The 66,460-nt window shown below is 39.2% G+C and overlaps 1 protein-coding gene across 1 annotated transcript; it reads left to right on the plus strand.

The window, feature by feature from the left end:
* Positions 1-24,225: 24,225 nt before the first annotated feature.
* Positions 24,226-25,559, plus strand: LOC104612073 (uncharacterized). The gene is made up of 5 exons (XM_010279390.1): positions 24,226-24,499; positions 24,613-24,731; positions 24,844-25,201; positions 25,319-25,396; positions 25,519-25,559. Exons 1-5 carry the CDS (start codon positions 24,226-24,228, stop codon positions 25,557-25,559), a joined length of 870 nt encoding a protein of 289 aa, XP_010277692.1.
* Positions 25,560-66,460: the final 40,901 nt, after the last annotated feature.

Here is a 66,460-nt window from a genome sequence, read left to right on the forward strand (position 1 = left end):
GATATGGATTTTAATCTACGTTCCATTTCCATTTATTCGTCTTTGAGATTTCCCTCATTTCTCAGTGACAAAGACTACGGGTTGTCTTTGGAAATGTGGGAAATCACATAGGGTGCATGGAGCCAACCGTTTCAGCTGCATAACCCCACCACCTTTCTGTGAAGGATCATATCCACTCATCATATGAGTTTTCCCTTTGGCCTCTGTCAAACAAGGTTCAGAGGCGTTTTCAGGTAAACCTTTCTGTCCAGTGAGTGCTTACCCATCATATTCGTGAACGCCAAGGTACCGTGAGAGAGTTCCCATTTTCTGGTGAAGCCTCTCCCACATCGGTCTATGACGCCCCTATCATCTTATGAAACACTCAGACAAGCCCAACAACAAATGGATAGCCCATTTTCTGGTGTGTTTCCTCATTACTGGAGGACCCATCCTCATGCTAATGATGGAAGGCCTTTAGGGAGTTCATCATATGAATCTCCCTATCACATGCACTCATATTAGCCGGAGGGAACAGTTAATTATGCCCTAGATCTTATTTTAGGTCAAACCAAAGTGGCTCCCACTGACTTTCATAAAGCTAGATTTCGGTGGGCCTGAATCAGCTAGGGTTTCGCACGTCACCTCTTGATGAGGTGTGGGCCCACCACTGAGGGAGGTCATCCAATGATCAAAAGGGTCACCATGGCAATGATGTGCATTCAGCCATGGTGTGCGCAAGAGCCACTGTCGATTGAGCATGGGCCAAGTACTTATGGCCCATGTACGTAGCATATCACACATCCATACATCACATGCATGGATAAATTGATCCAATCAATTAATCATCTGTAAGGCCCATTTGAAGCCCATTTTAAATCCATAATATTAACCATTAATATTATCTAGGTATATGGGCCGAATGGTTCAACCCATATAGCTTTAAATGTCAAGTGGGCTTTTAACAGTTTTAACCTTTTAAAACTGGTCCTTTACTGGTTGGGCCGAATTAACCATTTAATTAAACACCAATCCTTAGGCCCATTAGTGAGAAAATTAGGGCTGACTTTCAGCCTTGATTAAACCCTAGGTTCGATTCAAACTATTTGAACCAATCTTGGTTCGAATGGGTCTAGGGTTTGATCTTTAATTAAATCTTTAATTCAAGAAAATAATCTGAAATTAAATACTGATAAAAGAAAAACAAGAATCAGTCAATCAGGGCTGTTCGCACAATCCATCCTGCAAAACAGAGGTTAGATCACAGAATGCAGTTTCACAAACTGCAAATCGCGGATAGCGATTCTCCCATCTGCGAAATCTCCTATTCTGCGCCGCCATCTTCGATCCAAAATAAAATAAATAGAAATCCTATTTCTATTAACAATTACATCAGATCAAATACCTATACATTGAGTGTAGAAAAAAAAATTATTTACAGACCAAAATAATTCAAGAACTGCAAAATCGCAGGTTCCCTACGTAAACCAAGAATTCGATCTCCTCTCGTACGAACAACCCATAAATCAAGAAAATCATAAAGAACAATTCTAAATAATAATAAGATTTATGTAAATTTAATTTCAGATTATTCGTCCATTAATTTTGGGAACAGATTTCCCAAAACCCATATCTGCGCAAATCGGGTAGAACACCTTCTGCCCATTTGCGCAGGTTCAGATATGAAACAAACTGGTTCAAGATTTGAACTTGGCTCTGATACCACTGAAGGGATGAGAGATCCATCCCATGGACGCCCAAAGATTGGGGAATAAGGGGCGAATTTCAAAAAATTTTCTCTCTTCAACTGGGAATCGCATTCCCTATTTAGAAAATCATATTTTCAAGGATCATTCTTGAACCTTAAACTGAATCAGATCTGAACCAAAAGGAGTAGGAGAGAATTATACCTGATACGGAGAAGTAGTATCTCTCAACGGAGGTGTTCACGCCCAAGGAAGGATCCAAAAACTGCTCCCACTAAAGATGGCACAGTGCAGGATGGAGCAGAATCAGTAGTGTTCTTCTCCAAAAACTCTGTCCTTCGCAAGAATCAGTAGGATGGTACGTGAGCACAGCTTCCTTTCAATCCTTTCTCAAAGAACTGATGTCAAGATCCAATCTTGACTTTCCCACAACTGGCGATCGAACTGGCAAACAGGGCGACAAGAACAGGGAGGCGGCAAGAGAGTATTCGCAGGGTGCAGAATTCTCTCTTCTTGATTTCAGCACTAAAGAAAATCTGATGTTGTGTATCTTCTAAAGGCTGCCGCCCCCTCCTTCTTTTGTTAACCTAAAAGATCAGCTCCTAATCCAATTAGGAGCAGCTTATCCAAATCATATTTGGATAAGACTTCTCTTTAGGTGATAGGGATAAACCCTTATCTTATCTGCAGATTAGATTAGCTTTCTCCTAATCTTATTAGGAGGATTCTAGATCTGAATCATATTCAGATCTGGACTCTCTGAGTGGATAGGATTAAGACCCAATCCTATCTGCTAATCCATCTCAGAATTCGCCCCTTTAATTAACTAAATAAATAACCCAGTTCGAAATGGGCTTTAGGCCCATTAAGCTTATGTGCTCACTTAACCTTCCTAACTGCTGCCCAGTTGGGCTTCCTTGTATGGCGTGGGACCCAAGCATTGATCTACACATCAGCCACATGGGTTCCGCCCAACCTTTGTTACAAGGCCTGGCCGAATACACTGTTAAAGACAATGCACCCCCTGAAACCCATCGAATGGGCTCTATGGGCCCAACACTTACCCTAAGTGGTCCTTGGGCCAAGCCACCTTGTAACACCCAGGGACTGTGGGCAGATGCAAGATTAGCCCATCAGGTATTATTCTCAATGGTCTTACACTTAACCTCTCAGCCCATAATGATCATACACTGCCCGACAAGAGAGGACCTCTCCCTCGGCTGCAAGGAACAGTGTTGCACTCTCTACTTATATGGATCCCAGGAATTAAAACCTTCTTGCAAACATTTTAGAAACCATAATATATATACTTTTATATCTCATATAGAATACACTTTGCAAAACAAATCTCAACGGTTGAAATCGGCTGCCGGCAGTCTTGGTTTCCATTAGTGAGAGTGCATCCCCGATCATTACCTTTGTCCGACAAAGGGGCTGATCCCGTCACTGTGATCACCCACTTAGATGAAATCTCGGACTGTCCCAACATACCCAGGTTTTGACCCCCGCTAAGGATCTCACTAATTGGTACATTAAAGACAACCCGATCTGACACCTAGTGCAGTATCACAATCGAGTCTAGGGGTCGGGTGTAACTTTCCAGTTTTGCCCATCAATCTCCAAGGTCCAGGGCAATACTAGAAATCTGGTCGAGTTCATAGATTCAATTAATCCTACACTGTATGTGCCTAGGGTCTCACCCTGGCAGCTGAGACAGGCCACCCTAACCGACTTGGTGGCACCACAATGTCAGCTTTGTCAGGATAAGTCTCCCCAGACCGACCCACTGGCTGTGAACATTCTAAACTAACACGAGTCTCATTAAGTGTCCTATTTAAGGGTATTACACAGAAACATACCAAGGAAACATGAATCAAATATGCACTTTTATTCATTTACAATAAACTCATAAAGTACATCATTCTGATTAAAGCTAAGTGCATACAAAACTGTCTAACAGTTGGCAATCGAGCACTTGAGAGCCGAGCCGGGGCGGAGTTCGTTGATGGCTGCATGCATGGAGACCATAGGGTCGAGGTCTCAAACTTCGAGCTCTTCTTTCTTAAAGTGGTCGATGTATGACCGTAAGCTTTCACTCAGCTCCTGTTTGAGCGACATTAAAGAGACCACGCTCTTCTTGCATCGCCTGCTACTAATGAAGCGGGCAAGGAACAGGGTTGTAAATTGCTCCCACGAGCTAATTGATCGAGGAGGAAGACTGGAGAACCAACGGTGAGCGGCTCCCCTGAAGGTAGTCTGGAAGGTCTGGCACGTCAAGGCGTCGGAATAGCCATACAGTATCATGAGCGCTTTGAAACCCTCTAGGTGGTCATCAGGGTCAGTGCTTCCGTCGTACGTCTCCAATGTGGGAGCCTTGAAGTGTGGAGGGAGAGGCTCTAAGATGATTTCCTGGGTGAATGCATCCATGCGACCGGCGGAGCTGCCATGACTAGTTGAGACGTTGGCTTGGCTCTCCTTAACCTGACCGAGCTCGCCCTTGAAGGCCCCAATCTCGGCTCGAAATTCGGCGATCCCTGGGTTGGCATGGGCATGGGCCCTGCTCTTGTATTTGCAGACCCAATGGGCGTCGGCTCGGACTCCTGAATACTCTGAGGCAAGGTCGCATGCTCCTCTGTGGGCGCGACGGTCATTCAGAATGTCCCTGAGATCTGAGACGGGAGGTGGAGTGGGATGGCATCGACTCTCGCCACAGAAGCGAACTCCAGGGCAGTCGACTTGCTTGCCATCATCCTGGGGGACCTCCCTACGATGATGGTGGTGCTGCTCCGAAGATTGATAACTGTCTTCGGATTGAGCGGCTGCACTCTCCCTTCGGCTCGGAGGACAGACATTCCTTCGAGGTGAGTCCAGGAGGCGGTTATTGCTCGATTCTGATGGTTCAGCCAGTGGATTATCGTGGCTGAGGGCTGGTATCTCGATCTTTTCACACTAACCCTGATCCTCTGACACCCTAGTGGGGCAGTCGCCTTGAGAGGGACCTCCTGCTCGGGAGCAGACTTCTTCCATTCGTTGGGTGAGGCGGTTCAAACAATCAAGAACGACCTGAAACTGTTCGTAGGTAACTAGGTTTGGGGTGTTCCTGGATCTCCTCCCCATGGCTTCCGAGTTTACAGGGATTTTGGATGATCTTAGAGTGTTATTATTGTTTATCCTAAAGTGGGGATCGTCTTAGCAACGGATTCCCACAGACGGCGCCAATTGTTGCCACGCAGTTTGGCTGATGGCAATGAGGTAAATTTACTCTTCAAGTTTCGAGAGTTATCCGAGGAATATGAGGCTTCAGAAGAGGTTGATTGAAGCTGAGGACAGCAAACCAAGGCGAGGGCTATGGTAACCGAAGACTATGGTAGCCAAGGACTACTGGTCAAGACGAGGTCCCTGGTGACCTAAGGCACTACAAGACAAAGAGTGTCAGAGACCTCGAGGTGGAGGCTTCGATGCTCAAGTTAGTACGAGGTGTGAAGCTGGGGAGAATGCGAGAGTGCTCCTAGAGAAAGTCCTCAGATGCACTAGATCTCCCAGAATTAATGCTTGGTAGGTAATGTGCGTGCAGGAAGTAAATGTGTGAGTAAATGTTGGAGTTACTCTATTCTAGCCCCTTTTCAGGGGCAGTTACCTCTTATTTATACTTGAGCGTGCTGGTGGTAGGTAGAGATGAGCGCCTCGGATGAGAGACGTACGAGGTTAGACTGCAGGCCCTGGCGGTATGCTAGATAGTTAAGTGATTGGCTCCGTACGAAGGCAGCAGGGCTCTCGCCCACTGTGGCTGGCGTTAGCAGGGATTTTGGATGATCTTAGAGTGTTATTATTGTTTATCCTAAAGTGGGGGTCGTCTTAGCAACGAATTCCCACAGATGACGCCAATTGTTGCCCCGCGGTTTGGCCGATGGCAACGAGGTAAATTTACTCTTCAAGTTTCGAGAGTTATCCGAGGAACCTGAGGCTTCGGAAGAGGTTGACTGAAGCCGAGGACAGCAAACCAAGGCAAGGACTATGGTAACCAAAGACTATGGTAGCCGATGACTACTGGTCGAGGCGAGGTCCCTAGTGACCTGAGGCACTGCAAGACAGAAAGTGTCAGAGGCCTCGAGGTGGATACCCGAGGCGGAGGCTTCGACGCTCAAGTTAGTACGAGGTGTGAAGCTGAGGAGAACGCGAAAGTGCTCCTGGAGAAAGTCCTCGGATGCACCAGATCTCCCAGAATTAATGCTTGGCAGGTAATGTGCGTGCAAGAAGTAAATGAGTGAGTAAATGTTGGAGTTACTCTGTTCTAGCCCCTTTTCAGGGGCAGTTACCTCTTATTTATACTTGAGCATGCTGGTGGTAGGCCCTGGCGGTACGCCAAATAGTTAAGTGATTGGCTCCGTATGAAGGCAACAGGGCTCTCGCCTACTGTGGCTAACGTTAGTGGGCTAGGCCAAGCTAACCCACATCAGTATATATTATCTATTTATATAAAATAATATATATATATATATATATATATATATATATATATATATATATATATATATATAATATTTTTTTTAAACTTGGATTCCAATCAAATGAGGTTAAATCCTTCTCTAATTAGAATCCAATCCTTTTTTTTTTGATTTATATATCACCCTTGGTCGGATTTTTGGATCAAAACGGGTCAAATTCGAATCAGCCTTATTTAATCCAAAGGATTCTGACTTGATCATATATATATATATATTGTATTTTTGTAATTTTTATATCTTTTACTTTTTATAAAAGGGCATATGTATGATAAAAATTATTGAAAAAATGCTTTGTATATAATTTGTTAAATTTTAAAGAAACTAAATTGGACCAGATCAGATTCAGATATCAGACATCCTTAATAAATTCGTATTCGAATCAACCATTGTAAGATCTAATAAGGTCTTCGCATAAGATGGGATATAAACTTTATTTATCAATCGAATCTGAATATACTAGAAATTGAATCCAATCCGATCAATTTCCATCTATATTCACATGAAACTTTTAACAATATTTTACATCTGTACCCCACAAAACGCTCAACTACATGCACATCTCAGCGTGCATTGGAAACATCTCCTCTATGGATAACAGATGTGAATTCACTTTGAGTTATGTGAATAACATATGTGAATTCACTTTCAGTTGAAATCTTCTGCTAACAAAACACGTTCTAATCCTCTACCAACTTAATCTAATACCGTACATCTACCCACCATAAAAGTAGAATCTGCTATGTATGAGATGGGCGATGTGAGATTATGTTGGTATAGAGTTGGAATAAAAACTTGTTGGCAGGTGATCCGGACTCAATTCATTCATATTTCATACTTTCATAGTCGTTGGCTGGCGGCCCAATGAGTGTCTGAGACGTGGAACATTAAGTGAATCCATATATATATATATATAATCTCATCTATGCGTGTAGCCAGGCAGATGCGACAAAGAAATAAAGCCAAATTAAAAGAAAAATAAAATTGAGTGCAGTTCACGCGGTTTGTCGCAACTCTTTTAGAGGCATCGTTGTCGGCCATGTGTATGTTAAGCCATCACTCTTTTTGCAGTTTGCTTGATTGCAAGTAACATCCAGGAGACAGCATGGATGTTCTTTCTGCTTTGTTGCCTGGCCTACAAAGTACAAACAACACTAAGTCCATCTTAAACCACCCATCTTTTATCAATTGAAGTGTAGGGGTCAATAGTGTGTTCTGTCGAAGAGATAGGGACGGAAAAGGACTTGGACGAGAGTAAAAGCTAATAGGAATGATTCAAGTACAACTAACCAAAAAAGGTGCCCGATAACCAAGCTGTTGGTGGAATTTTGGTTAGGGTAAAAATCAGGCCCTCGTCCATAATATGGATGAGGCGACAGGAAAAATACTTTTGCTCCGAATCGGAGATGGGATTTGCAGAATTCACATCGGTACCCCTTACATGGTGTGTCCCACAACGCCTCGCAGCACATTAGGCCAATGGTATTGAGGACATCTTCTACAGGAGATGTTTCCAATTAATCTGGGGTGTTCGTCTGATCTCAGGTTTACATATATCCCTCAACCTCAAGGAAAATTATAAAAACACTTATAGGTTTAATATTAATTTTTAAAATATCCTTGAGTTTCTCCCGAATTCCACAAAACGTAAGATCCCATAATTTTGCATTTCTAAAATACCCCATATTACTATTATATTTCTACAATACCCCTTAAAGTTTGATGTATTTGAAGGAAGGGGAAATCCATCATATAGATGGCCGAACCATGTTATATGGTTGTGCGAAATTTGAAAAATTTTTTTTTACCCTTCTGGGAGTTGTATTCCTAGTTTTAGAAAAACTGCATTTTTCAATGATCGTTTTTGCACCGAACCGGACCAGATCTGAAACCAAAAAGGAAGGGAGAAGTATACCTGATACGGAATCCACAAGTGTAGCTCCCAAAGTGGTAGTTCACGCCCAAAGAGTGTAACAAAACCAGCTTCCACTGAAAATGGCGCAGCTTGAATTGAAGTCAGTTCAGCAATACAGTTTTTCAACAAAAACTGTTATCCAATAGCTTGGATCGAGCAAGGGAGGTGAGCACGAATTGAATATGATATTTTCTTGCAAAAATCAGAAATCAGAACTGATCTTTATCAGTTCAAGAACTGGAGGTTGAACTAGGGTTTTGGGCGGCAAGAGCAGAAAGAGAGAACTGAGAGCAAATGTGATAATTTGAGCAGTTCACCCTCTTCCTTTTATAAGCCTTAAGGATTAACACTCCTAATCAAATTAGGAGGATCCTAATCCAAATCTTTATTTGGATTTGGACTCTTTAAGTGAATAAGACTTATCCTCTTATCCTAATTGTTGATCCAAACCCATATCAATACTCATATTCGCCCATGTCACATGACTGCTTAAGTTGTCATGTGACCATTTGATTAATCTAATTAATCATGGGCTTTAGGCCCATTAAACAAGTGGCTCATGACCCTAGATAGTTGCTGGCCCATTTGGTTTTCTTTGTATGATGTGGGACCCCAACAATGACCTCACATAAGCCCATATGGGTTAGGCCTAGTTTCTGCGAAAAAGCCTAGCCGAATTTATTGTCAAGTATAGTGAACCCCTAAGTCCATCAGTATGGGTTCTTAATGAGCCCAACATTTATATTAAATGATCATTGACTCCAAGCATTCTATGAAAGCACAAGGACAATGGACTTAAGTGAGATATAGTCCATCAGGTAAAACAATACTAAATGGTCTCTTACACTTAACCTCTCAACCCTTAATGATCAACCACTACCTGATAGGGAAGGACCTCTCCCCTGGCTACAAGGTGTAGTGTTGCACTCTCTACTCGGATAGGTCCTGAGAATTAAAACATTTTGCAAACTTTTTTCTTAAAACATAATATATATATATATATATATATATATTTATTTATATCATATAAATATATTTTGCAAAACAAATATCAAACAAGTTTGAAATCGACTGCCGGTAGTTTGGGTTTCCATCAGAGAGAGTGCAGTCCCGATCATTCACTTTGTCCAACAAAGGGGCTAATCCTATCACTATGATCACCCACTCAAGTGAATTCTCAGATTGCCCCAACATACCCAAGTTTTGACTCCAAAAGGATTTCATTAGTTGGCATATCAAAGACAGTTCAATCCGACACCCAGTACAGTACCACAATCGAGTCTAGGGGTTATGTGTAAATTTCTAAATTTGCCCACTAGTCTCCAAAGTACAGGGCATAACTGGAAAATTGTTTGAATTCAGTGTTTCGAACAAACACACACTGCATGGTCTGGATTCTTATAGGGACAACCTAGGAAAGCCAAAATGCACAATGCTTCTTTGGGAGGGTTGAAGCATAATGGCATTTGGTTTTCCGAAGTGGCCCCTACACAAATTGCCTCTAGGCTAACTTTGGTGAAAAATTCAAAGAACATGAAATTTAATTATCATCAATCATTTTTTGGCATGCCCACTTCATTTATTTAAAAATGCATTTATTTAAACAAATCTATTTATATTTTCTTTCATAAAAAAGAAAGAATGTTTTTTATAGATGATCAAATTCAAATGTATAACTAAGAAAAAGAGTTGGACTATCTAAGAATAATTCATCCAACTATAAAACATTTATATGTTCTTTTTTGGTTTGAAAATGAAAAAAATTATATCTGTATAGATTTGTTTTGATTGTTCTCACATATTAAAAATAAAACTTAAATCAATTTATCTTTTAAATCGCTAAATATTAAAACTTAAAAAGTAAAAGAACAAAGGCTCTTTTAGAAATACATGCTCAATGTCTTGGCTCTTGATAAGAACAAAGCAACATCTTAAGCAATACATGTCAGTGCAGCAAAGTAATGTAATCCCACATGCTGGTGTTTCCTGAAGAAAGAAAAATCAAGGGTAAATTATGAACACCAAATAAATCAAATGCCTAATAGAAAAACTGCAAGCCTGATAAAGAATGCCAAACATTACCTATCATAATTTTGTTTATCTTTGGTTTTCAAACCCAGAGTGAAAATGAGAAAAATATGTTGAATTCAAAGATGTCAAAAATTCTTTCAATCCTCATTTTAGTATGAGAACCTGCTGCTATTTGTAGCTATAAATGCTACTATTCTCTACAATATAGCAAACATGAGCCTAACAGATATTTGGAATGGTAGATGTAAAGGCTGCACTTTGTGACTATTTATCACTCTTTTTGTCTTTTCCCATTCTCTTTCATTTCTTTCTTACACACACATATATAATAAATACATACATATCTGTATGTGCACATTCCCTACTTCACAAGTTCATTATAGATGCATAAGCAGCCCAATGTACATTGTAGCATTCCGCTTCCCATGAGTAGTCTTTACTCTTTAGACATTCCATCTTTTATGCTCCAATCCCACAGAGGTGGACCACTTTGCTGCATTAGAGAAGAAAACGAAATAATTATTTCTCAATTCCAACTGAAGTATCTCTTTTATAAATGGAAAAATAAGTGAACATGTAAAAGAAAGATGCACAATCTGATCAAGGGCTTCTCTTAATGACATATTTGCAAATGTAGTCATGATCTACTGTGAGGATCTAGTACTCTCAAGGTCATGATCCATAAGAATGCCAACAAGAAATAGCTTCTTCTCTAATGAATGATTCTTACCTGGTCAGGAGAGAGAGAGAGAGCTAATCTTGTTACTGTTCAAGGTTATATCAACTGGAGCAGCTCCATATTTAATAGCTCTGAGCTGCATTTCAATTGCACAAGAATGTTTTTTTTACAACAAAAAATGAAATAAACTTACAGAATAAAGTTCTAACATGTCTATATGAAAAAAAGGTTCCTTAATTGGTCAAGTAGGGCGCTTCCCTATGATTCTGTGACATGGAGGGGAGCCTATAGCTGATCAAGACCATCCATCAGATGAGAGAACTTCATTATTAGCCATGTTTTAATCCCCTTGTCCATGTCACCCCATATCCAACATGTCGAATTGATAATAGCCATTCAAAGTTTGCAATTAAAAATGACTTATTTCGGAAAGAAAAGCTAGATCTTTTGGGTTACCTAGACCACCACCAATGTTCAACAATTGAATATCAAAGACTTTAGTTTGGTTTTGTTGAATGCACTTCAGTTCATTGTGAGGACGGTAGCATACTTGAATATGTTAACTTAAAAATAAAATTAAATAGCACAAATGTTACTATTGCAAAGGAGCTAAAAAAGAAGGGTTCGACTATGATACGGAAAAGAAATGGTATCTTAAAAACTTTTGACTAATCAAGTGGTATCATAAACGTGATAGTCAATCAAGTGTTATTTATCAAAATTCATAGGTGGGTTTTGATTGGTAGTCAATCAAGTGTCATTTATCAAAATTCATGGGTGGGTTTTGATTGGTCAAAACTCTTCCAATACCATGTCTTTCCTGCATCATAGATTTTCCCAAAAATGAAAAAAGAAAAGATCTAATTAAAACTCTTTAGTTATGGTACTTAGAATTTGCATCAAAACTTGATTTGTCATATTAAAGTTGATGGCATTCACCAATTAAGCAACTTTACCTCTTTTTGCTTTATTCTTAACTGCCAGTGAGTAGTTAGCCTAATCAAACTTGTTGTTTTAAGATAGGGAAAGTGTTTCAACATCCATTATACATCCATGGTTTAGAAATAAACAGTTAATTAAGAAATATTTTCAATTATTGGTTTCTAGTTGAATTAGGCTCCTTGAAGATCTCAATAGTTCAACCTAATTCAGGTTGGATGAGGAATTTCTATGCTGAATGCCAATCCAAGGTACGTAATAGAACTTGGGGACCCAAATCCAATTCCTACCCTGACCCCCAAAAAATCCAAACCTGAATTTAAAACAATTAAAAAAATACTAAACTAAATACTTAGAAAGATTTAAAAAAGAACATAAACTAAAGGTTGTAGCAACAAAGTTCTTAAAGTAAAATAATCATTAAAGAAAGGAAAATAAGTAAACATAACATGACTATATCTTAATTGATAGAGGGCTAGTTTGAAGGAAGGGGAAATCCATCATATGGATGGCCGAACCATGCTAGATGGTTGGGTGAAATTTCAAAAATTTCATTTCTCCCATTTGGAAATCGTATTCTCAGTTTTAGAAAAACTGCATTTTTCAAGGATCATTCTTGAACCAAACCGGACCAAATCTAAAACTAAAAGAAAGGGAGAGGAATACCTGATACGAAATCAACACGTATAGTTCCCAAAGTAGGTGTTTACACCCAAATAGGGTACCAAAACTCACTTCCACTGAACATGGCGCAGCTTAGGATGAAGTAGGTTCAACAATGTAGTCCTTTAGTAAGAACTGCAATCCAACAACTTGGATCGAGGAAAGGAGTATGAGCACGAAACCTGATCTAATTTTCTTGCAAAATCAGAGGTAGGAACTGATCTCTATCAGTCCAAAAGGTAGAGAACGAATTGGGTATGTATAGCAGCAAGAGCAGAAGGAGAGAGGGAGAACTGAGAGTAGTGATCTGTGTAAACTGGAGCAGTTCGCCCTCTCCTTTTATAGACCTTAAAGAGCAGCTCTCCTAACCCAATTAGAAGTTTCCTAATCCAAATCTTTATCTTTATTTGGATCTGGACTCTTTAAGTGGATAAGACTTATCCTCTTATCCTATCTGTTGATCGAAACTCATATCCATAAGGCCCATTAAGGAGGTGGCCCATGTCTCTTATTAATTGCTATTAACTTGGCTCTCTTTGTATGACATGAGACCCTAACAATGATCTTACAAAAGTCCATATGGGTTCAGCCGAGCTTCTGTAACAAAGCCTAGCCAAATTCACTGTTGACACAGTGGACCCTTGAGTTCATTGATAGCTATAAATATATAACCCTAGCAAGTGCACTAGTTATCAAGTAGTATAAAATATCGTTCCCACGGGGATTTAACAAAATAAGTATTACACAATCTTCCCTAATTATCTGGACAACCGAAATTCAGAATTGAGCAAGGACTATTGAGAATAAAAATTAGCATAAGAAAGTCATCACTAATCAAATCTGCAATGGATGGAATCACTAGGACTTTTGGTCCACCTAACCAATGTAATGAATATTGATGGGTCTGATTATCCAAGACTAATTTGTCATTCTCATAAGCTGAGGTCTTTCCAATTTTATTTAATATTCTCTCTCGAGATATACTAAACCTATGGCCATCAGGTAGCCATTCGATCTCTCGAGTAGAACTCTCAAGATGGGAGTGCATCAAGTCCAAGAAGACCATTCAATTCACACTATGAATTATTCAGTCGATTATGTGAATTCCTCTCTCGATTCATTCACATAACTCAAATCAATTAAGAGGTGGCTAAGCTCTTAATTGCATTAAGCACAATAATTCATAGACTATATGAAAATCACAATCTTGGATAAATCATAAAGATAAAAATATATTCATTAACATAATTAGGCTTTCCTCAGCCCTAGCAAGAAACAAATCAGTTCATGATAAGAGAATTAAAGCAAACAAAGGGGAAGAAAGAACTCTTGAATTCGTCCATGGTGCTGAGATCTCCTCTTCTTGTTGCCACCTTCTTCTTGAGATTTCTTGAATTCTTGATCTCCTTTTCTCTCTTTCTTGACTTTTTTTCTCCTCTCTTGACTGATAGCTCAATGCAATTCATGATCCCCTCCAGAAATTGAGTGATACCTAAAGCTGGTCCGCCCCCTCCTTTATATAGCTTAAAGGGGAGGGGGTGGTCTCCTACTTCCTCTTGAAGTTGATCTTTACAAGAATAGAAAGTCTTATCCTAATTCTAATCTTATCTTTTTATTTAATGAATTCAATCCTCTTATCATTCTAAGATTACATTAAGAATTTAGATCTGGAAGGACTCTTCTCAGTTTCTTGTTCTTGGATTCGTATTAGACATCCTCTGCGAATTGGGCTTCTTCAGCTGCGGATTGGGCCTTCCTATGAATTTGCCCCGACTTCGGGCCCGTATTTGACTTCGATGCAGGCTGTATCTGTAAAAGCCCAAAACTGGAAAGTTGTAGCTTTTTCTCTTATCTTTCCAGTGAGTCTTGAATCAGCCCAATCGGAGTTCGGATACGCGAGTTAGGCCCAGATTACTGAATGATGTCGAAACTGTGAAAAATCATCCGATTTGTCTTTCTTTGCTCCCTTCTTTCATTCCCTGAACCGAAATACAAGAAATATGAGTCTAATTAAGTACTAATTCAGTATAAAAGACAGAATATTAGGGGATAAAATATGATAGATTTTATTCTCATCTAATCCCCCCGCACTTAAACTCTTGCCCATCCTCGGGCAAGACAAAACTCAAGCAAGAAAAAACTAACTTTCCTACCGATTTTTAAACTCAATTCTCCTTCCTCTTTCTCCACAAATATTCTAGGTTAACTATTGCAAACCATTAAATCAACACAACCAAGTTATACTCAACTCATCTATCATCCAATCCAATTCTTGCTACTACAAACCAGGTAGTAAATCAGGGAAAACCTCTCTCTCTTTTTTTTTTTTTTTTTTTTTTTTTTTTTTTTTGGAGTGAGAGCATTTTATGCTCCGTCTCACTTTTGGATCACTCGACCAGTAGGTGCATTTTATGCTCCGTCCTACTGTTGAATTTGTTGGATAGTAGGTGCATTTTATGCTCCATCCTACTATTGAATTGCTTGGTTGGTAGGTGCATTTTATGCTCCATCCTACCATTTGTAGCAATGGTAAAACAACTACCCCATTTACTTAAACCTAAATTTAGGACTAGCTTAACTGGAAATGGCTTTAGATAAGTCACGTACCCCTTGATCGTACCTCATTACTAGGTCAAGAAGAGTTTCCCTATAACATTGTTTCAATTGATTTCAAAAGAGTTGAGGTTTTGATTTTTTTTGTATGAATAAAATAAAATGACCTAAATCAAAAAAATTCTAACCTAAATCCAAAATCCAAAATCCTAAATTCCCTCCCCCACACTTAAAACTTACATTGTCCCCAATGTGAGGTTAAATGTAAAGAAAGGGCAGCAAAACTAAACTAGAAATGTAAAAAAGAAAAAGGAAAAAAAAACAAACTTCCCTATCATGAATCAGATCCTCTAACTCTCGTGGTTTCAGCTTTCGGTGTGCTCCCCTTCCATCCATCATGGGCCAGTTTAAATATGGAACATGGGCATGCAAAATAGAGGGTAACGGTCTCTTATTAGAAATCGGCAACAGAATATAATGAGCATTACCTTGTCCTTCTTGATTATCCTCCAAATAGTTCAGAACCTTCTTAACTTCCTCATCCAAGTTATCTTTCAAAACTCTTTCAGGGTAAGGGAGAGGAAGTTTAATTGCATCTAAACTCAGTTTAGGTGTACTCCCTATGATCTCCTTTTGCAGATCGGCCACATCAGCTTCCTTATCATCCTTCTGGGTCTCACCAATTGTCTTCCCGCTTCCTAAAGCTATGGCATTTACTTGCTCTTTTGCATTCTTCTCCGTATTGCTGGGCAGCCGTTCCTCTTTTCTTTCCGACAACATATGCACAATCTGCCCCACTTGAACTTCTAAGATCTTAATCGATGCTTCATGGCTTTGGAACCTTGCGTCAGTGACATTAATGAACTTAGAGATCATTTCCTCCAAATTGTTCTTTTTTTCTTGTGGGGGCGGCTGTGGTTGGAAACCCATGGGTGCCTTTTGCTGATTGTTACTCCATGAAAAGTTCGGGTGATTCCTCCACCTTGGGTTGTATGTATTGGAGTATGGGTTGAAGTTTGACCTGCCAGCATGAGAGATAAAATTAGTATTCTCATGGGAAATAAAATGACTATTTAATTGACAATCAGAATTAATATGTCCTATTTGACCACATAAATTGCATGAGATGCTAGATGGTGTATTCATGGCTGCAATACTAAAATTATCTAGTCTCTTATTTAGGTTGGCAATTTGTGCAGATAGGGATGCAAAGGAATCAATGTGGTGTACTCCCCTCTGATTGGTTTGATCATTGCTCCACTAGTAGCTATTTGACACCATCTCCTCTATTAGGTCATAGGCTTCCTCTGGTGTTCTTCTCATGATAGTGCCACCTGCGGTTGCATCAATAATAGATTGATTAGGGGGGTTAATGCCATTATAAAAGGTCTGATTTTGATACCAAACTGGTATTCCATGGTGAGGATACTTCCTAAGCATCTCTTTAAATGAAGAAGGGTTCTTTCTATTTCATGATCGAATCTTGCTAGTCCTTCTCTTATAGTGTGTGTCATGCACTATTGGCACTATTGCTAGTCCTTATATATTCATAGAAATATATTTTGCAAAACAAATCTCAAACAATTTTAAAAGCAACTGCTGATAGTTTTGGTTTCCATCAGAGAGAGTGCAGTCCCGATCATTCACTTTGTCCGACAAAAGGGCTGGTGCTATCACTATGATCACCCACTCAAGTGAATTCTTAGACTACCCCAACATACCCAAGTTTTGACCCCTGAAGGATCTCACTGATTGGCACATCAAAGATAGCCTAATCCGATACCTAGTACAGTACCATAATCGAGTTTAGGGGTTAGGTGTAACTTTTTAGTTTTTACCACCAGTCTCCAAGGTCCAGGGTATAACTGGAAATTGGTATAGATTCAGTGTTTCAAATAAACACACACTACATGTGCTTCGGGTCTAATCCTGGCAGCTGAGACAAACTACCCCAACTAACTTGGTAGCACATTAGTGTCAGCCTTGGCATGATAAACTTCCCCAATTCTATCCAATGGCTGAGGACATTCTAAACTAATACAAGTCTCATAAGTGTCCAGTTTAAGGGTAATTATACAGAAACACACTATATATAACATAAATCAATTATGTACTTTTATTCAATTTCAATAAATGTTTATGCACATCAATCTGATTGGAGTTAAGGGCATACACTGTTTAACAACTTCCACTATCTAACAACTCCCAATAAATGTTTATGTTACTAAGACACTATCTGTGTCAGTGGCTTTGTCAATGGGTCTGCTACATTTTCCATTGATGCTACCTTCTGAATTTGGACGTCCCTCTACCAACAATCTCCTATAGTACATGATACTTCCTCTCGATGTGCTTTGACTTCAAGTGGGCTCTGGGCTCCTTAGCCTGAGCAATGTCTCCAGTGTTGTCACACAACAGTGGAATGGGTGATGTGTTGGATGGAACTACTCCCAATTCTTGAATGAATTTCTTCATCCACACTGCTTTCTTGGCAGCTTCACTTGCTGCAATGTACTCGGCCTCGGTCGTGGAATCTGCTGTGGACCCTTGTTTGTTGCTTCTCCAACTAACTGCACAAGACCCAATTGTGAAGATGTAACCATATGTAGAGTTTCTATCATCTTGGTCTGACTGGAAGTTGGCATCTGTACACCCAAGGATCTGTAGTGAACTACCATCGAATACCAAACAAAACTCTTTTGTCCTTTGAAGGCATTTGAGTATGTTTTTTATAGCTGTCCAATGCTCCTATCTTAGGTTTGACTGGTATCTACTTACTACACTCACGACCTGAGCTATGTCTGGCCGAGTGCATAACAAGGCATACATGATGCTCCCTACGGCTGAGGCATAGGGAACTTCCTTCATACCCTCAATTTCCTCAGGAGTCTTGGGAGACATACCTTTGGAGAGAGCGACTCTGTGCCTGAAAGGGACAAATCCCTTCTTAGAGCTCTCCATGTTGTATCTGTTGACAATAATGTAAGTGGGTTAGGATAATCCTATTATCTTTTTTGATCTATCTCTATAAAGTCGATGTCCCAAAATGTAGGAGGCTTCTCCAAGATCTTTCATGGAGAATTGTTGCGAAAGTTATACCTTCACCGTAGTCAACATTCCTACATCATTCTCAATGAGTAGAATGTCGTCTACATATAGAATCAAGAATGTAACCATATTTCCCACTGATTTCCTGTAAACACATGGCTCATCCATATTCTTCTCAAAGTCAAACTATTTGATGGTAGAATCAAATTGGATGTTCCAACTTCTTGAAGCTTACTTAAGTCCATAAATGGATCAATTAAGATTACACACCATGTGTTCCTGATTAACAGTAATAAAACCTTGCAGTTGCTGCATATAGATATTTTCAGTAATATCTCTATTCAGGAACGCGGTTTTGACATCCATTTGTCAAATCTCATAGTTATAGTGTGCTGTTACAACTAGCAAGATCTGTATGGATTTAAGCATGGCCACTGGCGAAAAGGTTTCCTCATAATCGATTCCCTCTTTCTGTGTGTACCCTTTCGCTACAAGATGAGCTTTGTAGGTCTCAACCTTTCCATCAGGGCCCTTCTTCCTCTTGTAGATCCATTTGCAACCAATTGCTTTCATTCCAGGGGGTGGATCTTCGAGAGTCCAGACTTCATTGGTTTCCATTGAGTCCATCTCGACTCTCATGGCATCTACCCACTTCAAGGAATCTATGTCCAACATAGTTTCTGTATAAGTCAAGGGATCTTCTTCACTGATCGTGGCTTTCATCAAGTAACTCTTTTGATCATAGCCATAACAAAATGGAGGTCTAGAAATCTAGGTAGATCTTCTAAGTTGGGTATTATCTGAAACTTATAGACCATCTCCCACTACTCTTGAATTCTCCTTATCTAGAACAATTTCCTGACAATGATTGTCCAGGATGTAATCTTCTTCCAAGTAGGCATTTTGACTACAAAACACTTTTTGTTCTCTTGGGTCACAGAAGAGGTATTCTATAGAGCCTTTGGGGTAACCTACAAATAGGCAACGACTGGTCTTAGATTCCAATTGGTCCGCACTTGTTCTTTTAACATGTGCTGGACAACCCCAAATCTTCAAGTGTCTCACACTTGGTTTCTTATCGGTCCATAGCTCATAGGGAGTCTTAGGAGCGGATTTGGTTGGAACTCGGTTAAGCACGTATATAGTAGTCTCCAATGTGTATCTCCAAAAGGATATCGGTAGTTCTGAGTGGACGAGAAGTGATCGAACCATATCTAATAGAGTTTGATTTCTCCTCTCTGACACATCATTTAATTGTGGTGCAGTAGGAGGAGATAATTGTGATACAATCCCATTGTCCTTTAGGAATTCCTTGAATTCGTTGGAGAGACATTCGCCTCCTCGATTTGATTGAAGGGCTTTGATGTGTCTCCCCAACTGTTTCTCGACTTCTTATCTGAACTCTTTGAACTTTTCAAAGGATTCAGACTTATGTCTCATTAGGTACACGTAACCATACCGAGAGTAATCATTGGTGAAAGTGATAAAATAATAATGCTAGTTGCGTGTCCTAACATTCATGGAACTACATACATCAGTATTTATCAGGTCAAGTGTGCCCGTAGATCTTTCAAGCCTTCTCGCAAATGATCGTTTGTCATCTTACCCTAAAGGCAAGGTTCACAAGTTGGAAGATCTTTTATAGTTAGAAAATCAAAAGGACCATCCTTTACCTATCTTGTGATACAATTTATATTAATATGGCCAAGTCGGTAATGCCACAGGCACGTGGGATTAACTGTATCACATGTTTGTTTCTTGGGAATAATTTCCAACGTAGTTTTGGTTATGTTTGTTTCCAGAGAAGGACGGAGGACATAAAGATCATTTTCAAGTTCTCTGTAAGTATGGAATTTGTTATTCAATTTAATAGGAATCGTATCACTAAATAGAATAGAATAACCATCCTTATAAAGTTTTGAAACTGAAATCAAATTTCTTCTAAGTGAGGGTACATAAAGACAATCTTTAAGTCTCAAAATGCCTTCTCTGACAGTTAAATCTACAGTTCCTATGGCTGTAGATGCAATTGTTTCAGAAGTCCCTAAATAAAGGACCACCTCGTCATCACTCATCCTTCTGCTTTCTCTAAACCCCTGCAATGTGTTACATGCATGAGTAGAAGCCCCAAAGTCAATACACTAGGATGCTGAAGTGACCAACATATTGGTCTCTATGACAAAAGATTCGAAATTACCTTCTTTATTCTTGAATTCCAGATACTAAGGACAGTTCCTCTTCCAATGTCCGGTCTATTTGTAGAAGCGACATGCATCTGATGCTTTGTCTTTCTTCTACTTTTTCGTCTTGCTTGCTTTCTTTTGAGGTATCTTCTTGCCCTTCCTCTTTATTTTTCCTGACTTGCCACCTTCAACAAGTATGGCTATCGGCTTATCCTTCTTGATTAGTTCTTCGGTCCTCTATAACATATTCCTGAGTTCTTGAAGGCTAACTTTTAGCTTGTTCATGTTGTAGTTCATAACAAACTGATTGAAGGAGGGAGGCAGAGAGTTTAAGATGACATCGGTTTTAGTGTTTTCATATAGCTGAGAACCAAGAGCCTCTAGTTCGTTAATATACCCCATCATTTTCACGCAGTGGTCATGGACCTATTGGTTCTCGGTCATTTGGGTGGTCATCAACAACTTGAGGACCTTTTGACGGGTAAAACGATTTTGCTCTTCGTACATAGTCTTTAAACTATCCCGGATATCCGTGGACACTTTGATCTTATCGAAATGCTTTTGGATCTGATTGTCCAAAGATGTTATGATGAAGCACCGGGCAACATAATTCTTCTTCTCCCATTCCTAATACTCTTACTTACGTGTCTCAAAAGCCCTATCACTCAGATGTTCTGGTGCAGGATTCTTGGCAACCTTGTCCAATTTATCGGACGTCAGAACCAGATTAAGGTTACGAAACCAGTCAACATAATTGGGTCCCTTAAGTTTATTGTCATCCAACAACTTGGCGAATTGTCCGTTTGCCATTTCTGATAAAAGGAAACACTGATTTGTCCACAACCTAAAATTTATTTATGTTCACATAGAAAGGCCTTTTATCTATGTTCCATCTCCATGTTTTCATCTTTGAGATTTCCTTCCTGTCTTAGTGATGGAGATACGGTACATGTCTCTAGAAATGTGGGAAATCACATAGGTGCATGGAGCCAAATGTTTCAACTACAAAACCCCACCACTTTTTGTGAAGGATCATATCCACTCATGCAATGAACTTTCCTTTTGGCCTCTATCAGGCAAGCTTCATTGCCATTTTAGGTTAAACCGACTAGGCGACACCTAGGTGTTTTTTCATGGTCGCCTCGCCTAGACGCCCCAAGTTTTACATACTAGGCGCCCGCCCAAAGACTTAGGCAGGTGCCTAGGCACCTAGGCGGGTGCCTATTTACTTACAATAAAATTATTTTTTAATTTAATTTATTGTTTTGTAATTTTATTGGTGGTTGTATTGTTTTAAAATACATCTGGTATCACACTATCACTTAACTCTTGTCTCTTAAGTATTAACTATTAAGACAAGTTAAGAGGGAGGAGAACTGAACACTAGCTCAAGCCCCAACCCACCTCACCTCAGCTTTGGCAGCGACAGGTAAGTTTCTTACTTCACTCTTCAGTCTTCTTCTTCTTCTTCTTCTTCTTCTTCTTTTCCTTTTTTTTCGAAAAAACCAGTCCACACTCCACAGCCGCAGAGCCGACCTCTTATTATTCTTCTTCTTCTTCCGCTAAACTCCATTTTCTTTTTGTTTTTCAAAAAATGTCAAAAACAGGGGCTCCGCCCCTATACTCCTCTGTCATCTCACTCAGTTCTCTCTCCACTCTTCTTCTTCTTCTTCTTCTTCCACCAAACTCCATTTTCTTTTTGTTTTTCAAAAAATGTCAAAAACAGGGGCACCGCCCCTATACTCCTCTGTCCTCTCACTCAGTCCTCTCTCCACTCTTCTTCTTCTTCTTCTTCTTCTTCTTCCATTCTGATTCAGTCCAACAGTCGTCCGCCCCTTTGAGTTCTTGAATCCATTGACACATTCTTTTGTTTTCTTTTGAAATGTTTTATTTTGAATTTGGTTGTATGCTACTATGCTGATTGAATTTGCTGAATTGAAAATCTGATTATTTGAGTTATGTTTGAGTGTGAAATTCTTTATTTTGAAAATCTTAAATGGCTGATTATATGGTTGATTGGTTGATTATATGGCTGATTTAGTGACTTTTATCAGTTTTGTTTTTTATTTTTTATTTTATTTTGGCTCAATTGCTGATTAAGTGATTAACTGATTATATAAGATGGCTGATTTTTATCAGTTTTGTATTTTATTTTATTTTTTTATTTTGGCTGATTATATGGCTTATTTTTTATCAATTTTGTAACTTTTGTTTTCATTTTTTTTTTAATTTTGGCTGATTATATGTATATGGCATTATTTATGGCTGATTTTTTATTATTTTTCTATTTTATTTTATTTTTATTTTGGTTGATTATATGGTTGACTATATGGCTGATTTTTTATTAGTTTTGTAGCTTTTGTTTTTATTTTTTTTTTATTTTGGTTGATTATATGTATATGGCATTATGGCTGATTTTTTATCAGTTTTGTATTTTATTTTATTTTTATTTTGGCTGATTATGTGGCTCATTTTTTATCAGTTTGTAACTTTTGTTTTTATTTATTTTTTTATTTTGGCTGATTAGTAGTTTTGGCATTATGGCTGAAACTTCATTTCTGGTTTTTCTTTGTTAATTGTTAACTATTTTCTAGTTTATCATAATAACATTTTTGTTTATTTTATTTGCTGATTAGGTTTTCTTTCAATAGAAATAAATGATGACATCTGAAGAGGAAAGTGGAAGTGTTAGGCATAAGGCTCAATCAAAGGACCTTGGAAATATGCATTGTAGCATGATTTAGAAGATGAAATTGCAATTTCATGCTCATTATGTGGTATAGTTTTTAAAGGGAGAATAAAAAGGATAAAACAACATTTGATTGGGGGCTATGGGGATGTGACAAAATGTCCCAAAACCATTGCAAGTATTGCCAAGGAAATGCAAGAATATATGCAGAAGAATAAGAGGAAGAAACCATTGAATGATTTTACAGTTGAAGATAATCGTGGGGCATGGGAGCAGATTGTATTTGAAAGGGGTTCTAACAATCAAAGTGATCAACCCATAGAAGGTGTCTCCATTTCAAGTGGTAAGAGCACTCCAGTTTCAAATTGCCCCCTTCCACCAAGAAGGAAGGAAAATGTTAGAGGACCTATGAATAGTTTTGTCAGACCAAGTCCAAAGGAAGTTGTTGAAGCAAGGCATAAAGGACAATTGGTTCAAACAAGCATTGAAAGTCATTTGAAGAAGGAAGAAAGAAGAAAAGTACATGAATATGCAGCAAAGTGGTTATCAAGCTGATGTACAAGGAGTATGAGGCTTCTTGGAAGACTTATGGTTGTACCATCATGTCTGATGGATGGATTGATAAAAGGCAAAGGTCTTTGATTATTTTTCTGGTGAATTCTCCCAAAGGAACTTTTTTTCTAAAATCAGTTGATGCATCAAATGAAGTCCGTAATGCAAGATTTCTGTTTGAGCTGATCGATAAAGTTGTTGAGGAGATAGGGGAGGAGCATGTGGTGCAAGTGGTTACTGATAACCACTCTACTTATGTTATAGCCGATGATCTTTTAAGATTGAAGAGCAAGGATTTTGGACTCCTTGTGCTGCTCATTGTCTAGACCTTATGTTGGAAGACATTGGAGAATTGAGGTATACAAAAAGTTGTATTGCCAAGGCTTGACAAGTGTCTGCTTTTATTTATAGGCATCCTCTTTTTCTTGCACACATGAGGGAAAAAACAAATGGAAGAGATTTTGTACGATGTGCAGTCACAAGGTTTGCTACCTCTTTTCTAACTTTACAAAGTTTGTATACTTTCAAGGAGCCCTTGCGTGTTTTATTTGTTGGTGATGTGTCGAATAATAGTAAATAGGCTAACAAATCAGATGGACTAAGAGCATCAATCACTGTGCTTTTTGTTGGGTTTTGGAAAAATTAAGAGTTGCTCTTTTGGCTACTGAACCGATTGTGGAGGTTTTATGATTGGTCGATGGTGATGAGAAACCCATAATGGGTTATTTTTACTATGCAATGGAGTGAGCAAGAGAAAAAATAAACGAAAATTTTAGTGGGAAAGAAATGGAGTATAAGCCCATTTTAGACATTTTTGATAGGCGTTGGACTAATATGATGCAACATCCGTTGTACCTTGCTGGTTCCTTTCTTAATCCATCCCTTTATTATAAGGCTAAAGCACAAGATGAAGCATCGTTTGGAAAGTTTGAAATGGGCTTTCTAGATTGCATTGAGAGAATGGTCAGTGATATTGAAATTCAAGACAAGATCTCTCATCAGTTGGAAGAGTATAAGCACGTTCGTGGTGCTTTCTCTAAAGAATTGGCAATTAAGCAACGTGAAATGAAGCAACCAACTAATATAAGCTCTCTTTTCTTGAAACTTATATTTATATTTTATTCTTGTTATTTTAAATTTATATTATTTTAATTCTTTTTTTCTATTTTGTAGCTGATTGGTGGCATAGCTATAGACATTTCACCCCAAACCTTAGGCGTATTACATTACGCATATTAGGTCTTACATGCACTTCTTCTGCTTGTGAGAACAATTGGAGCACTTCTGAGCATGTGAGTTCTAAGTAATGGACCTAAAGTTTGGTTTTGTGATAAAATTATTTATGAAAGTTAAGAACTTAAGATGCCTATTTTTATAATTTTTCTTATTTTGCTGTGAATGTAGATTCATACAAAAAAGAAGAATAGGCTTGATCAAAAGAGGCTCAATGATCTTGTATTTGTTCAATACTACCAACGCCTCCGAGAAAGATTTACAACAAGGCATGCAAATCCAAAGCAATTTGACCCTATTTGCTTTGATGATTTAGATGAAACTAGTGAGTGGTTGACTGGGAAAAACCTCTCAAATGACTTGGTCCATGAAGGGTGTGATCTTACATGGACTCAAGTTGATGAAGCATTAGGGGCATCTGAAATCCTTGAAGGGTCAAATAGGCCAAGGAGAAGTGGACATGGGCGTGAAAATGCAAGTAGAAGTCTAAATAGAGGCAGAGGTAGAGGTAGAGGTGGTCATGGGAGAGGTGAGTCTGGAATACAAGATAAAGGCAAAAGTGTTGTTCAAGAAGAAGAAGAAGAGCAGATATAGGACAATGATATGGAAGATAATGAAGATGAAGAAGAAGATGCTGATGTTGAAGAAGATGATGATGATGGTGACGATGATGAGGATAAAGATGTTGATTATAGTGCTAATGATGTTGGTGCATTCAATGGAGGTTTTGGTGGTTCTTACTTATTAGACACTCCAATTAATTAAGAATAGAGAATTTTCTTTATGGATTGTATTGTCTATGATACATTTGAAGTTTTAATCAATCTTCATATTTATATTTTGTAGTGTGGACTTGTGGGGAACTGGAGATGAATGATGATTTATAGTTTAGTTTTATACTTATTCATTATATGCTATTATGCTTTTTATTTTTTAATGGTTTCATGACTTTCAAGTTTCATAGTTTAATCTTATTATTTAAAGTACCAAGCATCAACCAAGGTATGTATTGAATTATTATGAATTTTTTTTTTATTTTTTTTGTAGTGCTTCTTCCATTTGTTAATGATAGATTGATAAGGTTGATTTCTTATTGATTGATTAATTATTTTAATTTGTTTTCTTATTGAAGGCAAAGTTGCAGAAAAAATAATACTCAAGATCAACACTCAATCATTCAAAATGTATGATACTATCTACTAGTTTACTTTTTTAGTGTTGCCAATTTGGAACTTGACATGTTAGTAGACTTTTTCTCTCACTTTACTAGTTTAATTTTTATGTTTTCACATGAAAATTATACTTATATGAAAGATTTTATTGATTATGCATAGTGTAATATGTAGCTAGTTAGTAAATATATCTTATAAAATAGTTTAGGTCCTTTAGGAAGTATAAAAATCCATAATTTAATATATTTATAGATTCCATCACCTAGGTGTCACCTGGGCGCCCTATGGTCGCCTAACTTCGCCTAGTTGCCTTGACAACTATGGACCCGTCACATCATGGACCCCAATGTACCATGAAAGATTCTTTCATTTTAGGATAGGCCTCTCCCACATTGGTCTATGATGCCCCTATCATTTCATGAAGCAATTCAACCGACTGGACTAGCAAATGGATAGCCCATTTTAGGGAATTCATCACCCACCAATTCAGCCCACCTTCATGCTAATGATGCAAGGCCTTTAGAGAATTCATCATATGACATTCCCTATCACTTGCACTTATATTAATCTGGAGGGAACAAATTAAAGCAGTCTCTAGGTCTAATTTAGGTCATACCAAAGTGGCTCCCACTAACTTTCATAAAGTCAGATTCAAATGGGCCCAAAACGGGCTAGGGTTCTGCGGGGTTCCTCTTGAGGAGGAAACTAATCAGGGGGCCCATTGAGAAGGGAGATCATCCAATGATCTGTGGGCATCAAGGCAATGATTTGCATTCAGCCATGATGTTCGCAGAGAGCCACATACGATTAAACATGGGCCAAGTACTTATGGCCCATGTGCGAATCACATTCAGTACATCACAAACATTCACATCCACAAATTGATCCTATCAATTAAAGATCCTAATTAATTTAAGTTAACACACAATCAACCCATGTATTATCAAATAATAACATCTAGGTATATGGGCTAAACAACAAAAAGCAGTTCGGCCCATATAGCAGTTATGCTAAAAATTGGGCTGATGTTGCTTTAACTTAGCAGAAATAAGGTTTTACAAGGGAGGGCCAAATTGTATCATGTGATGGGCCATCAAGCCCTTGGTCCATGCCGAATTCAAGCCACTTAAAATGTGACCCATGGGGCTAAGATCAGACCCCATCAAACCATGGGTTTGGTCCAACCAGTTTGGACCAAACTAGGTCAATTCGGCCTAGGGTTTGGTGTCCAAAATATGTTACAATTTCCAAGATTTTGATATGAAATTATTAATAGCCAAAATTGACATTCAATCACAGCAAGAAACACATAACATAGGGCTGCAACTGTGATGGTCTGAAACTGATCCGGACGAACTGCAAACTTGCAAGAAACTGTTAACCGCAGATTGCAGATTTCTTTTCTACAAAATTTCTTCACCTCTGCGCGCTCCAACAAGTCTTCCAATGTAAGAAAAATGGAAAAACCTAATTTTCTATTAATTACATCAGAATAAATCCTAATACATTTTGTCTAAAAATAAAAAAGAATTATTTATAGATGAAAATCGAATAAATAAATTGCAAGGTGCGCAAATCTTGGCTCCAATAAAGAATTTGATCTCCATCACACCAATAACTCAAAATTCAAGAAATAATAGTAGAGCAATTCTAAAATCATTACAAAATAAAATAAAATTAGTTCTAGATCAAAACGCCCAAAAACTGAGAACCAATTTCTTGGTAAACTGCTAATTGTGCAAATCGGGTAGAACAGTTCTGCCGATTTGGGTCTTGCTTCAGATCTGGTTTATTTCGGTTCAAGATTGAACTTTTGGCTCTAATACCATTGAAGGAAGGGGAAATCCATCATATGGATGGCCAAACCATGCTAGATGGCTGGGCGAAATTTCAAAAATTTATTTTCTCCTATTTGGGAATCGTATTCCTAGTTTTAGGAAAATAACATTTTTCAAGGATCGTTCTTGAACCAAAGCGGACCAAATCTAAAACCAAAAGAAAGGGAGAGGAATACCTGATACGGAATCAACATGTGTAGTTCCCAAAGTAGGTGTTTTCGCCCAAAGAGGGTACCAAAACTCGGTTCCACTAAAGATGGCATAGCTTAGGATGAAGTAGGTTCAGCAATGTAGTCCTTTAGTAAGAATTGCAATCCAACAGCTTGGATCGAGCAAGGGAGTATGAGTATGAAATCTGATATAATTTTCTTGCAAAATCAGAGGTAGAAACTGATCTCTATCCATCCAAAAGGTGGAGAACGAATTGGGTATGTATGGTGGCAAGAGTAGAAGGAGAGAGGGAGAATGGAGAGTAGTGATCTATGTAAACTGGAGCAGTTCACCCTCTCCTTTTGTAGACCTTAAAGAATAGCTCTCCTAATCCAATTAGAAGTTTCCTAATCCAAATCTTTATTTGGATCTGGACTCTTTAAGTGGATAAGACTTATCCTCTTATCTTATCTGCTGATCGAAACCCATATCCATACCCAAATTCGCCCATGTCACATGACTGCTTAACCTGTCATGTGACACCCTGATTAATCCAATTAATCTTTGGGCTTTACGCCCATTAAGGAGGTGGCTCACGTCTCTTATTAATTGTTGGCTAACTTGGCTCTCTTTGTATGGCGTGGGACCCTAACAATGACCACACAAAAGTCCATATGGGTTCAACCTAGCTTCTGTAACAAAGCTTGGCCGAATTCACTATTGACATAGTAAACCCCTGAGTCCAACACTATGTGCTCTAAATGGGCCCAACATTTTCACTAAATGGTCATTGGGTCTAGCCATCCTATGAAGGCGTAAGGACAATTGACTTAAGTGAGATATAGTCCATTAGGTATAAAAGACCTAAATGGTCTTACACTTAACCTCTCAGCCTTTAATGATCAAATACTGCCCGACAAGAGATGACCTCTCCCTTGGCTGCAAGGCATAATGTTGCACTCTCTGCTCGGATGGATCTCGGGAATTAAAACCTTCTACAAACCTTTTTCTTAAAACATAATATATACTTTCATTTAAATATATTTTGCAAAACAAATCTCAAACAAGTTTGTAATCAACTACCGATAGTTTTGGTTTCCATCAAAGAGAGTGCCAGCCCGATTCACTTTGTCCGACAAAGGGCTGATCCTGTCATTATGATCACCCAATCGAGTGAATTCTCAGACTGCCCCAACATACCCAGGTTTTGACCCCCGAAGGATATCACTGATTGGCACATCAAAGACAACATAATCCGACACCTAGTGTAGTACCATAATCGAGTCTATGGGTTAGGTGTAACTTTCCAGTTTTTCCCACTAGTCTCCAAGGTCCAGGGTATAACTAGAAATTGGCCCGGGTTCAATGTTTTAAACAAACACACACTACATGTGCTTCGGGTCTAACCCTAGCAGCTGAGACAAGTTACCCTAACCGACTTAGCAGCACATTAGTGACAGCTTTGCCAAGATAAACTTCCCCAAGTCTATCCAACGGTTGAGAACATTCTAAAATAACGCAAGTCTGACAAGTGTTTTGTTTAAGGGTAATTATACAGAAACACACCATATATAACATGAATCAATTATGTACTTTTATTCATTTACAATAAATATTTATATACATCAATATGATTGGAGTTATGGGCATACACTGTCTAACATATCTCTCTTTTAGAGCAATCATGAGCAAAATAAAATAGGTAGATCCCTCATTTAAATACCAGAAAATAACATTTGTTTAAAAACAAAGTACATGAGTAAGAGATTATTCGAAATTATATGATCCATGTTTAAAAGAAACTGCTAGTTGATACATGATCCATGTTCGAAGTGGGAAACAAATGGTTGATACATGAAGTTGAAAATCAAAAACTTACATTTCATGGAACAGAGAAAAACATTTCATCGAACAAAGAAAAAAGAATCCTAATTGCATTCTAGCCAATTTAACAAGGTCATTTTAAGAAACATGGCAATGACGAATCTTAAACAAACCTTGCAAGAAGAGATCATGAGCAGTATAAATGGAAAAAGAAATGGTTTAGGGGGACTAATTCTTTTTTTTTTTTTTTACGAATAAGGGGACTAATTCTGAATTGTTCAAATTTAGTTGTTTGAACAATGACATTGAAACCTACAATTAAATATGTCTTTGCCTGATACCGGAACTGCCTTTATTGGTTGATAAGTAAGATTTTGTTTTTACAAACAGTAGTTTTTGTGTTGAAAAACAAAATCATACATAGATGCACACCCTCTTAATGGTTTAACTAGGAAGATATAGAAATATAGAAAAACCATTGTATACTTAAAGGGTAAATTATAATAAGTACCCTCTACTTTCGAATGCAACACTTAGGTACCCCGAACTTTTAGAACCGTTAACTCACGTTACAAATTAGGGTAAAGTTACCGAAATGCCCATACTTTTTTAAATTGTTTAAAACATAAAATTTAAAAAGACAAAAATAACCTTAAAATTAAGGTTGTATTTGATCTGGGCACCACTGTTACTCATCCAGAGAAGAAATTGCAGCCTAGCATGAGAAGAAACTCATTGTTGCCGCCGCTTGAGAAGATACTAGTGCTACAGCGGGGAGCATAAACCATTGTCGCCTCCTGATAGGAAGATCAACCATCACCACCGGCTAAGAAAAAGCAATGTGTCACCTCTGTTTTAATGATTAAAATTAGGGCTCTATTCGATTTGGGCACCACTATTGTTCAAAAAGTACGATTCCATGGAAAAAATAAAATAAGATAATACGGTTTCAAAACTAAGAAACATCATACCTGAGAGTGACCTTTAGAAATGTAGAACTAAAAATTTTTACTGAGAAATTTTTAAGTTTTTCCATTAAAAGATATTCCCAAACAGAAAAAGTTGAGGAAATTAATAGAAGAATATTGAATTTTTTAGAAATTGGTAGCAAGTGACAAGAGTTAAATTGGTCTTGTTTGAATATTGTTGAAACCATTTAGAAATTGAAAATACTCCTAAGTTTGCCTTTGTAAAGATAAGAAGAGAAAGATTGAGAAATTAGACAAAATTTCTTCAAATTGTTAGAGACAATGGGCTACCCTGAACAATGTTTCAAAGAGAGAGAGAGAGAGAATAAAGTGTCAATGGACACCTTAGACTTAGTAATCGGGTTTCTTCACCTAAGTTATGTGTCAAGATTCGCGTCAAACGGGAAAGGGAATGTCAAAGACAATTATCTAACACTTAGTTACCGGGTCTCTTCACCTAAGTCAAGTGTCGAAATTCGCATCAAATGGTGGAAGGTAGCAATAAAAATGTGTGTGCATATCAAGTTCACGGGTAGAAATCCACTATTAGAAATGATAAGAAGAATACCCGCCAAATTTTAAAAATCAATCCCCCAATACTGATCTATACAAAGTTTGAGAATTCTGGAATCAGGATACTTGGCTAATTTTGTTAAGGATGATCTTGCAATGGTAATGATCATTTTACTCAGTGTAATTTTAAGGCTGCATTGCTAAGGGACTAGCAATGGTTAAGTTGGGGGGTGTGATAAGTTTGTATTTTGATGCTTGAACGGGCATCCTTTTAGGGTTACCTATGCCTTAGAATAGTCAAAATGTGCCATTTTCCCAGTTAAATTCAATATTGTGACCTCTGAGGGTCCCTATGCAAATCCTAGGAAAATTGGGGAAGTTTCTGGGCTGAAATGCAGTTTTTGGGAAACTAGTGTGAATTTCAGCTGAGAGAATGGGTGTTTTTGTGAAAAATTGAGCACAGGAGGGCGTTTCCTATCTGCTAAACCTAGAATTGCGCCCCTCCTAGTGTATTAGCATACTCCCTCTCCTTATCAAACCCTAGGCGCCTCCCCACTCATTCTTTTCACCTCTAACAAACCCTACCCGCCCCTAACTGCTAAATCCTCACCTTCCATTCCTTTTAATCTCCACCATCCATTCTAGGATGCCCTCTCTTTAGCATTTTAACCCTAGGGTGCCACCTAACTGAAAGGATGAGAGATCCTGTTAGACAGTTTTGTATGCCCTTAGCTTCAATCTGATTTGATGTACTTTTGTTATTTAGTGGAAATAAATAAAGTACATGTTTGATTCATGTTGTTTGGTTTAATTCTGTGTAAGACCCTAAAACTGGACACTTATAGAGACTCGTGTTAGTTTTAAATATTCACAACCGTTGGATAAGTCTTGGGAGATTTATCCTGCCAAGGCTGATACTGGTGTGCCACCAAATGTTGGGATGGCCTGTCTCAGCCACCAGGGTAAGACCCAAGGCACATGCAATATGGGATTACTTGAATCCTTGAACCGGACCAGATTTCTAGTGTTGCCCTGGACCTTGGAGACAGATGGGCAAAATTGGAAAGTTACACCTGACCCCTAGACTCGATTATGACATTTCACTAGGTGTTTGATCGGGCTGTCTTTGATATGCCAATCAGTGAGATCCTTAGATGGGGATCAAAACCTGGGTATGTTGGGACAGTCTGAGAATTCATTTGAGTGGGTGATCATAGTGACAGGATCAGCCCCTTTGTCGGACAAAGGGTAATGATCGGGAATGCACTCTCTCTGATGGAAACCAAACTGCCGGCATTGATTTCAATCATTGGAATTTTGTTTTGCAAAATTAATATATTTATATATATATGTACGGTTTCGAATTATATGCAAATGGTTTTAATTCCCGGGATCCATGTGAGTTGAGAGTGCGGCACTGTTCCTTGAAGCCGAGGGAGAGGTCCTCTCTTGTCGGGCAGTGGTTGATCATTAAGGGCTGAGAGGTTAAGTGTAAGACCATTTAGGGTAGTACCTGATGGGCTAATCTTGCACCTGTCCACAGTCCCTGGGTTTTTATAAGATGGCTTGGCCCAGGGACCACTTAATGTAAGTGTTGGGCCCATAGGGTCCATATGATGGGCTCAGGGGTTTACTGAGTCTTTCAGTGAATTCGGCTGGGCCTTGTATTAAAGGCTGGGCCGAACCCATGTGGCTGGTGTGTAGATCAATGCTTGGGTCCCACGCCATACAAAAAAGCCCAACTGGGCAGCAGATTGGAAACTAGTTAAACAGTGAACATCTAATGGGCCAAAAGCCCATTTTGAGCTGGGCTGATATGATCACCCATCTATGGGGCGAATCTGAGATTAATGTTAGTAAAAGGATTGGACATTTAACCTTATCCACTCCAGGAGACCAAATTCAAATTAGATTTGAATCTGGTAACCTCTTGATAAGATCAGGAGTAAACTAACTTAATCTGTAGATAGGATTAAGATAATCCCCTATCCAAATATAGATTTGGATTGGGATAACTCCTAATTAGGAGGTTTCTTAATCAAGAAGAAAGGAGGAGAAAAATAAGAGAAAATACATCAGAATTCGAACTAGGGTTTTGGTGAAAGAAAACTCCCTGCGAATTGAGATCAGATCTCATTCATACTCCAAAGAGAAGAAAAGCAGTTCAGCCATCTTCGTCCCTGGAGTTCTCCTCCTGCCGCCTCCATTCACTCTTGCAAGATTCGATCTTTGCAACAATAGGAAGTCAAGAAATCAGTTCTTGACATCAGTCTTGCAAGAAAGACTGAAGAAGATTCGGTGTTCAGAGTTTCCAGAGGATTCTTGCAAAGGATCCAGTGTGTAGGACGCACCCTGCTGGTTCCGTTCCATCCACAGTTGTGTCATCTTTAGTAGGAGCGGATTTTGGTTTCTTCTTTGGGCGTGAACACCAACTTTGGGAGATACTGTTTCTCCGGATCAGGTATAATCCTCCCTTTTACCTTTTGGTTCAGATCTGGTTCGATTATGGTTCAAATAAGATCCTTGAATATGCTATTCTAAATTTAGGGAATACGATTCCCAGTTGGAGGAAGGTAGGAAATTTTTGAAATTCGCCCACCCATTCCGCAACCTTTATGGCGTCCATTAGATGGATCCTACCATTCTTTCAGATCCATCGTATGGACGCCCAAATCTTGTGGAATGAAGGGGGCAAATTTCTAAAATTTTTCTCTCCCTTCAACTGGGAATCGCATTCCCTATTTAGAAAATCATATTTTCAAGGACCAATCTTGAACCATGAACTGAACCAAATCTGAACCAAAAGAAATAGGAGAGAGGTATACCTAATAGAGAGAAATGTTATCTCTCAATGGAGGTGTTCACGCCCAAGGAAGGATCCAAAGACTGCTCCCACTGAAGATGGCACAGTGCAGGATGGAGCAGAATCAAAAGCGTTCACCAAGAAACTGATCCTTCGTAAGAATAGCTGAATGGCACGTGAGCATTACTTCCAATCAGTCCTTCCACAAAGGGCTGATATCAAGATCGAATCTTGATCTCTCCCACAAAGTTTGAGATCAAACTAGAGGTCTGGCGGGGGCAAAAAAGAGTTTTGCAGAGATTGCAGAAATCTTTCCTCTACGATTTCAACTTTGAAGACTAGAGACCTTTTTCTCTCTTGTGTTGTGTTGTGTGTTGTATCTAAAGGCTGCCGTCCCCTCCTCCTTTTATAGGCTTAAAGGGATCAGCTCCTAATCCCATTAGGAGTTGCTGATCCAAATCATATTTGGATTAAAAGTCCCTTTAAGTGATAAGGAAGAACCCTTATCTTATTTGTAGATTAGATCAGCCCTCTCTTAATCCTATTAGAAAGCTCCTAGATCTAAATCTTATTTAGATATTGGACTCTCTGAGTGGATAGGGTCAAGGCCCAATCCTATCAACTGATTTAATGCCAGATCCGCCCCTCATTTAAACTGATCAAATAAGCCCAGTTCGAAATGGGCTTTAGGCCCATTAAGGTTGTGTGCTCACTTAGCCTTCCAAACTGCTGCCCAGTTGGGATTCCTTGTATGGCGTGGGACCCAAACATTGATCTACACATCAGCCACATGGGTTCGGCCCAACCTTTGTTACAAGGCTTGGCCGAATACACTGCTATGGACAGTGCACCCCCTGAAACCCATCAAATGGGCTTTATGGGCCCAACACTTACCCTAAGTGGTCCCTGGACCAAGCCACCTTGTAACACCCAGGGATTGTGGGCAGATGCAAGATTAGCCCATCAGGTATTGACCTCAATGGTCTTACACTCAATCTCTCAGCCCTTAATGATCAAACACTACCCGACAAGAGAGGACCTCTCCCTCGGCTGCAAGGAACAATGTTGCACTCTCTGCTTATATGGATCCTGGGAATTAAAACCTTTTTGCAAACATTTTAGAAACCATAATATATATACTTTTATATCTCATATAAAATATATTTTGCAAAACAAATCTCAACGATTGAAATCGGCTGCCGGTAGTCTTGGTTTCCATCAGTGAGAGTGCATCCCCGATCATTACCTTTGTCCGACAAAGGGACTGATCCTGTCACTATGATCACCCACTCAAATGAATTCTCAGACTGTCCCAACATACCCAGGTTTTGACCCCCACTAAGGATCTCCCTGATTGGCACATCAAAGACAGCCCAATCCAACACCTAGTGCAGTATCATAATCGAGTCTAGGGGTCGGGTGTAATTTTCCAGTTTTGCCCATTAATCTCCAAGGTCCAGGGCAATACTGGAAATCTGGTACAGTTCAAAGATTCAATTAATCCTACACTGTATGTGCCTAGGGTCTCACCCTGGTAGCTGAGACAGGCCACCCCAACTGACTTGGTGGCACAACAGTGCCAGCCTTATTAGGATAGGTCTCCCCAGACCGACCCACTAGCTGTGAACATTCTAAACTAACATGAGTCTCATTAAGTGTCCAGTTTAAGGGTATTACACAGAAACATACCAAGGGAACATGAATCAAATATGTACTTTTATTCATTTACAATAAACTCATAATGTACATCATTCTGATTGAAGCTAAGGGCATACAAAACTGTCTAACACTAACTTCTAATCCCCACCATTCAGTCTTTAGCCACTAGATCTCAGCCCTCTATTTCACTCTCTATCTCAACCATTCAGTCTAGGGCGCCACCCACTCCTTTTAATCTCCACCATCCAATCTTAGGAGTCTAAATCTCAGCCTTACATAATATTGGGCGCTTTCTCCTTCTCTTTTCAGCCTTAGGATCCCCTTAGAACAATCCTAACCCTCCATTCTCAACCCTAGGGCACCCATATTTCTATAAAAACCCAGCTTTCGCCTCCCTCTTTCTCTCTAATCTCAGTTATGACCACCCTTATCTATAAGAAGGACCCCAGGGGCCCTGGAAAACGAGTTAGTCAATTCACCCAATTCACAAGGCTAAGGTTTCTTGAGGAGTTCAAGGGTTGTAGAAGGGATGGACGCCCAGATCTTGTCAGGAGGGGTTCTTGCAAGCAGTCCAGCCAATCTGCAACTACCACCACTGGATTTGATTAGCTATCCTTTTAATTTTCTTTATTTTCTTTTATGTTATTTTTATTCCAGCAATCTTTTGGATTTAATTTCTGTTTGTTTGTTTGTTTTTCAGATCTGAATTCATTCGGTTCAAGGCTAAGGTGTCTTGAGGGGTTCGAGGGTTGAACGGAAGGAGAAAGCTTGTATTTCATCTTCCCGAATAGCTACCACCATTGGATCTAAATTTTGGATCATTTTCATTTATTTCTTTTGTTGATTTCTGTGTTCTTTAATTTATGAATTTTAATTATTGTCTTGTTTAATTCCAAACCTTTAATTTCAGCATTAATAAATTCTATTTTCTTATTTTCTGCAAATCCCATATCCATTTTCCTTTTATCTATCCAGAACAAAAAATAATAATTTTTATTCTTACTTCCCTGTGGGTTCGACCCCTTCCTCACCACGTGCTATGTTGTTTAAGGTTACGTGAGGATTGAAAAAATTTATAAATTATTAAACTAGTGTTCCGAAGTGGTTAATGACACGCTTTCGACTACACCATAAACCTGATGGGCTAATCTCACATCTGCCCACAGTCCTTGGGCCTTCATAAGATGGCTGGACCGAAGGACCATTTAGTGTAAACGTTGGGCCCATTAAGGGCTCATATTGATGGACTCAGGGGTTCATTGTAATTCAGCCAGGTCTTGTAATAAAGGTTGGGCTGAACGCATGTGGCTGATGTAGATATCAACGATAGGGTCCCACGCCATACAAAGAGAACCAAACTAGCCAGCACTTAAAGGGAAATGAGCCTGAAAGCTTAATGGGCCTAAAACCCAATTTGAACTGGGCTTAATATGATTAATTAAATAGGGGGCAAATCTGGGTGTGGATCAGAAAAAAAGGATAGGAGGATAACTTTTATCCGCTTAAAGATTCCATATCCAAATAGAGATTTGGATTAGGAAACATCTAATTTGATTAGGAGTAGTTGATCTTGATCTGCAAATAAGATAAGGGATAAGCCTTATCACTTAAAGAGTTCAGATCCAAATAAAGATTTGGATCAAGAAACTCTTAATCAAATTAGGAGGTTAACTCTTTAAGGGTTATATAAAAGGAGGAGGGAGAATTGAAAAAATGTCACACAGTTCCACTATTTTTTGCATTCAGTTATCTCCCCTTTTGCTCTTGTCGCCCTACCCTGTTCGATCTCCACCTCCTGGAGCGATCAAGATTGGATCTTGATATTGTTTCTTGGTAGAAGAAACAATCTTGAAGCTGTGCTCACTACCCTGTTCGACTCTTGCTGAAGAATCTGAGGTTCTTGCTAAAGAACCCCTTGCTGATTCTTCCTCACCCTAAGCTGTGTCATCTTTAATGGAGGAAGGATTTGGTAACCTCTTTGGGCGTGAACACCTACATTGGGAGGAGCTTTTGCATGGATTCTGTATCAGTTATACCTCTCCCTAATCTTGGTTTCAGATTTGGTCTGGTTTGTTTCAAGAACGAACCTTGAAAAAGGTAATTTTTCTAAATCAGGGAATAGGATTCCTAGAAGGGAGAATGAAATTTTTGAAATTTTGCCCAGCCACCCTGCATGGTTCGGCCATCCATATGATGGATCTCCCTTCCCTTCAGCGGCCCCAAACAATAAGGTCACCGAGATCCAGGAACTTCGACAATGCCTAGAGTTGGAGCGCAGTCAAATTCAGAGAAGTAGGACACTGCCTATAGATCAGCCCGTGTAGCCAGCTGTACAAACTGCCAAGGAACCACCGTTCATCCAAGAGATCGTAGATGAGGTGCCTCCCACGAGATCGGGCACCTCAACTTGACAAATACGATGGGAATACCGACCCCTCTGACCACATCGATGCATTGAAGGCTCAACTGATGTTGTATGGATCCTCTAAGGGCCTGATGTGCAAAGCCTTAGTAGCCACCCTCACAGGACCAACCCTGACTTGGTATTCCTCTCTACCCCCACGTTTTATAGCGTCTTGGGAGTAGCTGGAAACCCAGTTCCGTGCGTAGTTCATGGAAAGCTAGAAGCACTGGAAGACTTCGGCCAGCCTTATGCAAGTAAGGCAGAATCCCTTAGAGACTATCTGGCATGATTCAACAAAGAAGCACTGCAGGTTAGAAACCTGAATCAGTCCGTAGCCGTCACTGCTATTCAGCATGGGATCTACCCCTCGCCATTCAACTTCTCCATCTCCAATAACCCTTCACAGACCCTAGCTACGCTATGAGCCATGCGCAAAAGTACATTAATGCAGAAGAAGCACAAGCACAACTGCGGGATGAGGAAGAAAGGCCTGACAGAAAGAGGAGAGACAAAGAGGAGCGGAAGTTAGAAAGATCAAATTGGGATCACAAGAGACATGACCGCAGACCCGACCACATACCACGGACACCGCCACCGACCTATCGGAACTTCACGCCGCTGAACATACCACTATTTGAAGTTCTGGTCCAGATTCATGACCACAGTTATGTTCGATGGCCCGAGAAGATGAAAACACAAGGCAACAAGAGGAACCACGACAAGTATTGCGAATTCCATAGGGACCAAGGCCACGACACAAAGAACTGCTTCGACCTGCGCAACCACATCGAGGACTTGATCAGGCACAGGTACCTCGGTGGGTTCATTGACAAAAGCAAGAAGCCAGCGCAGTAGGAACAACGCACAGAGATTGCTCGGCCACCGCCCCGAGCTCCTCCCGCTAGTGCGATCCACGTAATATCAGGAGTGATCGCCGCAGGAGGAGAGAGCAGCTTGAGGTGTAAGAAGTATGCATTGTTGTACGAAATCAACAACCAGGGACACAAGAAGAAGCACAACCAGCTAATCACCTTCACCGATGATGACCTTCGAGGAGTTCAGGCCCCGTACAATGATGCCTTATTAATCACAGCCGAGGTTGCCAATTTTGAGATGCGACAAATTCTAGTTGACACAGGCAGCTCCGCTGATGTGCTCTTTGATGATGCATTCGAGAAGCTCGGCATCGACAAAGAGTAGCTCACCCCCATCAACACTCCCTTAATGGGCTTCTTTGGGGAGTCCCTTTTGCCCATTGGAAGGATAACCCTTCCCCTCCTGATCGGAGATGGAAACATCACTACGACAACCATGGTGGACTTCATTGTGGTTCGTTGCCCCTCATCGTATAGTGCTATCCTCGGCAGACCAACCCTTAATGCTCTGCAGGCTACGGTCTCCACATTCTACCTCGCCATGAAGTTCCCCGTTGAATACGGCATAGGGTAGCACGTGGAGACCAAAGAACTACACAACAATGCTACTTGCTCTACTACCGAGGATTATGCTTGGCCATGGAAACGTTGATACCAGAAGCTTATGATATGCGAGAACATAGCACGGCCAACCTATCGAAGACCTCATCCAGGTGCCACTCAATGAGGAAGACCCTGAGAGGATGATCCAGGTCGGCTCTCTCCTAGATGACCACCTCTGGGGAGAACTTGTGCAACTGCTAAGGGATCACGCCGACGTGTTCGCTTGGTCGATGGCAGATATGCGTCTTTGGCTTCATCGATGTCCATGGCCTCTTCAGCAGCAACATCTTGGCCATCCTTCTCCGCAGCTCCCTTGTTGAGGTCATCATCCTCCTCCTCCTCGGAGTCTGGGTCTTCTTTGGCCTTATCCAACATCTCTGAAGAGACACACGAAGTAGTGATCGATCTGAGGTCGAGCTCGGGGAACGCTTGTCTTGTCATCTAGCGACAAAGCTTGAAGCCCTTACAGAAGGCTGCGGTACTGAGGTCCTCTCTCATCTCGTCAAACTTCGTCGAAGGCTTATACTTCTTAATAGCAAGAACCTCGGCATCTTTGATCCCCTCGGTGAGAGTAGCCTCACGTCAGCGGAAGTGACCCTCTACTCCTTGGCTTCCTTTTTCAGCCTCCCAACCTCCTTCTGTAGTTGCTCAGAAATCTCGTGTTTTGCCGCCACCTTGCCCTCTAACTTGTGGATGGCATCGACGGCCTTCTCTAGTCTGGTCTGGTAATCTGCAGCTACCATCTCAGCATTCATTATTCTTGTGACCTACTACTTGGACTATTTTAGGAGGGTGTGAATCATATAATTGGTCTGCAAAAAGGAATCAATTACACTAAGTACAAGAGATAACATCCATGCAACGACATAGTAATGAGATCGGAACATACCACCATAACATAGTGCAATGTCTTCGTGCCTAATTCATGAGTCTATTGCTCAGCAAGCCGAGAGGCCTCCTCGGGAAAAACAACTTCCTTGCTCTTTTTAAGGCTGGTCTGAAAATCCATGATGCTTTGGCTCTTCCCGGGGCCCTCACCCAAAGGGCCGACCCCAGGATGACTACACTGAAGCTCGGAAGACCGGACCACCTCGGGCTGATGGGGTGGCAACCTTCTTTCTTGGTCCTCCTCGACCAAGTTTATGATCGGGACCTCCTCAGCCTTAGTAGGGATAGTGGGCTCAACTGTCGGTTCTTCGGAGGAATCACCCTAGGGTGTCTTCCTCTTTCTCTTCTTCATGTTGGAGAAGAGTCGAGTCATTGAAAGGTCATGCATGATGCTTGCAAAAGACGAACAAAAAGATAATCAAAGCAACAAAGACAAAGTAATATGAAAAAAGTGAAGTAGTCGTGCCTAAAGTGGTGACCTACTCGGAGGACTCAGCCTAGCCTTAACGAGCTTCTCCTCGGCCAAATAGTCCTCTAACTTTAGGCCGAACTCTGCCAAGGAATGCATCTTTTTCCACATTTTCCTATCCATTCGATCCCTGGGGTCCTTATTGCCTTTCCTCAATTGTGTTGGGAAAGGCTACCCCCCATCGACAACAAGAGTGAAGTATATCTTCTTCGAGGTCGGAACCTTTGAGGTATACTCGTGAAGGAGTTTATGTCCAGGCCGATAGGATATATAACATGGACGAGAGAGAGACAGAGAGTATAGAGAGATTTGACTTTTATTTCAAAATTGTGCATGGATGGTTATTCTATTTTGTTCAGTAATGTGATTACTATTAAACGGAATAACAAATTCCTCACTTACGGAGAACTTGAGAATGGTTTCTATGTTCTCCATCATTCTCTGGAAACCAACTTAACTAAAACTACGTCGAAAACAACCCCCAAGAAAAGAACACATGAAACGGCTAATCCCACGTGCCTGTGGCATTATTGACTTGGCCACACTAACATAGATCGTATCACAAGGTTTGTAAATGATGGTCCTTTGGATTTTTTAATTGTAGAAGATCTTCCAATCTGTGAACCTTGCTTTCTGGGTAAGATGACGAAACGGCCATTTACGGGAAAGCCTAAAAGATCTATAGGCACGCTTGACCTAATACATATTGATGTATGTAGTTCCCTGAATGTTAAAACACATAACCAACACATTTATTTTATAACATTTACCAATGATCATTCGTGGTATGGTTATGTGTATTGGTGTGTCTGGAAAGCGCGTCGTTAAACACTCTGGAACACTAGTTTAATTATTTATAAAATTTTTCCGATTCTCACACACCTACTAATGCAGTAAAAGGGATGAGAACAAGTTGTATCCATAGGGAAGCGAGGGAAAAATTAATATGTACTTAGATCCAGACAAGAGTATATAATTGAGAATTGCAAAAAATAAGAAATAAAATCTATTAGTGCTGAAATTAAATGATTCAAAATTAAACAAAACAAAAACTAAAATTCAGAATTTAATAAAGTATGGGAATCAACATAGGAAATAAAAGAAATAAATAAAGAAAAAATGATCCAGAATCCGGATCCGGTGGTGGTAGTTGCAGATCGGCCAAACAACTTGTAGAAACCCCTCCTAACAAGAACCAGGTGTCTGTCTTTTCTACAACCCCCGAACCCCTCGAGACACCTTAGCCTTGAACCGAACGAATTCAGATATGCAAAACAGAGAAACGAACAAGAATTAAATTTAAAAGATTATAGAAATAAAAATAATAGAAAAGAAAATAAAAAAAAGAAAAGAATGGTTGATCAGATCTAGTGGCGGTAGTTGCAGATTGGTTGAACAGCTTGCAGAAACCCCTCCTGACAAGATTGGTTATAGAGAAGGGTGGACCCAATTGGGAATAGAGAGAAAGAGGGGTGTGGCAGTTAGGTTTTAACAAAAATATGGGTGCCCTAAGGGTTTAGAATGAAGGGTTAGAATGGTTCTAGGATGATCCTAAGGTTGAGAAGAAAAGGAGAAGGCACCTAATATTATGTAAGGCTGAGATTTAATGGCTAAATGTTGAATGGTGAAGATTAGAAGTTAGGTGGCTCCTAGGGTTAGAATGCTAAAAAGAGAGTGCCCTAGAATGGATGATGGAGATTAGAAGGGATGGAAGGTGAGGATTTAGCAGTTAAGGGTGGCTAGGGTTTGTTAAAAGTAAAAAGAATGGGTTAAAAGGTGCCCTAGGGTTTGCTAAGGCGTGGGGAGCATTCTAATATAGTAGGAGGGGTGCCAAATTGGGTTTAGTAGTTAGGAGGCGCCCTCCTGCTTTCAGTTTTTCACAAAAACACCCTCTCTCTCACATGGACTTCACACCGGCTTCCCAAAATTTGTATTTCAGCCATGAAGACTTCCTAGTTTTTCCCAGAATTTGCACAGAGACCCTTAGATGCCACAACATTGCATTTAACTGGAAAAAGGGCACATCTTGACAATTCTAAGGCTGAAAATACCTCTGAATTGATGCCCTTAAGGCATAAAAAATGTAGAGTTATCATGTACCTAATGAGACATAAGTTTGAATCCTTTGAAATGTTCATAGAGTTCAGAAAAGAGGTTGAGAAACAATTGGGGAGACAGATTAAAGCCCTTTGATCAAATCGAGGAGGTGAATATCTCTCCGATGAATTCTTGGACTACTTAAAGGACAATGGGATTGTTCCACAGTTAGCTCCTCCTGCTACACCACAATTAAATGGTGTGTCAAAGAGGAGGAACCAGACTTTATTAGATATGATTCGATCACTTCTCATACACTCAGAACTATCTACATCCTTTTGGGGTTACGCATTAGAGACTACGATATGCATGTTGAACCGGATTCCAACCAAATCCGTTCCTAAGAATCCATATGAGCTATGGACCGGTAAGAAACAAAGTGTATGACACTTGAAGATTTGGGATTGTCCAGTACATGTTAAAAAGATTAGTGTTTTGCAGTCAAAATGCCAATTTCCTGGAAGAGGATTACATCCTGAACAATTATCATTAGGAAGTTGTTCTTAACGTGGAGAGCTCAGAGGTAGTGGGAGATATCCCACAAGCTCCAGATAATAATCAACCTAGGAGATCTACCCGGGTATCTAGGCATTTAGTTCATTATGGCTATGATCAAGAAAGTTACTTAGTCGAATCCATGAACAGTGAGGAAGATCCCATGACTTATACGGAAGTTATGTTAGACATAGATTCCTTGAAGTGGGTAGGTGTCATGAGAGCCAAGATGGAATCAATGAAGACCAATGAAGCCTGGACTCTCGTAGATCTGCCCTTGGGGTAAAAGAAATTGGTTGCAAATGGATCTATAAAAGGAAAAAGGGCTCTAATGGTTAGGTTGAGACCTACAAGGCTCATCTTGTAGCGAAAGGGTACACTCAGAAAGAGGACATCGATTATGAGGAAGCCCTTTTACCTGTGGCCATGCTTAAATCCATTAGGATCCTGCTAGCTGTAGCAGCATACCATGATTATGAGATTTGGCAGATGGATGTCAAAACTGCATTCCTAAATGGAGATCTTACTGAAGATATCTATATGCAGCAGCCGCAAGGCTTCATTGTTGCAGGTTAGGAACACATGGTCTGTAAACTTAATAGATCCATTTATGGACTTAAACAAGCTTCTAGAAGTTGAAACATCCGTTTTGACTCTGTTGTCAAATCGTTTGACTTAAAACAGAATCTGGATGAACCCTGTGTCTACAAGAAGTACAGTGGGGATAAGGTTACCTTCTTGGTTCTTTATGTAGATGACATTCTACTCATTGGGAATGATGTAGGACTGTTAACTACGGTGAAAGTATGACTTTCACAGCAATTATCCATTAAAGATCTTGGAGAAACCTCTTATATATCTTGGGTCTTCGATTTTATAGGGATAGATCGAATTGGATAATAGGATTATCCTAGTCTACTTCCATGGACAAAATTGTCAAGAGATACATCGTGGAGAATTCCAAGAAAGGAAATGTTCCTTTTAGGCACTGAGTCACTCTCTCCAAGGGTATGTCTCCCAAGACTCCCGAAGAGATTGAGGGCATGAGAGAGGTTCCCTATACCTCAGCCGTAGGGAGCATCATGTATGCCATACTGTGTACTCGATCTGACATTGCTCAGGTAGTAAGTGTGGTAAGTAGATATCAATCAAACCTAGGACAGGAGCACTGGACAACTGTAAAGAACATACTGAAATACCTTCAAAGGACAAAAAGAGTTTTGTCTGGTATTCGATGGTAGTTCACTACAGATCCTAGGGTATATCGATGCTGATTTCCAGTCAGACGTAGATGATAGAAAGTCTACATCTGATTACATCTTTATGATGGGGTCCTGTGTAGTAAGAAAAATAGCTCATGACCCAAGTCAAGCACATTGTCGTAAGTGAGGCTGCCTAATGAATGAAGTTGTTCATTCTGAAATTAGGAATTCAGCACATCACCCATTCCACTATTGTGTGATAACACTGGATTTACAGGATATTATTATTAGAAGGTAGCATCAACGAAGAATGTGGAAGACCCATTGATGAGAGTAGAATTTATCATATTTTTATCCCCATTTATTCTGTCTTTTATACTAAATTAGCATCTAATTGGACTCATATCTCTTGTATTTTGATCCAGGGTATGAAAGAAGGCATCAAGAGCAAAGAAAGACAAATCGGATGATTTTTTTCACAGTTTCGACATCGTTCCGTGATCTAGGCCTAACTCGCGTATCTGAACTCCGAATGGGCTGATTCAAGATCCACTGGAAAGATAAGAGAAAAAGCCACAACTTTCATGTTTTGGGCTTTCGCATATTCGGCCTGCATCGAAGTCAAAACTGGGCCCAAAGTTGGGGTAATTTTGTAGGAAGGCCCAATCCGTAGCTGAAGCCCAACTCGCAGAAAAGTCTAGCTGAAGCCCAATTCGCAGAGGAGATCTATTACGAATCCAAGAACAAGAAACTAAGAAGAATCCTTCTAGATCTAAATTCTTGATTTAATCTTAGAGTGAAAAAGGGATTGAGTTCAAGAGATAAAGAGATAGGATTAGAATTAGGATAGGATTTTCTACTTCTTGTAAAGATCAACTTCAAGAGAAAGTAGGAGACCACCCTCTCCCCTTTAATAAGGAGGGGGCGGACCAACATGAGGTATCACTTGATCACTGGGCATTCAATCATTCAACTTCTGATTTGAATCAAGAAGCAAGGAGCAATCAGTCAAGAAGGGTTCAAGAAAGGTTCAAGAATTCAAGAAACTTCAAGAAGAGGAGATCTCAGCACCATGGGCGAATTCAAGAGTTCTTTCTTTCCCTTTGTTTGTTTTAATTCTTCCATTATGAACTGATTTGTTTCTTGTTAGGGCTATGGAAAGCCTAACCATGTTAATGAATATATTTTTATCTTCTTGATTTATTCAAGATTATGATTTCCATATAGTCTATGAATTATTGTGCTTAATGCAAATAAGAGCTTGGCCACCTCTTAATTGATTTGGGTTATGTGAATGAATTGAGAGAGGAATTCACATAATTGACAAAATAATTCATAGTGTGAATTGAATGGTATATAGAGATATATATACATGATTCATCTGAATTTAATGGTTTTCTTGGACCTAATGCACTTCCATCTTGAGACCTCTACTCGAGAGATCGAAAGGTTACCTGATGGGCATAGGTTTAGTATATCTCAAGAGAGAATATTAAATAAATTTGTGAAAATCTCAGCTTATGGGAATAACAATTAGTCTTGGATAATTGGACCCATCAATATTCATTGCATTGGTTAGGTGGACCAAAAGTCCTAGCGATTCCATCATTTGCATATTCGATTAGTGATCACCCTTGTTTTTATTTTCTTTGTTCCAGTTCTTATTTTCAGTAGTTCTTATTTCCTTAAATCTAAATTTTGACTGTCCAAATAATTAGGGAAGACTGTGATTCTAATACTTATTTTGTTAAATCCTCGTGGGAACGATATTATTATACTACTTGATAACTAGTGCACTTGCTAGAGTTATATAATTATAACTATCACCCATTGACTAAGCAACTGACATAGAAAGTGTTTGAGAAATATGTGGACAGTTTGGGATTGAGGCTTGTATCCGATTGGACCAAAGTGCAAGTCAGAGTTGTTAGACAGTGTATGCCCTTTAGCTCCAATCAGCTTGATGTACATTATGACATTTATTGTAAATGAATAAAAGTACATATTTGATTCATGTTATATGGTGTATTTCTATGTAATACCTTTAAACTGGACACTAATGAGACTCGTGTTAGTTTAGAATCTTCACAACTGTTGGATAGACCTAGGAAGGTTTATCCTGCCAAGGCTGACATTGATGTGCCGCCAAGTGGGTTAGGGTGGCTTGTCTCAATTGCCAGGGTGAGACCTGAGGCACATGTAGTGTGAGTTTTATTGAAACCCTAAATCAGACCAAATTCCAATATTGCCCTAGACCTTGGAGACAGATGGGCAAAACTAGATTGTTACACTTGATCCCTATACTCGATTATGGTACTGCAGTAGGTGTTGGGTTGGGCTGTCTTTGATATGCCAATCAATGAGATCTTTAGAGGGGGGTCAAAACCTCACCTGAGTGGGTGATCATAGTGATAGGATCTGCCCCTTTGTTGGACAAAGTGAATGATCGGGGAGTGCACTCTCTCTGATGGAAATTTAGACTGCTGGCAGTTGATTTCAAACTTGTTGAGATTTGTTTTGCAAAATATATTTATATAGAGATATACATATATATTATGGTTTCACAAATTGTTTGCAAAAGGTTTTAATTCCCATGATCTATGTGAGTAGAGAGTGCAACACTATACCTTGCACCCAAGAAAGGGGTCCTCTCTTGTCGGGCAGTGTATGATCATTAAGGGTTGAGAGTTAAGTGTAAGACCATTTAGGGATAATAAACCTGATGGTCTAATCTCACATCTTCCAACAGTCCTTGGGCCTTCATAAGATGGCTGTGTTAGACAGTTTTGTATGCCCTTAGCTTCAATCATTTTGATGTACTTTTGTTATTTAGTGGAAATAAATAAAGTGCATGTTTGATTCATGTTGTTTGGTTTAATTCTGTGTAAAACCCTAAAACTGGACATTTGTAGAGACTCATGTTAGTTTTAAATGTTCACAGCCGTTGGATAAGTCTGGGGAGATTTATCCTGCCAAGGCTGATACTGGTGTGCCACCAAGTGTTGGGATGGCCTGTCTCAGTCATCATGGTAAGACCCGAGGCACATACAGCATGGGATTACTTGAATCCTTGAACCGGACCAGATTTCCAGTCTTGCCCTGGACCTTGGAGATAGATGGGCAAAACTGGAAAGTTACACTTGACCCCTAGACTCGATTATGACACTTCACTAGGTGTTGGATCAGGCTGCCTTTGATATGCCAATCAGTGAGATCCTTAGTGGGGATCAAAACCTGGGTATGTTGGGGCAGTTTGAGAATTCATCTGAGTGGGTGGTCATAGTGACAGAATCAGCCACTTTGTCGGACAAAGGGTAATGATCGGGAATGCACTCTCTCTGATGGAAACCAAACTGCCGGCAGTTGATTTCAATCGTTGGAATTTTGTTTTTGCAAAATTAATATATTTACATATATATGTACGGTTTCAAAATGTTTGCAAATGGTTTTCATTCCCGGGATCCATGTGAGAGGAGAGTGCGGCACTGTTCCTTGCAGCCGAGGGAGAGGTCCTCTCTTGTCGGGCAGTGCTTGATCATTAAGGGCTGAGAGGTTAAGTGTAAGACCATTTAGGATAATACCTGATGGGCTAATCTTGCACTTGCCCACAGTCCCTGGGTTTTTATAAGATGGCTTGGCCCAGGGACCACTTAATGTAAGTGCTGGGCCCATAGGGTTCATACGATGGACTCAAGGGATTCATTGAGATTTTTAGTGAATTTGGCTGGGCCTTGTATTAAAGGCTGGGCCGAACCCATGTGGCTGGTGTGTAGATCAATGCTTGGGTCCCACGCCATACAAAGAAGCCCAACTGGGCAGCAGATTGGAAACTAATTAAACACTGAATACTTAATGGGCCAAAAGCCCATTTCGAAGTGGGCTGATATGATCACCCATCAATGGGGCGAATTTGAGATTGAAGTTAGCAAAAAGGATTGGGCTCTTAGCCTTATCCACTCTTAGAGACCAAATTCAAATCAGATTTGAATCTGGTAACCTCCTGATAAGATCAGGAGTAAGCTAACTCTATCTGGGAAAGGGATTAAGATTATCCCCTATCCAAATACTGATTTGGATTGGGATAACTCCTAATTAGGAGATTTCTTAATCAAGAAGAAAAGAGAGGAGATTTTCGAATGAACCAAGACAGGGAAATCAGATTTCGATCCAAGAGGTTCTGGTAAGCAAGAAAGGTTCCTGCGAATTGAGATTAGATCTCATTCTCTCCAGAAAAGAAAACAGTTCAGCCTTTTCATTTCTGGAAATCTCCTCCTGCCGCCGCCATCTGCATTGTTGCAAGATTTGATCTTTGCAGAAAAGAAAGTCAAGAAACCAGTTCTTGACATCAGTCTTGCAAGAAAGACTGAAAGAATTCAGTGTTTAGTACATCCAGGGGATTCTTGTGAAGGATCCAGTGTGTAGGACGCACCCTGCTGGTTCTGTTCCATCCACAGCTGTGTCATCTTCAGCAGGGACAGATCTTGGAGCATTCTTTGGGCGTGAACACCAACTTTGGGAGATACTGCTTCTCCGGATCAGGTATAATCCTCCCATTTATCTTTTGGTACAGATCTGGTTTGATTAGGGTTCAAGTAGATCCTTGAATATTGTATTCTAAATTCAGGGAATATGATTCCCAGTTGGGAGAAGGTAGGAAATTTTTGAAATTCGCCCCACCCATTCCGCAACCTTTATGGCGTCCATTAGATGGATCCTACCATTCTTTCAGGCTGGACCCAAGGACCATTTAGTGTAACTATTGGGCCCATTAAGAGCCCATACTGATGGACTTAGGGATTCACTACATTCAGCAGTGAATTCGGCCAGGCCTTGTAATAGAGGTTAGACTGAACTCATGTGGCTTATGTGGAAATCAATGATAGGGTTCCATGCCATACAAAGAGAGCCAAGCTAGCTAGCATTAAAGGAAGTGAGCCAAGAAGCTTAATGGGCCTAAATCCCATTTTGAACTGGGTTAATTGGATTAATTAAATATGGGGCAAATATGGGTATGGATCAGTAGATAAGGATAAGAGGATAATTCTTATCCACTTAAAGAGTCCAGATCCAAATAAAGTTTTGGATTAGGAAACTTGTAATTAGATTAGGAGAAGCCGATCATGATCTGCAGTTAAGATAAGGGATAAACATTGTCACTTAAAGAGTCCAGATCCAAATAAAGATTTGGATCAAGAAACTCCTAATCAGATTAGGAGATTAACTCTTTAAGGTCTATATAAAGGAGGAGGGCAAACTGGAATAACACACATAGTTTGACTGACTTTTCTGCATTCAGTTCTTTTTCTCTGTTCTTTCTGCTCTACCCTGTTCTATCTCCACCTCTTTGAGTGATCAAGATTGGAGCTTGATATTGTTTTTTTGTGGAAGAAACAATCTTGAACTGTGCTCACTTCCCTACACAATTCATGTTGAAGAATCCACTTGTTGATCTTGCCTCACCCTAAACTGTGTCATCTTCAGTGGAGGAAGGATTTGGTACCCTCTTTGGGCGTGAACACCTACGTTAGGAGGAGCTTTTTATTTGGATTCAGTATCAGGTATTCATAACCTTGGTTCCAGATTTGATTTGGTTTGTTTCAAGAATGAACCTTGAAAAATGCAATTTTTCTAAATCAAGGAATAGGATTCTCGGATGGGAGAAAGAAATTTTTTGAAAATTTTCCAGCCACCCTGCATGGTTCGACCATGCATATGATGGATCTTCCATCCCTTCAAACCCAACCCATCTAACCAGCCAACCCATTAATGACCCAGTTATATAAAATTAAATGGGTTGGGTTCAACCCAAACCCGCTTTAACCCAATCCAACCCGCCCAAATGATTAATCTTATATTTATGAACTTAAAAAACAATCTCTCTCTTAACAAATAAGTTGGTCATAGCGTGGTGGTAATTGTAGTTACTATTTACACAAGTGGTGAAGGTTCAAATCACATTACATGCATGTTATTTTTACACAAGTAGCAAAGCCATTTGCCTATATTCAGATTTTGGGTTTGACCGAACCACTTAGGCTCAAACCGGCCAAGCCAACTTGAACTATCTAATTGGATTATTTTCGAGCTAATCACATCAAGGGTGGTTGAACCGTTTAGATCGGGATTAGTTTGGTTAGACCAAACTGGACTGGTTCAGTCAATGGTGGATTGACTTGGACCGGACCATATCAGGTTTGTGCATGGGTTTGGGACCACATTACATGCATGTTATTTTTACACAAGCAGCAAAGCCATTTGGCTATGTTTAGATTTTGGGTTTGACCGAACCACTTAGGCTCAAACCGGCCAGGCCAACTTGAACTATCTAATTGGATTATCTTTGAGCTAATCACATAAAGGGTGGTTGAACCGTTTAGATCTGGATCAGTTTGGTCAGACAAGTCTGGATTGGTTCAATCAAGGGTGGATTAACTTGGATCGGACCATATCAGGTTTGTGCACGGGTTTGGGACCAAATTGACTAACCTAAAGCGGGTCAACGTAAGTAAATCGGGTAAATCCGCATTTTGGATCGGGTTGTGTGGATATTGGTGAAGGGATGAGAGATCCATCGTATGGACGCCCAAATCTTGTGGAATAAGGTGGGCGAATTTCAAAAATTTTTCTCTCCCTTTTAACTAGGAATCGAATTCCCTATTTAGAAAATCATATTTTCAAGGATCAATCTTGAACCATAAACTGAACCAGATCTGATCAAAAGCAGTAGGAAAGAATTATACCTGATACGGAGAAGTAATATCTCCCAATGGAGGTGTTCAAGCCCAAGGAAGGATCCAAAGACTGCTCCCACTGAAGATGGCGCAGTGTAGGATGGAGCAGAATCAACAGTGTTCTTCTCCAAGAACCTATTCCTTCGCAAGAAACAGCAAGATGGCACGTGAGCACAACTTCCTATCAGTCCTTTCACAAAGAACAGATATCAAGATCAAATCATGACTTCTCCTACTGAACTGGAGATCGAACTGGCAAGGTAAGCGGCAAGAAGAAGGAGGCAGCAAGAAAGAACTCTACTGGGTTGCTTGATTCTTTCTTCTGTGATTTCAGCACTAAAGAGGATGTGAATATGTCTGTTCTAAAGGCTGCCGCCCCTTCCTTCTTTTGTAACCCTAAAGGATCAGCTCCTAATCCTATTAGGAGTTGCTGATCCAAAACTTATTTGGATCATACATCCCTTTAGGTGATAAGGATAAACCATTATCTTATCTGCAGATTGGATCAGCCTTCTCCTAATCTCATTAGGAGGTTTCCAGATCTGAATCACATTCAGATCTTGACTCTCTGAGTGGATAGGGTTAAGACTCTATCCTATCTGCTAATCCATCTCAGAATTCGCCCCATATTTAACTAATTAAACAGCACAGTTCGAAATGGGCTTTAGGCCCATTAAGGTCCAATGCTCACTTAGCCTTCCTAACTACTGCCCAGTTGGGCTTCCTTGTATGGCATGGGACCCAGGCATTGATCTACACATCAGCCACATGGGTTCAGCCCAGCCACATGGGTTCAGCCTAGCCTTTGTTACAAGGCCTGGCCGAATACACTGTTATGGATAGTGCACCCCCTGAAATCCATAAAAGTATGGGCCCAATACTTACCCTAAGTGGTCCCTGGGCCAAGCCACCTTGTAACACCCAGGGACTGTGGGCAGATGCAAGATTAGACCATCAGGTATTATCCTTAATGGTCTTACACTCAACCTCTCAGCCCATAATGAACAAATACTGCCCGACAAGAGAGGACCTCTCCCTCGGCTGTAAGGAACAGTGTTGCACTATCTACTCATATGGATCCCGGGAATTAAAACCTTTTGCAAACATTTTAGAAACCAAAATATATATATATATATATACTTTTATATCTCATATAAAATATATTTTACAAAACAAATCTCAATGATTGAAATCGGCTGCCGGCAGTCTTGGTTTCCATCAGAGAGAGTGCATCCCCGATCATTACCTTTGTCCGACAAAGGGGCTGATCTTGTCACTATGATCACCCACTCAAATGAGTTCTCAGACTGTCCCAACATACCTAGGTTTTGACCCTCACTAAGGATCTCACTGATTGGTAAATCAAAGACAGCCCAATGCGGCACCTAGTGCAGAATCATATTCAAGTTTAGGGATCGGGTGTAACTTTCCAGTTTTGCCCATTAATCTCCAAGGTCCAGCGCAATACTGGAAATCTGGTCCAGTTCAAAGATTCAATTGATCCTACACTGCTTGTGCCTAGGGTCTCACCCTGGCAGCTGAGACAGGCCACCCCAACCGACTTGGTGGCACATTAGTGTTTGCCTTATCAGGATAGGCCTCCCTAGACCAACCCACTGGCTGTGAACATTCTAAACTAACATGAGTCTCATTAAGTGTCTAGTTTAAGGGTATTACACAGAAACATACCAAGGGAACATGAATCAAATATGTACTTTTATTCATTTACAATAAACTCATAATGTACATCATTCTGATTGAAGCTAAGGAAATACAAAACTGTCCAACAGCTCCCACTTGCACTTAGGTCCAATCAGGTACAAGCCGGAGTCCCATGCTTTCCACGTGTTTCTTAAACACTTTCTGTTCGTCAATGGGTCTGCTACATTTTCCACTGACGCTACCTTCTGAATCAGGACGTCCCCTCTACCAACATTCTCCCACAGTACGTGGTACTTCCTCTCGATGTGCTTTGACTTCGAGTGGGCTCGTGGCTCCTTAGCTTGAGCAATAGCTCCATTGTTGTCACACAACAACAGGATGGGTGATGTGCTGGACAGAACTACTCCCAACTTGTGAATGAACTTCATTATCCACACGACTTCTTTGGCAACCTTGCTTGCGGCAATGTACTCGGCCTCGGTCGGGGAGTCTGCAGTGGACCCTTGTTTGCTTCTTTTCCAGCAAACAGCACACAATCCTATCGTGAAAACATATCCAGATGTAGACTTCTATCATCAAGATCCGACAGAAAATTGGCATCGGTATACCCTTGGATCTGTAGTGAGCTACCATCGAATACCAGACAAAACTCTTTTGTCCTTCGATGGTACTTAAGTATATTTTTCACAGCAGTCCAGTGCTCCTATCCTGGGTTGGCCTGGAATTTGCTTACCACACTCACTACCTAATCAATGTCAGGACGAGTGCACAGCATGGCATACATGATTCTCCCTACGGCAGAGGCATAGGGAACGTCCTTCATGCCCTCAATCTCCTCAGAGTTCTTGTGAGACATCTTCTTGGAGAGAGTGACTCCGTGCCTGAAAGGAACATTTCCTTTCTTGGAGTTCTCCATGCTGTATTTTTTGACTATTTTGTCAATGTATGCAGATTGGGATAATCCTAGTATCCGCTTCGATCTATTTCTATAGAGTCGAAGACCCAGTATATAGGAGGCTTCTCCAAGATCTTTCATGGAGAATTGATGTGAAAGCCATACTTTCACCGTAGTTAACATTCCTAAATCATTCCCAATGAGTAGAATGTCATCTACATAAAGAACCAAGAAGGTTCTTGTAGACACAGGGTTCATCTAGATTCTGTTTTAAGTCAAACGATTTGACAACAGAGTCAAGACGGATGTTCCAACTTCTAGAAGCTTGTTTAAGTCCATAAATGGATCTATTAAGTTTACATACCTTGTGTTCCTGACCTGCAGCAATGAAGCCTTGCGGCTGCTACATATAGATATATTCAGTAAGATCTCCATTCAGGAATGCAGTTTTGAGATCCATCTGCCAAATCTCATAATCATGGTATGATGCTACAGCTAGTAGGATCCTAATGGATTTAAGCATGGCCATAGGGGAAAAGGTTTCCTCATAATCGATGCCCTCTTTCTAAGTGTACCCTTTCTACACCAGACGAGTTTTGAAGGTCTCAACTCTACCATCGTGGCCCTTCTTCCTCTTGTGAATCCATTTGCAACCGATTGCTTTTACCTCGGAGGGCGGATCTAATAGAGTCCAGACTCCATTTGTCTCCATTAGGTCCATCTCAGCTCTCATGGCCCCCACCCACTTCTTGGAATCTATGTCCAACATAGCTTCCGCGTAAGTCACCGGATCCTCCTCACTAGTTAAGGTTTCCACCAGGTTACTATCCTGGTCATAACCATAATGGACTGGTGGCCTGGATACCCGAGTGGATCTTCTAGGTTGGTCACTACCTAGAACTAGTGGGACATCTCCCACTACTCCTGAGCTCTCTTCATCAAGAACTACTTCCTGACGATGGGTGTCCAGGATGTAATCTGTTTCCAAGAATTGTGCATTTCGGCTGCAGAACACCTTCTGCTCACTTGGGTCATAGAATAGGTAACGCATAGAGCCTTTTGGGTAGTCTACAAATAGGCAACGATTGGTCTTGGATTCCAACTTGTCTGCACTCGTTCTTTTAACGTGTGCTAGACAACCTCAAATTTTCAAGTGTCTAACACTTGGTTTCTTTCCAGTCCAAAGTTCATATGGGGTGTTCAGAACTGATTTGGTTGGAACCCGATTCAGCACGTAAATCGCAGTCTCTAATGCGTAGCCCCAAAATGATATGGGTAACTCTGAGTGTATGAGAAGTGACCGGACCATATCTAATAAGGTCCTATTCCTCCTCTATGAAACACCATTAAGTTGTGGTGTAGCAGGAAGAGCCAATTGTGATAGGATAGTGGCTTCGTCAATGGGTCTGCTACATTTTCCGCTGACGCTATCTTCTGAATTAGGACGTCCCCTCTACCAACAATCTCCCACAGTACGTGGTACTTCCTCTCGATGTGCTTTGAGTTCGAGTGGGCTCGTGGCTCCTTAGGATGAGCAATGGCTCCATTGTTGTCACACAACAACGGGATGGGTGATGTGCTGGATGGAACTACTCCAAACTCGTGAACGAACTTGTTCATCCACAAGGCTTCTTTGGCAGCCTCTTTTGCGGCAATGTACTCGGCCTCAGCTATGGAGTCTGTAGTGGACCCCTGTTTGCTTCTTTTCCAGCAAACAACACACGATCCTATCGTGAAAACATATCCAGATGTAGACTTTCTATCATTTGGATCCGACTGGAAATCGGCATCGGTGTACCCTTGGATCTATAGTGAGTTACCATCGAATAACAGACAAAACTCTTTTGTCCTTCGAAGGTACTTAAGTATATTTTTCACAGCAGTCCAGTGCTCCTACCCTGGGTTGCCTGGAATCTGCTTACCACACTCACTGCTTGAGCAATGTTAGGACGAGTGCACAGCATGACATACATGATGCTCCCTACGGCAGAGGCATAGAGAACGTCATTCATGCCCTCAATCTCCTCAGAGGTCTTGGGAGACATCTTCATGGAGAGAGTGACTCCGTGCCTAGAAGAAACATTTCCTTTTTGGAGTTCTCCATGCTGTATCTTTTGACTATTTTGTCAATATAAGCAGATTGGGATAATCCTATTATCCGCTTCGATCTATTTCTATAGAGTCAAAGACTCAGTATATAGGAGGCTTCTCCAAGATCTTTCATGGAGAATTGCTGTGAAAGCCCTATTTTCACCGTAGTTAACATTCCTACATCATTCCTAATGAGTAGAATGTCATCTACATATAAAACCAAGAAGGTAACCTTATCCCCACTATACTTCTTGTAGACATAGGGTTCATCCGGATTCTGTTTTAAGTCAAATGATTTGATAGTAGAGTCAAAACGGATGTTCCAACTTCTAGAAGCTTGCTTAAGTCCATAAATGGATCTATTAAGTTTACATACCATGTGTTCCTGACCTGCAGCAATGAAGCCTTGCGGCTGCTGCATATAGATATATTCAGTAAGATCTCCATTCAGGAATGTAGTTTTGACATCCATCTGCCAAATCTCATAATCATGGTATGCTGCTATAGCTAGTAGGATCCTAATAGATTTAAGCATAGCCACAGGTAAAAAGGTTTCCTCATAATCGATGCCCTCTTTCTGAGTGTACCCGACGAGATTTGAAGGTCTCAACTCTACCATTGGGGCCCTTCTTCCTTTTGTAAATCCATTTGCAATCGATTGCTTTTACCCCGGAGGGCAGATCTACTAGAGTCCAGACTCCATTGGTCTCCATTGAGTCCATCTAAGCTCTCATGGCCCCCACCCACTTCTTGGAATCTATGTCCAACATAGCTTCCGCTTAAGTCACAGGATCCTCCTCACTAGTCCAGGTTTCCACCAGGTCACTATCCTAGTCATAACCATAACGGACTGGTGGCCTGGATACCCGAGTGGATCTTTTAGGTTGGTCCCTACCTAGAACTTGTGGGACATCTCCCACTGCTCCTGAGCTCTCCTCATCAAGAACTACTTTCTGACGATGGGTGTCTAGGATGAAATCTGTTTTTGAGAATTGTGCATTTCGGCTGGAGAACACCTTCTGCTCACTTGGGTCATAGAATAGGTAACCCACAGAGCCTTTTGAGTATTCTACAAATAGGCAACGGCTGGTCTTGGATTCCAATTTGTCTGCACTCGTTCTTTTAACATGTGTTGGACAACCCCAAATTTTCAAGTGTCTAACACTTGGTTTTTTTCCGGTCCAAAGTTCATATAGAGTGTTCGGAACCGATTTGGTTGGAACCCGATTCAGCACGTAAATCGCAGTCTCTAATGCGTAGCCCCAAAAGGATGTGGGCAACTCTGAGTGTTTGAGAAGTGACCGGACCATATCTAATAAGGTTCTATTCCTCCTCTCTGAAACACTGTTAAGTTGTGGTGTAGCAAAAAAAGCATGCAGACACTGAACCATCCCGCCCGAAACCGTTTCGGATTGGGGTTGACCCAGGTCAGCTTGTGGTGGGTCGGGTCAGGTTGTGTGAATACTGGTTGGATTGGACGACCCAAATCGTGTAGAGCAACCGGTACTGAACCATCCCACCTAGGGTCTATTTCGGATTCGGGTCGACCCAAGTTGGTATATGGTGGATCGGGTCAGACTGCGTTGAACTGGTATGGACTCGAGTCAAATTGATTTGGATTTATGTTGGGTGAAGTGTGTTGATTCAAGACAAAACTAAATTTAGTCAATAATTAATAGAAAATTAATGCATTAATTATAAATTATTTAATTCAAATGAAGAAAATTATAAAAAGGCTAACGTATTAATACTTATGTCTATAATGGTTATCTACAACCCAACCCAACCCAACCCATTTAAATGGACAGGTTGGGTGATAGATTGATCACACAACCCGACAAGTAAATAAACAGGTTGGGTGGATTAGATACTGATGGGTCGGGTGGGTTCAACGGGTTGACTAAAAAATTGTCACCCCTAATGAAGAATTTCCATCCTTTGAGATATATGTGGTGATTCCCTGATGTAAAGCCCCACCAAAAGTCCCGGTTTATGGCATTGATTTGGGAACAAATGCTTTGTTGGTACCCGTTGGGTAGCCATAAAATAGTTTGGGATAGAGGAAAGAGTAGAATTGATGAGGATTTCTCTACCAACATTTGACAAGCAGTTGGACACTTCCACTTCTGATCTGAAGTTTACCACGACACCTCTCAACCAAAAAGCTCCAATTTGAAACAGTAACAAGGGTGCTCAAAGATAATTTTCTCTTCCTGACATGATATTGGCTCCAAGCTGATGAGCAGTATCTCTTCTAATCCTTCTATGGGACATTCTGGCTGAAATAAATGTTGGATTTAGTGAGATTTATCTGTTGTCCTGACCAAAGCTCAAAGTCTGAGATTATCTGTTTGAGTGTAACAATTTCTCCACTAGTGCATCTTCCAAATAATAAAATGTCATCAGCGAACATGAGATGATTCAGCTTTGGTTAATTCCTTGAGATTTTGATGCCATAAAGTGATCCTGTGTCTAAATTATTGACAAGGAGTCTAGAGAGGAGATCCATTTACTTCTATATTTATGAATGACTTCAACCCCATCAAATATGTGAACTTTAGAATCTGCTGATTTTATCATAGCTCTTTGATAACCCATCCCTAGAAAACTGTGAACAGGAAAATAATAAGACTTAGAAAACCACTTGGAAAATAATACTAACATGATCCAAATTAGAACTTATTAAGAAAGAAAATACTACTAAAGTATAACCAAGATTCTAGTAAATAATACAAACATGACCCAAATTAGAACTTATTAAGAAAGAAAATACTACTAAAATATAACCAAGATTCTAGTAATCTTGTTGCAAGAGGACTTCCTTTTACCCTTTTATACAAATTTGTGTACCCAGCTCTAGATGAATTAGTATTTAGTTGCTTCTACCCTAACTTATCATATGAATTATGGCTTTTGATAACGGTCCCCTCTGCCATTAGGATTTTGGGGGCTATAGATGGCACCCATTTCTCAACATGCAAACCATGTGATAAGCAAATTTTCTATAGAGGCAGGAAGAAGGTTTGTACATCAAATATTTTGGCAATGTGCAACTTTAATATGGTGTTCAGATTTCTATACACTAGGTGGGAGGATTTTGCTCACGATTCTAGGACCCTAACAGATGCTATTGCTAAACCAAACATTCACATTCTAGAACTCCCTCTAGGTGGAATAAATTTCAACTTTACTACACTAATTCATCGACTGTTTTCTCATAATATATTCTCACAATTAGTACACCATGTAGGGAAATATTACCTTTTTGACTCTAGCTTTTCTAAGGCACCTGATTATCTCACTCTGTACCCTAGTTGGCCTTACCACCTAAGTGAATTCCAAGGGCAATGGGGTTGGGTTTAGAATCAAGGAGTACCTGTTCAATTTCATACATTTGTCTATATAAAATGTAATAGAGTGATGTTTTAGTGTACTGATGGGTAAATTCCAAAATGGAGAGATTAATATAAGTAATGAAACATACCTATTCAATTTCATACATTGGCTTACACCAATAAAATATGCCCAATCTTAAAGAACATGCCATGCTATAATGGCATATTTCATTACTTATAACTTCATCGAAAGAGAGGCACACGAAGATACAAGTCTAAATCTATGGATAGATGAAGAAATGCTGACCAATGAAGAGATTAAAGTGGAAGGGTTAATGACCATAAGGATGGTGCAAGTACTTCAGCTAACAATTCATAAATTAATACATTAAGAGATCGGCTTACTAATAAATTGTGGGAGAGATACCAAATGACACACTAATATTGCATTAGTTAAAGGTATATTATGTATGGTTTCATTGGATTTTATGGGCTAGATGTGCTCATCAATGGTTATGAGCCATTAGAGGGGACTTCCATGCAAAATGGACTGTTGGATCTCAATTTTAGCTACTATATACATGTATGAGTAATCTGGACGGTTGGATGAACTTGATGGCATTCTCACATAGCATGACAGTGTCAACCAACCGGCAATAAAATGCTTATTACATTCTTAGTTGGCACCTGGGTTTGTGGGGCATTACTTGAAATGCCCAACCAAACAAAAAATAAATAAATAAAAAAAAACATTTAAAGTGGCATTTGATAGTGCAGAAATATCTAAAAAATGCTCATATATAGAGCCAAATACTATGCTAATGAACCAATCAAGAACTGGCTCGTTGGTGTATTAATTGGTTTGTTCCAACATTAACGTAGAATCAAGTCCCGCAACCCAGACTGTAGGAAAAATAGATTAGGGGAAGTTATTAATGATGCATAGCACCCAATACCAAAAGAAAAAACACCATACTAATGATCGCCTCACTTATCCAAGGTGATAAGATCTGGAAGGGTAGGCTAGATATGGAGTAACCTTTGGCTTTCTTTTTCTTTTGAGCATATTGGTCACTCTTAGACTTCAGCTCATGTTCTCACACTTGTAAGCCAAAGATTTTACCAGTGCATTAAACAATTGCAACTTCAGCCTTCCCTCTCTCCTTGTCCAATTAAAAAAAGGCTCGTAAATAAAATAGGAATTTAACAAGTAAGTCCCAAGACACAAAGTGGACCCAACACAACATCAGCCACTCTACCTAAAATATAAGATATCTTTAAATCCAAAAAAAAAAACTAGAAATTAACCATGGATGTAGATTTAGCAAAATTTATGTTGCCCTCAAACCCAGATTTAGGGAAAAAAAATAAATATTTCATCGATAATAGATTTTTTTTTCTGTGTGTGCTCATCAACTTGTACATATGTTTTCTCAAGCTGTAAAGGGCACCTAGCTCTAGATTGCAGCAGATTACTATGAACCCCACATGAGAAAATCCCAGTTTCCCTGGAACTATTCCAGGACCTAGATTTAGGCCCTATTTATCTTATTTCTTCTATTTATTCTTCATGCTCTGAATCCCTCTTTTAAATTAAAATACCATGCAAGTGACAGAGAAAACACCATCTTTATAAAGAAACAAAGAAAAAAGAATGCTGCCATAATTAAACAGTTTATATTTTTTGATTTTAAAATTATTTAATTCATCCAAACACAAAGTCGAGAAAGGATTAACTGAATGCAGTAGTTCTTCAGTGGGCTGTGGAACCAATGATTCTACTCTACACCAGTAATAAAATATAAGGGACCGATAACCATTTAACTTCTCCAAGTGGGTTCCGTGTGTTTTATCACTAGTGTGGGGCATTATCATTGGTTCCACAGCCTGTCAAACAACCATCCGATTCAACCAAATTGATTTCAAAGAACCCATCACAATTGAAAGAAAAGATATTTGACAACTTAAGTCTGCCTCAACAAAGGTGGCTTGTGTCTTGCAAATTTCAAAATATGGATTTTTGAAGATGATAGGGCTTTTATTCATTAAGTATAAACAATGAACATTGGAATTACACTATAATAAGCTTCCGGGTTGTTCAAATTTGGTTACTAAATCAAACTAAACTGAATACCCAATTCGGTTTGGTTACTTTGACTGTCAGCTTGGTTCAGTTTAGTGAGGTTAGAAATATCAGTTTTCGGTTTGAGAAAAAAATTCAACTGAAACAAACCGAAAATCAAATTAAACAAAATAAATACATATTTGTATTTCAATTATAAATATTAATAATAATTTTTAATATAAATTTTGATATATTTTAATAATAATTATATATACATTTATATTTTAATTAATAAAATTAACCGATTTAAAACCAAATCGAACTGATTTGAATTCTGTTTGGTTCAATTCGATTTGGTTTGGTTGAAAATCACCTAACTGAAATATAATGTTAGTTAGGTTCTATTTCCAAACTGAACCGACCAAATGAAACCTCTACCCATTAGGCCATTAGACGATTTAAGGTGACCATCATTGAATAAGAAGCAAAAAATTCTAATACATTTTTCTATGTATTATTAACAATTATGAAAAAGGATTTATTATTTATTAAGACTGATACCCCAACATTGAAGGAGGGTCTTGAAGGGATGAGAGATCCATCATATAGATGGCTGAACCTATAGGAAGGTTGGGCTAAATTTAAAAAATTTCTCTCTCTCCCATTTGGGAATCGCATTCCCTATTTTAAAAAACTGCATTTTCAATGATCAATCTTAAACCAAAATCGGACTAGATCTGAAACCAAAGAGAGGAGATGGATATACTTGATACGAAATAGCAGTAACTCCCAATGAAGGTGTTTACGCCCAAGGAGAAAACCAAAACCTGCTTCCACTGAAGATGACATAGTGTGTAGTGAAAGTAGGATCAGCAGGACGACTCTTCAGCAAGAACTTGAATTTTCAACAAGAATGGAATAGAGGGCTGGTGAGCACGACTTTAGATTGCTTCTTCTACCAAGAAGCAATACCAAGAAAAATTCTTGATCACTCCCACAAGTGGAGATCGAACTGGGTAGGGCCGGCAAGAACAGGGAAGAACCCTGCAGATTGTTGTGTTGTATTTTTAACTGAGGAATTCACCCCCTTTATTTATAGCCTTCTCAAGATCAACCTCCTAATCCAATTAGGAGAGAGTTCCTTAATCTAAATCTGATATTTGGATCAAGACTCCTGAATGGATAAGACTTATCTTATCCTTCAGTTAATCCTAATCAGATTATAAATCCTATCTTGCCTCCTTTTAATTAACTAACATAAGCCCAGTTCGAATTGGGCTTTAGGCCCATTAAGTTTATGTGCTCACTTAACCTCTTAACCTGTTGCCCAGTTGACTCTCTTTGTATGGCGTGGGACCCAAACATTGATCTACATATCAGCCACATAGGTTCAGCCCAGCCTTTGTTACAAGGCTTGGCCAAATTCACTATAGGAGACAGTGAACCCCTGAATCCATCACTATGGGCTCTTAATGGGCCCAACATTTACACTAAATGGTCATTGGGTCCAGCCATCTTATGAAGGCCCAAGGACTGTGGGTAGATGTAAGATTAGCCCATCAAGTATAACCCTCAATGGTCTTACACTCAACTTCTCAGCCCATAATGATCAATCATTGCTCGACTAGAGATGACCTCTCCCTCGGCTGCAAGGAATAGTGTTGCACTCTCTACTCACATGGATCATAGGAATTAAAACCTTTTGCAAACAACATTTTGAAACCATAATATATATATGTATATCTCTATATAAATATATTTTGCAAAACAAATTTCAATGGTTGGAATCAACTGCTGACAATTTAGGTTTCCATTAGAGAGAGTGCATCCCCGATCATTCACTTTGTCAAACAAATGGGCTAATCCTGTCACTATGATCACCCACTCAGATGAATTCTCAGACTATCCCAATATACCCAGGTTTTGACCCCCTCTAAGGATCTCACTAATTGGCACATCAAAGATAGCCCAATCCGACACTTAGTGCAGTATCATAATCGAGTCTAAGGGTCAAGTGTAACATTTCGGTTTTGCTCATCTATCTCCAAGGTCTAGGGCAATACTAGAATTTTGGTCTGGTTTAGGGTTTCAAGAAAACCCACACTACATGTACCTCAGGTCTCACCGTGGTAGCTGAGACAAGCCACCCCAACCAACTTGACAGCACATCAGTGTCAGCCTTGGCAGGATAAATCTCCCTAGATCTATCCAACGACTGTAAAGATTCTAAACTAACACGAGTCTCATAAGTGTCCAGTTTAAGGGTATTACACAGAAATACACCAAAACACATGAATCAATTATGTACTTTTATTCATTTACAATAAATGTCATAAAGTATATCAATCTGATTGGAAGTAAGAGCATACACATACACTGTCTAACAGGTCTTACAAGAAATAAAATAGTATAATAGAATAAAATAATAAAATGAAATTGAAAAAAAGAATACAATAATATTGAAATAAAATAATGTAATAGAATTGAAAATATAATTTATATGTATATACATGTATATTCCAATTTCAAGTATTTTTTTTTCAATTTCTTATATTGTTAATTTATTTTAATCTTTCTATATTTTTCAAATTTTCTAAAAAAAATCGTACCTCTCATGGCATAACCCTATGCCATGCTTCCCTATTGGGGGATGTGCCAAGCAGGTATGGGCACGGCCCATAATAATGAGAGTGGCCTGCAAAAGTGGGCCATTTTAGACAAGAAGTAAATGTTTGGTGGTTAGAAGTGAATGGTTTTGCTAACGCCCGAGGCAAGAAATAGATATTATGAATTATAAAAGCTGAGTTACATTTTAGACAAACAAGGATAACTTGAAAAGCATGACTAGCATATATCAAAAAAGAAAAAAATATATAAATGCTAGAATTGATCAAATTGACATTATTGCCTTCATTTGGAAGTGAAGACAATATTGACATTTCTGCCAAAGTCCAATAATCTTATCAGGTCATTGATACATTTTATATAGTGTAGATTATGTAGAACTATATATATATAGATACAGATAGAGCTGCTGGCTGATTAACCAACCAGACATTGGACTGATCCTGTATTACTATTAACTAAGTAATCTGCACATTGATTAGCTTCTCGACGTTTTTAACATGAATTTCTAAAATTTGGCCCACTAGGTCCATGATGTCTTGTAAGACGGACAAACTTTCCACTCTTTACAGCACAACGATTAAAATATTGATATATATTTTATCGATATTGGACCTCATCGATACATTACTGGATATTTATCTTGTCAATCGTATGTATTGGTCTAATAAGTTATTGTATCGGTGTATATTATATAGTATCAGGCAATACGATCTGATATGTACTGATATGATAACGTACCACACGTTCATGTCCATGCCTTCATCTGACAACAACAAACAACAAACCACATCTCACTTAAAAAAACATGTTGCTGGCATGATTCAAACATAGAACTAAAGTCACCCAATGACCAAGAGCATATGCCTCTTCAATCATCAAGCCACTTACCACCTTTTGATAATAAAAGAAACAATATATACTAATATTCAACAATTCCAACTATAAATTAAAATGAATAATTTCTAAATTAGTATTTTATGAACAATGGAATAAATAATTTATCAAATCTACATATATATCAAAAAATGATTTTAAATTTCAAGAAATTTATACAAATAAAATTATTATTAATAGAATAATTATTTCAATACTTAAAATTTATAAGTTTGAACATTATATGTATATTCAAATTTTTATAAATTATTAATTAATATTTTAATTTGCATTAAATAATAGTGTATTTACTATTTACAAAAATAAAATTCTTATTTACAAAATATTTGAGAATATAACATAAATTGAATTGGTAAATTCCACTAATCTACATTTATATAAAAATAAAATATTTTTGATTTTAGAAATTTTATAAAATAAAATATTAATAATGGAATAATTATTTTAATAATTAAAATTTATGAATTTTCATATGATATACATCTTCAAAATTTCAATACATTTGATATATTTTAAGTTAAGATTATATATTTTTTAAAAATTATTAATTAATATTTTGCTTTACATTTTATAATAACCTATTAGTTTTTTAAAATGTGAAAATATTATTTACCAAACATTTGAGAATTAATGTTTTTGTTAATGTTAAAAAATAAAAATAGTAAAATAGAAATATTGTTATAGTAATTCAAATAGAATTGTTGTTGCATATGTTTTGTGCCTTGGACTTTAATAGAAAACAGAATAATAATGGCTTTGTGCATGTATTAATTTCTAAAAATCTATATAATATGTCTTAGATTCTTGATTGATGCATTATCAATAAAATTGCATAATATCTATGCATCTTGCAATATTAGTTATAATATATTTCTTCTTATATATTACTAAAATATACTGCTCCTATGTATTTATATATTATTTTGACATTAAACATATTATTATTGATATATTTTTGGAATTTTATGTTTTTCCTATATTCAAGCGTTTCCATATTTTTCATCCATATCCATATATTTCCCAACTATATTCGTATTCGTATCTATATCCAAATTATCTAATACAATACCTAATGCCGATACTTTAATCTTATTACAGCTTCTTCATCTCATCAAATTACGTTGTTTTAAACAGAGAGTGAGAGGTGAGACAGAGTTACCAAAATATGGTCATATGTAGCAATGATAACAGGTAAGACACTGGTGAGAGGAAATTGAAAAAAAAGTACAAAAATGGAAGTGAAAATTGAGTATTAATCTTTTCTTAAGCAAGTAAAAGCAAATTCCATTCCAGAATAAATTTCAGTCATTTAATCTCCCCCGGTATCTCGGAAGGATATCTTCTGGCTGAACACTCTCATTTTTATTATTTTCTATATATGATATAGAGCTATAGATATCAACCATGCATGCAGTTCTATGTATGCCCATCATTATGTTGCTAGCAGATCTCCACTCCTAAATGCCCATCAGCTACATTGGCACATTTGGGACGTGCCTCACATGTCAAACACAGGTGGCAGAAAAC

Source organism: Nelumbo nucifera, chromosome 1, assembly GCF_055504915.1.
Source record: "Nelumbo nucifera cultivar China Antique chromosome 1, China Antique-T2T, whole genome shotgun sequence".
In the NCBI taxonomy this organism is placed as follows: domain Eukaryota; kingdom Viridiplantae; phylum Streptophyta; class Magnoliopsida; order Proteales; family Nelumbonaceae; genus Nelumbo; species Nelumbo nucifera.

Coding starts and splice junctions, on each gene's coding strand:
- LOC104612073 (XM_010279390.1), top strand. CDS start 24,226: ATGGAGTATAAGCCCATTTTAGACATTTTTGATAGGCGTTGGACTAAT. Junction 24,500..24,612: donor AGAATTGGCAATTAAGCAAC/GTGAAATGAAGC, acceptor TCTATTTTGTAG/CTGATTGGTGGCATAGCTAT. Junction 25,202..25,318: donor TAGAGGTGGTCATGGGAGAG/GTGAGTCTGGAA, acceptor CTGATGTTGAAG/AAGATGATGATGATGGTGAC.